Here is a 72,089-nt window from a genome sequence, read left to right on the forward strand (position 1 = left end):
AGAGCTGAGTATGATGCTACAGAAGAGCAGGAAACGGAAGTTTAGGATGCGGCCCCTGTCTGCAGGGAGTTCTGCCTCTACAACACCCAAGAGGGGCTTCGTAAAGACTCAAAGGAGAATGTGCCAGATGCCCAGCAGAAGGTGAGGGCCTTCAGTGCCCTGGAGTCTCTTCAAATGAGAGGCCATCACTATAGGCAAAAGAAGTCAGAAAAGATTCTGAGAAAGCTGGGCAGGTGGGAGGCTTGCAAGGCTTAAAATGTCGTGAGCACTACACTTAAGACTTGTGCCATGTGCCGTACCCCTTCCCTCTCCTTGCCTCGTTTTCTCCACAGCACTTCGCACCATCTGACATCCTATCCTTTTTATTTATCCATCTTGTTTTTCTCCCCAGCTAGAAATGTAAGCTCCACAGGGCTGAGATTTGGGGCTGTTTTGCTCACTGCTGAATCCTCAGAGCCTGGTACATGGTAGATGCTCAATAAAAGGTTGTCGAATGACTGAGTGAATGGAATCTCCCCAGTATCGTCCTTTGCATTCCCACTATCCAGCCCTTCATCATTTTTTTGCCCAGACAACTGCAGCAACCTCCAAACAAGTTCCTCTTTCCACAAGTCCTGGGCCATTCACTTGCCCTTGACTTGTATTCTTATTTGTTAATATTTTTTGACATTCTGTTCCTCAGGTTCATACCAACTTCCTTGAGAGCAAGGTATAGTTTCATTCAACTAACATTCCTTATGCCCAAATGGTGATGCCATAGAGAAGAGAGGTGTACAAGGTGAGTGAGAGTTAGGGCAAGAAAGGGCAGGATAATCCAGGCTGAGACACCATCATGGGCAGAGACCATCACGAGCTGAACCCTCAGGGGACTGCAGGGTGCCCTGAAGGGCTGAGAAGGTGGCACATAGAGGTGAGAGCTGAGCCCGGTCTGGTGGACAGGTGTGCCAGATTGTGAAGCACCACTGGGCGTAGCAAGCCCAATGCTAGCCTTTGGCTATTTTTTCATTTTTTAATTTTTTCATTGAGAGCAGGATGCAGTTTGATCAGTTTGACCCAGGCTTTGGGAGGTGAAGGGGAGGCATGAAGGTGACTTGAGAGTAAACGGGATGACAGAATTCACTGAAGGTTGGAGGAGGGCCACAAGGCCAAGAAGGATTTTTATGGTTTCTTGCTTTGATGGGAAAGGATTGAACCTTTCATATTGCCAAAGGGGAGGAAATGATACTGACAACCGCTACTTACCCCACTACAAAACTTGCCCTTGACCCCTAAGGGAAATGAAATAAACACATTCCAGTCCCATATTCACTTCACATTGAAAGCCTGTGGCCTGTCTGCCTAGGTAAGGGGAGACCAGGCCCAAACCTTTCTTTTTCTGACTCGAATGTGCTTTTAGTCTCAAGAACTCGAGAATAAGCAGAGAAAAAAATCCAGACATTGCTCTTCTGCAGGTTTTATTTGAAGACTAACTCTATCAGTGAAGATGTTTGGGGTAACAGAGAACCAAATTACTTGTTTTTCAGAGAGGAAAACTTTTCCCAGAAGCACCCATCAGACCCCCACCTTGGCCAGACTGGAGGGCGCAGCCATCCTAGTCATATATATATATATACATGTTTATTGATATATAAAGTATATTTCAGCTAATTAACAAGGTTGTAAGTGGCAACCATTTGAATCATCGTCTCGCATGGGAATTCAGCGCTGGAATACTGGTAGCGGTAGTGCAGTGCCTTAAGTAACCTCCCAGAGCTGAGCCGCCCAGTTTCCCTTCAAGCTGCCCACTGACATGGGGTGGGCCTTGGGCAAGTTAGTTAATTTCTCTGCACCTCAATTTCCCCATCTGAGAAAAGGGATAAAATTGTGTCTTTTCCAAAGGGTTGCTGTGAAAATCAAATGAGTTAAATTGTATAAAGCATTGAGAACAAAACATGGATAGATTTGCTAAATGTTAGCTATTATTACCATTTATTGAATCCCTATAATAAACTAGGAACTTTAAATGCATTGTCTATAATTCTTAAGATAACCCTGCAAAGTAGATATTCTTATGTCCATTTTAGAGATGAGAAAACGACGGATCAGAGAAATTATGTAACTTATCAAAGGCCATGAAAGCAGTGGAGCAGGGGTTTGAACCTGTCTGAGTCCAAAACCCACCTTTTTCTGAGAAGCTATATTCTTTCTTGTAGCCAAAAATGACAAAGTTCAGCCACAGGCTTTACCCCCAGAATTTCCCTCTGCCTTTTCTGCAGCCCACAGCCTCAGATGGAGAATGTCAGTAGCCTGAGAAGCCACATCTGCCTTTGATGGACCATGGAAGCCAGGCCTCTGCAGCCATGTGACTCATTACCAGCCTCCTAACAGGAGACCCAGACACAGTCTTCTTCCCAGTCCTTGCCCTGTTCCTCATGGGGTGTGGTTTCTGGCCCTTCGCCATCCTTGCCAATCTTCCTGCATGCCATAGACAACGTTGCTTCTTCTGCCAGCATCCTCTTTTTTGAAAAGGTCTTTTGTGAACCATGGATTGTGAGTATCACATTGAGCTCTTAGATCTCAGAATCTGAAGTAGTCCCAGGCTATGTGTGTCTGGATCTATGTGTGTGCACAAGAGCCATGCCTACTTCCAAAAGGGATTTCCGGGGACTGGTCAGATTCTTAGGTACTTCCAGCATACTCGCGCACGCACGTGCACACACACACACACACAGAGCCCACACCCCCATCATCTCCTCTCCTTCTGCCCAAATTCCAAACAATCATTAAAGCTCAGCTCAAACCCACCTCTTCCAGCAGATGGCCTAGTCCCACTCCAGCTCAGGGCCCTGCCTGTGTCACCCTGTCCCTCCACAAGGGCAGGGACCATGCCTGACTCCTTGGTCCAGACTGGCAACGTCTGTCCTCTCCCACGCCCCCTCTAGAAGTGAATGTTTGTAAAACACTACATTTTTCTCAGGCTTTCTCTATATACAAGGTAAGTAGAAGGAGCTGAGATGTCAAAAACAAAACAAAACCTTTTACTAGAATGGATACCAATTAAAAAGCAAAATGAAAGCAAGATGTAATATACTTGAGCCCCAGGTCAGAACTTTTCACCAAGCAGGCCCAGCAAACACCTCCAAGCTAAGCCACGGGGCAGCACTTCTGGGGTGCAGGGAAGACCTTTTCTCCGGGTGAAGCCCAACTACAGTTCCCCTGAGAGCCGAGCCCAGTGCCTGACTACCCAGCATGGGGGGGGCGGGCTTCCAGTGTCAACCATTCCCACCGCGTGTTGACAGTTCATACTCTTCTGAAAACTCACACTCGACACCTTGAGCAATTAGTACAACAGCCCTGGGAGGTGAACACAGCAAATATATAATAATAAGTAGTATATATATATTTATTTATAAGAATAAGTTATATATATATATTTATAAGAATAAGTTATACATATATGTATCAGGTACCCTCCATGTGCCGAGCATGGTGCCAGGCATTTCATTAATCCTCACGACTACAGGAATATTATCCCCATGTCACAGATGAGGAAAATAGGAAACTGCAGTATAGAATGCTTAAGTAACTAGCTCAAGGTCAAACAGCTAGAAGTGTGGAGCAGGGAATAAACCCAAGCAACCTGACCTAGGGCCCTACTAAGCTATCATGGTGGGAACGGGAGATCTCACCCAGGATTCCCAGATCCCTGTGGAGTACAGTTTACATCATAGTCTTCTGCCACCAGACACATTTCAGTGTTCTTAAAAAGCTGGATGTCATTGTTCTGCAAAGATGGCCTTCTTACCTCTCTCCATCCCTACACATCCAGTTGCCTGCCTTCGCGGCCAGTTGCCATTATGCATTCTATACTCATCCTGCCCACAAACTCCCCTTGACATTGACAGGAACGAATGCAGCATCCCCAATAAACACTGCAGTGCAGCACCGTCCGCCAATGAAGGGAGGCCTGGGCCCACACAAGGGTGCCCAGGAAGCTAGAGCTGGGCCAGGAGTGTGCTGGCCATCCCCGCCTGCCGCTAAGTCTTTAAAACTTCACAAACAATGTAATTTCTGGTGGTTTTTCATTTTGCCAGAGATAAAGATATCTCCGTGAGTCCATGCATCCAACCGTTTATATACATGTTGGCCACGGCAACTAAGAAAGCCATTCAGATTGCATGGAAATGAACAGAGCTGAACAATAAGCTAAAACATGCCTAGAGCAAGTTTAGCAATAAACAGGTTTTTAACTTTTTCCCCTTCCATCTCTTGAGTGTCTTTCTCTGATGGATGATGTGACAGAGGAAGGCGGCGCCATAAATTCCAAATTCTGAATACTAAACCAGTGACTGGCAGCCGGCTGCTGGGAGACAGTCCCCGCTCTTCCTGGGGCAGCCCTTTTATGAGGACTCTGTGACCCAGCTCTGCTCTTCCTGAGGTCGGGCTGCTGATGGGACTCGCGAACTGGCAGTGGGACCACATGCCATCACACTGGCCCTCGAGGGCAGCATTTGAATCCCTGGTTCTGGGAAAATGGGGTTCAGAAATCAAGGGATCCTGATGAAGGTCACACAGGTGCAGAGATGAGTTTGAAGTACCAGTGAAATCCTTTGGGTCTCATCCATCCCAGAAGTAGCAGCTGTTTCCCCATTTTGCCTATGAGAAAATTGAGTTTCAGGACCATTAAGTAGCTTGGATAAAGTCACACCGCCAGCATGTGGCAGAGGTGGGATTGGAACTCTAGTTGGTTTGCAATCAGAATTCACATTTTTTTGCAGCAGAATGGAGCCTCCCAAACTTTTTTACACATACACAAAAATAGTAATATTTGTGCTGCATAACAGAATGAACTGGAGGGGATTTGGGAGTCTTTCTATGGAACTTGGTGGAAAATTTTTTATTACCTTTCGTTTATATTATATAATTACAGTAAGAAAAATAAGTATTGGGGAAGATATTAAAGATTGAATATGCATAAAAATTTCAAATACTATATTTTCATATTTGTAATGAGAAAGCTAGCTTCTGCGAACACAATGTTTTCATATCAAGTTTTACGTTTGAAATGGCTACACACAGTTCCTGATCAATACTTCTTAATGATGGTCTCTTCAAATTCTCAATAACGGTAACTCACCAGAAACTTTGTTCACACAATTAGGTAATAAAAATTTTAAATCATTTTTCTACAGATAAGACATTTACAACAGTTGAAATTATATTTTTAGAATGTAACAGCTTTTCCTTTCCTTTCATTGACAATTATATTGTCGGAATTTCTTGTGATACTACGTTTGGATTTCTAAGTGAACTGAACTTTTGCATATCAAATGTTTCAATAGAATGATAAAACCTGATTGGAGGGATGCAGATGCAGTCACCCAGCAGTTGGCTTGGGCTTTCCTGAAAGGGCTCATCACCTGCAAATGGAAGAGAGAATCCCGTGAATGTAAAGTAGAGGTTCGGGGCTCACTTGTCACTGTCCCCTCCAAGAACACCACCCAGCGTGCCCCGCACAACTTGCGCTATGCCCCATGCTCCTTGGGTGCCTGGAACGCAAATCCTCCAGTAGTTTCCATGCCCCTGCACACAGTGAATAACTGTTTGCAGGAGACATGTAGGAAGCAGAGCAACTCTTGGCCGCACTCAGCAGCCCTGGAGGCCAGTGCATGTACGGCGCATGGGTGTTGTGTCCGCCACAGTGAGGACCGCGGCAGGGCCCTTGGGAACCTGTTCCCTTCGGCTGTGCTGAGAGGAGTCTCCACCAGGCTGCTTGCAGCCAATGCTGATAGTTCCAGGGGCTCTGAGGATCCCAGTAGCCTCCAGGGCTGAAAGTATCGCTATCTCTCCACCTATGTATAAACCATTTGTGGCTGGCTACTTGGGAAGTTTTGCTCTAAATTACACTCCCTACCATAATTGTTGAATATGGTGAGTAATAATTTGAAGTAATAACTGACGTTTCTTCTCCCAGTGTTTTTTTCATCTCACCTTTCTTTGCCTCTTGGGCAGCTTTCCAGATATTCTGCCTTCCAGGGAGGATGCGGACAGTCAGCAACATGGTGCCATTGCCCAGCTTAGAATTTCAGGGCATGCTTTTGAAAGTCCTTAGCAGAAATGGAGGTGTGAAAGCAAAGGGTTTTGTGAGAGAGCATTTGTGGTAGTTAAAAAGGGGCTTGGAAGTCTCAAACCATAGGTTTTAAAAACAAGATAGAGAAGAATACAAAGTGAGTACGGTATTCTCTTCCCCAACTGCCCCCCAGTCTAGGTTCAGAGGTGGGGAAGATCAGCCAGTGAGACAGAGAAGAATCAAAGGACATGGGACTGGGGTTTAAATGGGTCCCTGATGTGGAGCCCAGCAGCACTGACCCTTGGAGATACAGGGTAAAAAGGGACTGCATCATGATCGAAACCCTGACTACACATCTCAGATGGACACAGGAAAATCTGAGAGCTAGAGAGAATGTTGTCTGCCTTCCAGAATGCAGCTCAGGAGACCAGGTGTCCTCATACGGCATGGTGCCTGAGCAGAAGACCAGCAGTGGCTGAGAGTGAGTGCCTAGGTGATCAGATCAGTCTTAGGAGCCTGTTCATCCCAGTGTACTGTGGGGAAAGCCACCAGCATTCCCAAGCTTCCCCCAAAGAGATGTAGACGTGGCCAGAGAGCAGCTGGAAAAGAGGCAAAGAAGCTTCGCAGTTGGGACAAGGAGAAAACAACAGCATTGACCTAGAAGCCACAGTGGGGACCAATGTCATGTGCTACAGGTGCATCAGGGGCAGAGGCCGATACCCCAAAACCCACAACAGAGTCCACAAGGTATCCCTCCTCATGGCCCCCGGAAATGTAGATTACCACAGGAAGAAGAGAGCAAAACAGAGGTTAAATCCCAAACTGACCATGTTTAAATGAGAAGTGACTGATTGTCTTGAATTGGTAAGTTTGTTTTCCACCTTTGGAAGAAATGAGAGGTAGAGAACTAAGGTTGAGTTCAGTTATAAAGAAACATAGAGAGTTACACTTTCATACATCTAAGATTATGCCTGTATAAATAATTCATACCTATTGCAGAATTTATAAGTGAATTCATAACCATTCACTTTTGAGTATAACCAAGATGTATAACAGGCAAATCCTCCATTTATGAAACAAACCCTGATGGAATCTCAATGGGCAAAAGAGGTGGATATTCACTTTATAAAATGATTCTCCGCTTTACAAGACCTGTTACCTCTAATGTCCTTTAATTGGCCAGACATCTTAATGCAGTTAAAATAGAATCTGACTTTGTAAAACCCATTTTTCTGGGTGATCGTCAGCCTTGTGTTGAAGAAATCTGCATTGATTTGCTTTAATCCAAACCTCAGCCTGGCGCACTCACACTTGGACTCTGAAGAAGGAAGGAAGTGTTGGCCTCAGCGAGCAGATACAACTGAAGGCCATGTTCATGCTGGACTCAAGGTCAAATGACTTGAGCTCTAGTCTCTGCTGTGTCACCAACCAGCTGTGGAACCCTCCACAGGGCCTTCTCCTCTCTGGGCTTCTTTTAGAAGGCAAGAGGATCAGATTCCAATGGCCCTATGGTTTCTCCTAGCACTGACTGTGTGGCTTTGTATTTATGAATGCCTTGGGCTACAGACTGACACATGAGTGCTCTTGTAGGTAAGAATATAGAGCTTAAAAGCACGATACGTATTATGACCATGTCTGAGACTACGTTTACATGCTAAGTAGTATCTAATCGGGTATGGATTGAGTGCCCACTGTATACCAGACCCAACTAAGAACTGTTACAGAAACAAAGGAATGCCCCCTTCCCAGCCCTGGGAAGAAGATACTCCTTAGAGGAAGAAAGAAGAACAAAAAGACACAGCAAAATTGACTGCCCGTGGGTCCAAGGGAGGCAGGTCTCCCTGTGAGCCGCAGTGGTCAGGAGGAGAAAGATGAGCAGGGTTTTGCAGCATAGGCAGAATTGCTAGAGAGAAAAGAGGTCTTTCTAAGTGATGCAGAATTGGGGACAGTGCTTCTCAATCTTTGATTCAGCCTAAGGAAGCCACAGCCATGTGACAAGCACAGTGAGCAAAACTAGTGATGAATGATGGGCGGTGACAGACTGGGAAAAGGGAGTGGAGTGGGTGGTGGAAATTTTTCAATTCTCAGACATATGTAAGGCTTTTGCTCTCTGTTCCTCTGTTTTCTCCTTTCTCATCCAGCCATGGTGTGGTGATTATCTCCACAGCCGCTGTGGGTGGTAAATTCCACGAATTCTCTTTCACAAAGGAAGAAACTCAAGCCTAGGTCTTACCATTAAGCAAAACTCTTCCACTCCCTTAGACAAGACAGACTCCCCATGTTTTGGTTTTATCTTTAATTTGTACCTTGTTGTTTTGGTCTTATCTTTAATTTGTACCTTGTTGTTTCCAAAAAAAAGGTATTTGAGGAGCTGAAAATAAAAGTCATAGTTAAAATAAGAACGTTAAAACAGAAAATATCAAATCAGGAACCATAGATATTAGGGGAAATAAGAAAAGCCAAACCAAAGTTAACTTTGGCCACTGAACTACATTTAGCTGTGAACTTCCTAGAAGCCAAAGAGAAGAGAGAAAGTGATTCTATAGCATAGCTAATAAAAGTAAATATATTAACTATTTAGAATAGATGCACTCTTCCTGAACGCTCAGAAACTGTGACGGGATTTTGAGGGTATGATGGAGGAATTTCAAGAAACTCCCCTTGGTTGCCTCAGTAAGTGGAATATATAGTAAAGTAATTCGTATAATATTTATCAGGCACTCACTGCTATATGGATACTTCACTAAGCTCTGGATGGAATTAAGAGAGCTAAGACACAATCCTTGTCTGCCTCAAGCTTTTAACCTAATAAAGGAGATGCAACATGTAGTCAAATAAGCATTTGTGCAACAACAACAAATATTTATTTAAGGTCTGTTGTGCTTTTTTCACATAGTAGACAGATAGTTTCCACAAAAGAGGCAGATTTTTAAAAATTTCTCCAAGGTCGAGAGAAGGGTTTTAACAGAGATACATCTGGATACATCTTTTTAAAAATATGTCCACACACAAGAAAATCAAGCTATATGAGATTATATATTAATTAGCTTGATTGTAGAAGTCATTTCACTCTATATGTATATCGAATCATCATTTTGGAAAGAATATTTTAATAAAAGGTCAACACTGAAAAAAAGGAAAAATGTTTAAAAACAAGTGAAAAAATAAAAAATAAATCGATACCACACACACAACAAGAGCTCAGCTTCTATCTCTTTCTCATGAAAATATAGAATACGGGTTTAGGTTAGAAATATGTTAGCTGTAAGCAACAGAAACCTTGACTAGAGAGTGCTTCTCAAACTGTAATGTGAGTGTAACTCACCGGGGGATTGCAGTTAAAATGCAGGTTCTTATCGGGTGAACCTGAAAGTCCTCATTTCTAACAAGCTCCCTGGTACACAAGCAGCATCTTGAGTGGTGAGGGACTAGGCAGATGGTGACTGAGGCTTTATTTGCCTAATCATCACACTCTTCTGAGACGAGCATTCCAGGCAAAGGCAGTCAGGGCTACGTGGAAGCCGAGTGATGCCACCATCGGGGAGCCATTCTTTTCCCTTCTCTCACTCTACCATCTTTTTTTTTTTTAATTTTCATCCTCATGCTTGTTGCCTCATGTTGCAATATGGCTGTTCTTCAGTGTATTGTGTCTCTGTTTCAGATCTGAAGAAAGACAGAGTCGCCTCTATAATCAGGAAGACATAAGATTCCCAGAAAGTACCTCACCCCACCCCCACCAAAGCTTAAATCTAACTGGCCTGAAGATGTCACATGGCCACCTCTAGCTGGAAGGGAGTATGGGAGGCAGTATGGTTTTAGCTGATCATCACCCTGAACAAAATTGGGCATTGTTAGTAAGGAAGAAGAGGTGAATAGCTATCAGGTAGGCAATGATAGTGTCATAGCATTGTTCACCTAAAAGAACAAAAGAGCCAGTTATTTTACGAGCAAAACAGGTTTATTCAGGAGCAGCAAAGATTGCAATTCAGGACATGCAACTACGGTGAACCATGTGCAAGTCTGGTAAAGCAAAGGAGAGGAAACTCTTTTACAGAGGAGAAGGGGAAGTTGGGAGGGGCTGTTATAAACAAAAAGTCCATTGAAGGAAACTGGGAGTTCAAAGTATAGTGGCTTTTCTTTGACTGAGTTGTGCCAGTCTCTCATTGGCTGATCTGTTGCTGGGGAGAAATCTTTCTTTCTCCTGCTGGGGATAGTGAAATAGTCACTTCCTACTGGAGATGCAAGGTAGTCTCTTCCTGTTGGGATCTGTATTGATGTCAAGTGGTATGTGCATAAGAACTCCCCCTTCTGGCCTCCTGACTCCATGTTAGTGAGGTTTCCCTTTATTAATTTTCACAGCATAGAGATACTTATTTTCCCCATAAGCATTCTTTGAGTACCTACTATGCACTGAGTTCTCCAGGAAGCCCCTTCACAGTGAGACATATTGGCATGTCTTATTCTACCCACTTCACAGATAGGGAAATGAGGCTCCGAGGACTGAGATTTCCACCTTGGCATCACATGTCCGGTCAATGGAAGAGTGAGGTCTGGGATTCCTGGATCCTGGCCATTTTATGAGCATGTATGTGTATGTTTAAAAATAATGGTGTATCTAGTTGAATAAATTGAGGCTTACGCATCATCCTTTTGGGAAACTTAAAATGAAAGTCACCTCTGAAGTAAGCCAAGGGCACAGCACTAAGAGGAACTCTTTGTAAGTGTTGGAGAAGGATAGATTCACAAGCAGTAAATAGCAGGGGTTGATGTAGTACAAATCATGCCAGACAAATTTAACTGCTCTTTTTGTAATCTATAGGAATGCCAGATGAAGAGATAAAAGGAAAGCAGTGAATATAATAGCTCTCAATTTTAGGAAAGTGCTTAGGAATGGTGACTTGGGTGAGGTTCTGGGGAAAAAATTAATAATAACAATTCAAATGGGCCTGGCAGGGGGTCCTGGCCTGAGGCTGGGAAGCAAGGAATCTCACTGCCCTCAGGGTGGGTGGGAAAGGGAGCTGGGTGGGGACCAGGTGCTGGGAGGAGGCTGCAGGGCAGGGGCCCCCATGCGCTGCCCCGGAGCCTGTACGTCAACTGAGGCCTGAGTCAAAGTCTGACAAATCCTCACGACCCAGAGTGTGGCCCTGGGAGGAGCAGCAGGGGCAAGGCTGGAGCTGGCCAGAAATACAGAATCTCAGGCCCCACCCCAGCCAGGCTGCTGGAGCATCTGCAGGCGACAAGCGTCCCAGGGAAGTCAGATACACACTGACATTCCAGAAACACTGCTCTAAACACTGCGAGGTTGGAGGGCACCACAACCCTCTAATCAGGTGCCGTCTCCCTCATCTTCACTCCGCTCCTCAGCAATGCCCCCCAAACATGCTGCTCCAGAATTCACCCTCCTGCTCCCCGACATCAGACTATTGCCTCACTCCCCTAGTGCCAGCTTGTTCCCCTGGAAAGTCTCAGCCAGACTAAGTTATAAACACCGTGGGGATGTTTGTCTTTTTAAAATGAGTCAGTTAATCATACTCTACTGGTGGGATTTCAGGCCCCTTAATACTAGGTGGGGGGAGGGGGTGGACAGATGTATGGGCAGAGGATCCCTCCCTGAAATCAAGGCTAGAAACTTGAATTGAGTGCCCGCCCCTCCCCACCCCAATACCAGGTACTAAGACATACTTTGTCTCATTTATTTCTCACAATCCTGGAGGTTTTGTTATCCTCCTTTTAGGGCGAGAATGACACTCAGAAAGGTTAACTTGTCTGAGGTTACACAACGAGGAGGGACAGAATCAAGCGTGCTTACCTGCTGTCTTCCAAAGTCAAGACCTTCCCCCAGCATCCTTCCACCTCACTCCCTCTGCCTACCTGTGTGGATCGCCTTGCCGAACCCTCATCAGGCCCACATCTGAATGACTGCAGTTGAGGGTGACTGTGAAGGTCTCTGTTCATTGAGCCTCCGAAACTCATCTACACCAACTTCTATGATGGCTCAGGGGTTTGAGGAATAAGAGCTAGGGATAGAAAGACAGAAAAGAAAAGAAAGTATATGAACCCACCAGGCACTAAATATGTTATTTAGATCCGACTTCTTTCCAAAAACAATTTAAGTAAACTTAGCAGAAAACTCATATATATTAGTTCCTTTACAATACTAATTAATAAGAGTGCCACATCATAGGGGGAAAAGATAATTTCACAGAGACCCAGGGAAAAGACAGCTGCTCCCACCAAACACAAACTTAGCTTTAGTTTCTCTGATAGTTGAAGCAAACAAGTAGGATGACATTTTCTAATAAAAGTGAGTGTGATCAGGAAAGGCCCACCTTTTTCTCAGCACTTATAGGAAGGTATCTTATGAAACTGACAGATGCCCCTAACTGGGAAGGAGTGGAAAAAAATTATCTGTGACCTGGAGAAGCAAAATGTTTGGGTAAGGTGCCCCTAAATGAGATTCGACTTCGAAAGGCTTAAGCATTAACACAGGAAGGAAAAAATAATCATAAAGACAGAGATGGATTCAATAAGTGGGGGGGACCTCAAAAGTGGGGATCTGCTGAGAGAGAAGCAGCCCCAGAGCAGAGCACAAATTAGATGAGCTTGCAATGGGAAGTGGCAGAGAAAAAAATTAAAAAGGCAAGATGATTTGGGCATGTGTGAATGTGCAGGGCCCACAACACAAAGCCAGGAGGAAATGGTCTCTGGTGGTGAGATGGAGCCTGGGAGATTGCAGCCAGCTGTGGGCATCTCATTACCCGACAGAGGTAGGCAAAGTGGAGAGAGTTCAGGGAAGGGCACCAGGCGTGATTAGGTAGCAGGAGAGATTAATTTACGAGGAAAGATTAAAAACTAAAATAGGCTTGCTGGGCTCTGGGAAGGCTGGCTCCCAGCATAGAGGGGTGAGGGAGGCACTAGGGAAGGTAGCAAAGGGGGAGGAGGAGGCCTCCTAGTCTAGCCTGGACCAGGCCCATGAAGGGACGAATGGACCAGGGGTAGGGAGAGATGGTGGAAACACCCACCTAAGGAGACCTCAGTCAAAATTAAAAACTAAGATGAAGCTGCCATTTTTAGCTGCCATATACAGAAGCTGCAGAGCCACGAGTTCTGCACAAAGAGCCGTCAACACATCCTCTCCATCCCACTCTTACTGTGATCAATGGGGCTTATTTTTGAGATGGAGTGGACGGGGTGGGGGCTTAGTTCATTCATTCAACGTTGTTGGGCATCTACTATGTGCTAGGAATTGTGCTAAGCATTGAGGAGACACATATAAGACACAGTCCCTCGAAGTGACAGAGTGGCATGGACATATATACACTACCAAATATAAAATAGATAGCTAGTGGGAAGCAGCCACATAGCACAGGGAGATCAGCTGGGTGCTTTGTGACCACCTAAAGGGGTGGGATAGGGAGGGGGGAAGGGAGACGTAAGAGGGAGGAGATATGGGGATATATGTATATGTATAGCTGATTCACTTTGTTATAAAGCAGAAACTAACACACCATCGTAAAGCAATTATACTCCAATAAAGATGTTAAAAAAAAAAAAAAAAAAGACACAGTCCCTGATCTCAAGGCACTTGAGAGTGCAGCTCATTCAATTCTTACAAGTCAGTGTAATAAGTACTTCTATTTGAAAAAACATAAACAGAGAGCACTGGAAACCAGGCTGAGAAGCCAGAGGAATACTTCTCAGAAGAGGCTGTGCATGAACCAAGTTTGGAGGGATGATAGGCATTAGCTAGCTAAGGCAGTGGATGGATGGATGGATGGATGGATGGATGAGTTATCAGGCAGAAGGGACAGTAAGTGCAAAGATTTGGTCTGAAATAGCATAACATGTTCAAGGAAATTTAAAAATTCAAATTTGCCTGGAGAAAGGGGGTAGGAAGGTAAAGAGAAGAAGGTTAATGTATTAGGCAAGGGCCCGATCATGAAAGAACTTGTATGCATGAAGCTCAGAAATTTGAACCTCAAACTGGAAGCTCTGTGGAGTCAGCAACCAGAGGCTTTTAAGAAGCGGCATGGCAAAATCAAGTGTAATTTTGTAATGATTACTCTGATGTCAGTGGAAACATGCACCCACAGGGAAGGGTAGTCAGGGGACAAGGAAATCAATTTGAGGACTATTTCCGTGATCCAGGTAGGAATCTACAAGAGGCTGAACTAAGGCAGTGGTGGCAGAGACACAGAGGCTGCAGACCTTTCTAAACGCTTGGCAAGGGGAGCTGGGCAGGAAGATAGAGACTAGTAAATAAGGTCTTGGCATGGGTTCCTGGCTGGGTGGTGGTGTTCATCCCTGAGGTAGGCAATGGTCACACAGGTTTCAGAGAGAAGTAAGAGTTCTATTCAGACAAGTTGGGCTTGATAGGCTTGTTAGGAGTATATATATCCTGTAGGCAGGTGGGCAACATGTTGGTACTCAGTCCGGACTCAGAGATTCAGGGGTTATCAACATATTTGTGATAACTGAGGTCACAGTGTGAAGGAGAAACCCCCCAAAAGGGTTACACAGAAACTGGAGAGCAGAGCACCAAGAACAAGTCTTGGGGAATACCAACCGCTAAGTGGTCCGTGAAGGAAGGAAGGCTGCTGAGAAGGGTGAGAAGGAACAGCCCGAGAGGTTGTTGGAAAACAGAGAGACCACGGGAACACACAAATCAAGTGAGGAAGAGTTTCAGGAAGAAATGATGAACAGTATGAGATGTCAAGAAAATTCAAGCAAGTAAGGACCAAAGTATCCACCGAATTCAACACTATGGAAGTCAATGGAGAGCAGCAGAAAGAGTGATGGATGGATCAGATGAGGCATAAGCCAGGTTGCAATAAGTTGAGAGGGACGCAGGAGGTGACGAAGGACAAGAAGAGTGTAGCAAACACTTGGAAATGATTGGCTGTGAAGGGCAAGAGTAAGACAGGACAACGCCTAGACTGGGATGTGTGGTTGACAGGGGTATATGGTTGGTTTAATTTAATTGGTTCTTAAATGAGAATGACCTGAACATGTTTTCAGAGTATGGAGGCAAATAGGTGGAAGATTTCAAGGGAATAAGACAGAGGGCTGGACTGAGCTCTGAGAACGGGCTGTTGGCACCTAAGATTTCAGCGTGGGATCAGTGCTGGGTCATTCCAAGTCCAGAGTAAGCAGTCCTTGCTATATTCCCACTGGGCTCTGACCAACTGATTTGAAGTCAGAGGTGGAGCCAATGAAGCCATCAGCTATTTTGGCAAGTAACATGGGAGATAAGAGAAAATACAGCCCCATACACTCGTCCAAGAAATTATCCTCTAGTTAGGCATAAAGGTACATTCCCTGTAAAAGGTTACTAAGCATTATGATGTAAGGACCCTTGCTTTAGCCAGGGTAACCTCAAACACCGAACTTGAGGCAAAAGCTTACTTTCTGTGGTTTTACTGGAGCGTGCAATCCCAGGGAAGCGAGAGGGAGGGTGTGGGATAAGAAATATATTTAGTCTTTGTCTATGGTTCCTGGGGCAGAGCTCCTAAGACCCTCGTAATTTCCTAAGTGAGAGGAATCTCTTTGTTTTTCGAAACAAGGGCTTTAAATCAGGATGGGACCATTATATAGCATCAGGATGGGGCTAGTCACCAGAAAGCCCAAGGGCTAGAGGCCTGGCATTTACAGCCCCACCACCAACCTCCAGGAACTGTGTGTGGTAGCAGGGAGGTGTGGGATGCTAGAGGTGAAAGCTCTATGAAAACCCTTGAACAACAAGATTTGATGAGCTTCCAGGTCGGTGAACACATGCCAGGAGTGCGGTACATCTCAGTTCTATGGAGACAGACGTTCCTGTGCTGGGGACCCTTTCAGACCTCATCCTGTCTACCTCTTCATGTGGCCGTTGATCTGTATCCTTTCTAATACGCTTTACAATACACTGGTAAATGTAAGTAAATGTTTCTCTGAGTTCTGTGAGCCACTCTAGCAAATTAATCAAACCCAAGAAGGGAGTCGTGGAAACCTCTGATTTATAGCCAGTGGTCAGAAGCACAGAAGACAATCTGGACTTGTGACTGGCATCTAAAGAGAAGGGTGGTCTTGTGGGGATGAGCCCTCAGCCTGTGGGATCTGATGGTATCTTCAGGTAGATAGTGACAGAATTGAGTTAACTGCTTGGTAGTGTTGAAAAAACACACAGTGGAGCGGGGACAGGGAGTGAAACCGGGGCAGGGGGAGTGAAGATGAGCGGGTGCCTCACGGAGCTGGCCACCATCTGGCAACAAACATGCCATTTGCTTGGTCTTACAAGATGTTTCCAGAGCTGTTTCCGTGAAACAACTGCTTCTTAGGACGTCCCTGGAAAGTGAGGAGAAGGGCAAGCACTTGATCACTGGCTCTTCTTGTTTCTCTTCTCTTGGGGACCAAGGTCCACCCAGGAGGCGTCATCTGGGTCCTGTTACCCAGCCAGAGCCACCACAGTCCAGCTGGGCAGAGCACAGATGCCGAGGTCTCTCCTGGTCACTTGGCACCACATGTAGGGGCTCTGTGGCCTGTGGTGGAGGAAGCAGCTGGGCCTTTATACCCACAGGAATAGTGTGAAACTTCCCTAGGGCCACTGTGGGCAGGGAATACACAGAGGGCCAAGGCCTGAGGTGTAGGTGAGCCAGGCAGATCTAGCCTGGTGCTGAGACCAGGTCGGGCACAGACTCGGTGTCTCCTCATGAGAACAGCATCAAGCAGTGCTCTGAGCACCTCAGGTAAATTAACTTTTCCAGTCTTCATTACAGCCTAATGAGGTACTAATACACACATTTAGACATGGGAAAACTGAAGCAAAGAGGGGTTAAGGAACTTCCCTAACACCACACAGCTAGGAAGTGGCTGAGGGAGGATTCAATCCCAGGCGCTCTGTTGTGCCATACTGCCAACCCCAAGAACCCGCGAGGGAGAGGCCCCCAAAGGAAACATCGTGTAGCAGAAAGCGGAACTGGGTTTCAGAAGCTGTGTAGGATCTAACGGGCAGAGAATAGGAGGTGGGTGGTCTCAGTGGGAAGAGCAGAGTGGACCAAGAAAGTATAAATGACCTGAGTGAAGCTTGGCCAAGTAAGGACTATGCAGCGATGCGCTCGGGCAGGACACTGGAATGTGCTCTGTAAGCAGATGGGGTGGGGAGTAGGCGTAAGGGAACATGGCCAGCTTCAAGCAGAGCTGCCGGCTGCACATGCGCACTTGTGAGCCCTGACTCACCTCCCACCTACTGGTGGGACTGAAAGGAGAAGACAGCCTCAGGCCCCGAGGGTGAGGGCGGCCTTGAACATACAGCAGCTTCCGGGTCTTTGTCCTCCAGACCCCCCCTTGTCTGACCCCTTGAGGCCTAGTAGACCCCTTTCTGACCCTTTCCCACTTTCTGCTAACCCAGAATGCTATCCAAATCCTTCCAGGGGAGAAGCATTGAATATTTGTCGAGTGCCTGCTGGGAGAGACACACATTTTTCTCGCTGAATTCCGGAGGAACCTGGCAAAGTGGGCAGTGATAGCCTCCAGCTTACCAGTGAGGACTAGCCTTGCCTTGGATCGGGCCAGTGTCAGAGGTGGGCGCTGGGTGAAGCTCCAAGAACCGACTCAGCTCCCAGGCCCACTGCCTGGCTGTGTCCGCAGGGCACCTCCAACCTCCGGATTCCCAAGTGAAAGATGCAGATTCCCCCATCCATCCTCCCATCCTGACGGTGCTCCTTGGATAACACAGACTGGAAAACGCCTTGAAAGTGAAAATGCCATAGAAACACAAAGCATCACTTCTCAGGCCCAAGAAGAACGTTGCAGCTGAGCTTGGATGCCGGTCACCAAACCGGTACAGGGTGAGTCAGGGACAGTCAGGGTCAACAGGGGGCGGGGGGTGGGGGGGACAACATTCCCACCTTTGCCCAAGATGCATTCAGTTAAACTCTTTTTAGGACATGCTTGAAATATTGGAATTGGCCCTTTCTTCATTATCATATATGCCCCACATGGTTGAGCATTGGTAGTTGCTTTCTAGTCATTTTTATGACTTACTTACGTGAAAGCCTCTGTGAGGAATAAGGGGACAGGTCATTCCATTCTTGGGAGGAGAACACCATGGACTATCATCTACGGTCCAGGTGGCAGTCAGTGTGAGAGGTGGGACTGAAACCAGAACCGCAGGCCTGAGCTCAATAACCCTCCCACTTGCCCCACCCACACCTAGTCCCATTCCAGTCACCCCTTTCTCAGGCAGGATGCCACCATCAGCCTGATGGTTATGAGCCAGCTATTCAGAATCACTCATCCATTGGGAAAGTACTTTTTGAGAGGCTACTATGTGCCAGGCAATGTTCCAGGCATGAAAGACACAGATTCCCTGACCTCATGGAGCTGGCATTCTCCTGGCAAAAACAACCAATAGATAAATAAACTCACATTTTTTTAATTTTGTTATGAATCATCATGGGAATGAAATAAAACAGGATATTTTCTAAACTGAACTGAAAAGGCTTTTCTTTGGCAGAACAGAAACTGCTTAAGAGTTCAAATTAAGATAATAATACTGTCTTCGTGAAATAGACAAAGACAAGCACTGATGATGAAATTTCATGCCCATGAAAATAAGTCACCTTCTTCTTCTATCCCATTGTCCTGCAGAACCAAGGGCCAGAGGGTCTTAAAAGGTCAGTTAATTAAATCTTCTGTGTTAAGACAAAGTTGCATAAAATCCTTCCTTAAAGGCTGACACCCCATTAAGAGCCAAATTTGACTTCTTTGTCCAAAGTGCAGTGGCCTTCCCTTAAATGTGTCTGTATCCCCCATTGCCTCTTGCACACAGTAGGTCTCAATGAAAGCTTGAGATGTTATTTTAGTAAGTAAATCAATCACAAGTTAACCACTTAGAAACATCTATTGATATTATACAAGCATATAAATCACCCAAAACAATGCTTGGTTCATAAAAGCTGTTTATAAATACGAGGTCTCTTTTTCCTAATAGGCAGTTCAAGATAGCATTCACCTTCCGTGGTCCATCTAAAAACCACTCTATTGATAACAGAGAACATTTATTGAGTGGTTACCATGAGCCAGGCACTGTGCCAAGCCCTTTACATATATTATCACACTGATTACTCACAACAGTCATAGAAGTGGGAGCTACTCTTAGCCCCATTCTGCCGATGAGGAAAATGAGGCACTGAAAGGGAAGTAACTTGTCCAAAGTTACAAAGTTTCTGATGGTAGAGCCAGACTTCAAGTTTGAGACCAGGGCTTGTGCTCTAACCACTTGGCTTCACTGCCTCTCACACACATGAAAGTTCCATAAACCTTGTCTTTCCCTCAGAGCTCTGTCCAAGGCTCTCCCAGACACTCAGGTGAGGAGAGTGGTTGGTTTTGCTTCAGACTCCACCAGCTCATGTCCTCTGCATCCTCAAAAGTTATGGAGAGAAAGCCCCAGATACCCTAGAAATCCCCTTCCTGCTCCTCTAAACAGCACTTTCTCAGGCCACATGGCCCAGGAGTACAAATATGGTCACAATTAGACTAAGTATCTGGTATCACCCAGCACTTCCTTGACCAGGAATAATTGGCCCAAACGTTCCCAAGTCTGAAGTCCAAAGCTGGTCCCTAAGTTCTGCCATGTCCTCCAGGTCCCCTCTGCCTCCAGCGTCTGAGTCCATCCATGCCAGCTGTGCTGGGTTGAATAGTGAATAGTGTCTCCATCTCTCAAATTCATGTCCACCAGGACCTCAGAATGTACCCTTATTTGGAAATAGTATCTTTGCAGATGTAATCAATTTAAGATAAGGTCATACTGGATTAGGGTGGGCTCTAAACCCAGCGACTGGTGTCCTTACAGGAGAGAGAGATTTGGAGACACACAGGAAAGAAGGCCGTGTGAAGACTGAGGCAGAGATTGGAGGGATGCAGCTACAAGCCAAGGAACACCAAGGATTGCTAGGAGCCTCCAGAAGCTGGAGCGGACGTGGAAGGATCCTTCCCTAGAGGCTTCAGAGGGAGCATTGTCCTGTGGACACCTTGCCTTTGGACTTCTGGCCTCCAGACCTGTGAGAGAATAAACTTCTGTTGTTTCAAGCCACCTGTGGTGTGGTATTTTATTATGGCAGCCCTAGGAAGCTAATCCACAGTTTCCCCACTTGCTCAATCCAGAGGCAGACATCACTTCACCTGCCGCCCCAAGCACCAAGCATCTCCATGAGGTCAGCGCACAGGTGAGGCTTAGTGTGGCCCCTGGACCCAAGCCAGGCCCCAAGATTTGATCCCAGTCGGCAAAGAGGTAAGTCCAGAATTTTGAGTAAACATTTAGAAGTGTACAGCAATTTGACAGAGTAATTTTATGTCTGTTGACTTTAGTAATAAAAAAAAAATTGGGACTTGCGTGTTGTACATCTATTTTTTATTTCATTTTACTAGTAATTCATTTTTACTACATCTTACAAAATATCCTTCTAAGGTATACTGAAAAGTAAAGGGGAAAAAATCTGATCATTCAGCACCAAGAGTCTGAGAAAACTTGTAGGGGACCAAAGGCCTTTCCGGAAACAGGGTCCACTCTCCTTGAAAGGCAGGCCCCATCAAAAAGAGCATTTTAAGTTTCTTCTTTTTATAATAACAAGCTCACCATTTTCCTGGTGTTGATCCTGCCCCCTCTCTGGGAACTGCTGCCACCTCGAATTTTTGCCAAAGGGTCCCAGGGGCGTCTCCAGCTACCACTCAAGGCTTGTCTTCCATTTGTCCGGGACCCAGGCCTCAGTGCATTTCCTGAGATGCTTCCCTGCCCTCTGGCCTCACACGCACTTTCTCCAGCCCCAAAGTTGCAGGTGATGCCTGGTGCTGTGTCTTACAGAAATGTTGGTTGCCAGCTCTTGGTTTTGCTCATTCTTTACTTCCCTGCAGCCCTTAGCCCCTCTAGGAATCAGGCTGGGGGCCTAGGGGCCTGATGGGGCACAGCCTGGAAACTAGGCATTGAGCAGAATCACTTCTTCTGCAGGACTGGACCCACAGACACACTGTCCCTCGGAAGGGCTTCATCCCCAGCAGCTTCCTTGGTGCCCCATGCAGGTAACCTAGGGCAGGCCCCTCCCGTCACTGCAGGCACACACTGAAACGCCTAAGCTCTCCTTGCACTCCCAGCTTAGGCCTGCCTGGGCCCCACTGCAGACATGAACACTAAGCTATGGTAACAATAAAATCATAATGGCTGATGTACATCTAGCACATTCCATGTGCTAGGCAATGTTCAAGGGCTGTACCACTTCAACTCATTCAATCCTCACAACATCCCTGTGTGGTAGATGTTACTGTTACCCCATTTTACAGATGAGAAAACTGAGGCACGAAATGCTTGAGTAACTTGCCCAAAACTACCAGCAAGCAAGTAGCAAAATTGTGATTCAGAGGTGGGCCCTCTGCCTCCAAAGCCCACCCCATGGCCACGAGAGTGTCCCTCCTCTCAGCTCCCATCCTACAGTTGTAATCAGACACCAGTGCAGAGCAGCATATGCTCACATCTAATAGAGCATACCCTCCATGGCTCTGCAGAGTTCACACCACGCCAGAGTCACCGAAGGCCCCAGTCCCCTCTGTCTTGTAGGAAAGCTTTCTTTTTTTTTTTTTTTTTTAAATCTATTGTCTTTTTTTAAAAATTTATTTATTGGCCACACCATGCAGCACGTGGGATCTTAGTTCCCCGACCAGGGATCGAACCTGCGCTCCCTGGAGTGGAAGCATGGAGTCTTAACCACTGGACTGCCAGGGAAGTCCCGGAAAGCTTTCAATGTCTTGCAAAAATCCAGAATCTACAAGGGCTTCAGGAGGCATGAGTTTGCATCTGTGTTTCTAGACTCGCACCCGTTCACCTTCCCCAGCTCACATCGCCTCTCTGGTCCCGTTGACCAACCCCCTCTCCCAACCCCCTCTCCTCGCAGGCCTGCCCAGGAGCACCTCCCACCGCAGGCAAGTGATGGCAGGAGCATCAGGACCGTCAGGGAGAAGAATGCCCAGCCTCCTTTGGCCAATGCCTTAAATGTCCTCTTTAGGCTGTTTGTTCATGTGCTTGAGATAGAAGATGGTGATAATAAAAATCATGCATCTTTACTGGGAAAAATGTCAAAGTATATAAAAGCATAGAAAGGAAATAACTAAAGCCTCTTCCTATTCCTCCCTCCATCTTCCCCAATTCCAGGCACGGAAGCAACCAGGATTATGTGCTTCAGCCTTAGACTTGTGTTTGGCTATGGAAGTTGCTTTCTATAGAGATACAAATACCACCAAGAAGAGAAACCCTTTACATTGCCTTGGGTCATTTACCCCCATCCACTCCCCACACACACCCCCACCTGCACTTCCTGAGACAGGAATTGAAAACAATGGGGAAGAGCACCTGGGGGCCATGTGCCTGGCTGGGGACAAGGCAGACATAGATCAAGGGGGTGGGGGTGGTAGAACAGAGAGGCAAGGGGCGCACAGGTGAAATGTTCAAACTTCACACTTTTGCTAAGGTTCAGACCTAGGAAAAAAAATCAGAGAGAGGGATGGCCTGCTGGAAGTCCAGATATGGTCAGTGCTGGGAGGAAGCAGATGGTGCAGAAGGGGCAGGAATCTGGCTGAGAAACAGACACGGAGCAGATTGCAGCCAACACACAGCCTTCTCCATGCGTCTCCTCTTTCCTTGAGGACCCACGACACGTACGGATACACTCAAAACCTCCCTCTCTCTCCTCTCTCTCCCTTTCCTCTTCTCTTCCCTTCCCTTCCCTTCCCTTCCCTTCCCTTCCCTTCCCTTCCCTTCCCTCCTCTCCTCTCCGCTCCCCTCCCCCTCTTCCCTTCCTCTCTCTCTTTTTCTCTCTAATAGTGGTGACTTCCCAGTCTTAGAATCAGATTGTGATTAGATCTATAAACCATTCTGTCTTTGGAGCTGTCTGCCTTTGCACTTTCATGGGTTAACAGGCCTGGCTAAGGTAGCACAAGATCAGTGCAAAGAATGCTTGGCTAATTCTCTCCCTATGAGCCCACTGAGAGAATAACTACATATAATAACCGCCCTCTGCAGTGGTTAAGAATCTGCCTGCCAATGCAGGGGACACAGGTTCGAGCCCTGGTCCGGGAAGATCCCACGTGCCACGGAGTAACTAAGCCTGTGCGCCACAACTACTGAGCCTGTGCTCTAGAGCCCATGAGTCACAACTACTGAGCCCACGTGCCACAACTACTGAAGCCCGCGTGCCACAACTACTGAAGCCTGCGTGCCTAGAGCCTGTGCTCTGCAACAAGAGAAGCCATCGCAATGAGAAGCCCGCGCACTGCAACGAAGAGTAGCCCCTGCTCAACACAACTAGAGAAAAGCCTGCATGCAGCAACAAAGACCCAGTGCAGCCAAAAATAAATTACAAAAAAATAAAAACAAAAAAATAACCGCCTTCCCCTTCTATTACCCCCAAAACCAACAAAAAAAACCAACCTTGTCATTTTCTCTCCCCCCTGGGTTCCACTGCGCTTCCCTTCAGAATCAGGAATAAATTATCTCCAAAGGGTTCATTAAGAATAAATAATAATCTGCACTTCTAGCACACCTTTTGTCTAAGAAGTATCTCAAAGTGCTTTACTTAATTAATTAATTAAGAGAATTAATTAATTCGGAAAACACTCCTGGAGGGAGAGAAGGCATACTTAATGACACCTGTTTTCCAGATGAGTAAACTGAGGCCCAAAGCAGTGGATTCAAGGTCACAACAGGAAAAGTGACAAAGTGGGGTTGGCGGGGGTGGGGACAAGACTTAGCTTTACTTCAACGTGTTAAGACTTAGGTAACAAAAGGGATGGGGCAGGGCAGGCCTGGAGGAAGAAAGCAGGAGGTTGGTGAGAGAAGCCGAAATGGCCGCTCTAGAAGTCAGGTGACACGAGGCTGAGATGAAGAACTCAACAGAGGCTGGAGGGACAAGTCAAGTGGACACTAGGTGCAGAGACTGAGGGCTCAGGTGCCCTGGGTCAGACCCCAGGCTGGTGGGCTCTTGACAGAGGGTCTGAGGCCAGACACGCGCACCTGACTCAGCCGGGTCTGAGTGATAGGCACAGGCTTCCCTGGTAGGTTGGCGGTTGGCATACGATTAAATGATCTGAGCCCCCAGCACCTCCCTAGATGCTCCTGATTGGGACTAATGCGCATCGGAGTGTGGGCTCCTTGTCTGCAGGCGGGGCAAGCAGGCTCCCCTGTGAGGCCAGGTGAGTGCGAGGTGGAAAGGCAGCCCTCTCTGAACACCCTCTCCCCCAGCCTAGCTCCTGGGGTGGCCCCTCAGCCCCTCATTAACATCCTGGTCACCCTAGACACTGCCCTGGGACTCAAGTCCCAACATCGCCTCGCTGCCTTTCGTCCGAAACAGGGGACAGGGCAGCAGAAACTTCCCAGAAGTCCCCAACACTCTCCATGTCCCCCTTGTGCCAGTCCAATCCGTCACCTCAGCCCATCTAGCCCTCGGTCCCCAGCAAAGCTAATTAGGCCACGTGTGCACGCATGCACATAGGCCCCCGTGAACACGCGCAGCGCTACAAATTAACAACCCAAGCTTGTCTGTTTCATTGTGTTTTTATTATGATGCTCCTAAATGATGTTTTTAAATGAATTTTGAATAGTCCCCGTAATTTGGCTTGTTCTACGTTGCATCGCAAGTGCGAGGGCCCTACAGGGATTGCTGCACCGAATACAATATCATGTGAGCGTGGCTTCTGCTTGCCTTTCTGCTTCCTCATAATTAAGCTTTATTGAGTTGTAAAATGAATAACAATTCAAGAAACCTGTTTGTTGATCCAGGTGCGACCTGCAGCTATATGAGAAAAGTTTCTCCACTTCCTGACCTCACCAAGTGGCCCCGGACTGTGTCTGCTCTCTCGCCCTTCCATTCTGGTTATGAGCAATGACAGTCTGGGGCCACTTGGTGAGCAGCTGCAGATTTTTTTGACACCATGAAGCAAACTGCCAGTGTCTGCATTGGGAAGGGAATCCTAACTAAGTCTTGTCAAGGGTTGAAGTCAGCTGAGATTCTAGGGACTCCTGACTTCCCTCTCTTGAAGCCTAAAATGCTGTTACTTGGGAAGTCCACCGCTTTGGTGAGGGCATTGTGTCCTATCGACATGCAATTAACCTCAGGAAGGGATCGCACATTAGAGCCTCATAAACCTTACAGCCTAACAGGACTTAGGTGATCAGATTCTCTCAGGGAGATGTCCAGCTGGGAGGTCTCTGCAGAAGTGAAACTTCGCTAATGTGCATCAGCAATGCTGAAGGGATGGCTTAGAGCACAGGGCAGCTTCTGGGGAAGATCTGTCTGGAGGCGGCCAGGTGGAGGCACTGACTCCAGGTGGTCTGGGCACCAGAGGGGCAGGAGAGGTACAGACATACTGAGAGGCTGCAAAGGGAGGGGGAAAGGTCCAAGATACACCTCACCCTTGTGCTCTATCTTTCTTGTCAGAGGTTCCGAGAAAGGTAACCGGCGTGAATTGTTGGGGAATTCAGATGGAGTTTTCAGTTACCCCAGGGCTAGAAACTAGTTAACCTAACTGTCAGATCGAAACTAGGTCTCCAGACTGGACCCAACTCAACAAACACCTTGTTTAACAAGCAATTGTAGACTTTAGGAGATTCCACAAGTGAAATGATGAGGAAGCAAGAGTTCTCCTTAATGGGGGTGGGAGGCATAGGACCACACAGACCCCTCACACATGTACCGTTAGAGCAGGATAGGATCTGCAGAGAATCAAGGACTCAGCCTATTATACCATCATGTCACAGTGTATTCTGGACAAAAAGTCCTTGCTTGGAAGTGAAGGCTTCTTCTAGTCCTACAGCTGTGGGCGGGTTCCATCCCCTGGCCACCCTCCAAACGAAAGACTGTTGAGACCTGGCCTCTGTTTACATGTGCCCTGAGAGCTTTGGGAGGCTCTCTACAGATGACAGTGCTTTCAAGCGAATACTCTGGGGACCCCTAGTTTCCGAAAAGAAAAGGCTCCTGGCAGAGGAGCTGGAGAAGGAAGTTGCAGCTCGTGCTAAGTGCAATTCATATGTGTACACCCCTGTATCAGTTGAGGCTGCTGTAACAGAATATCATAGACTGGGGTGCTTAGACAACAGAATTTATTTCTCGCAGTTCTGGAGGTTGAAAGTTCAAGATCAGGGTTCCAGCATGGTTAAGTCCCTTTGAGAACCCACTTCCTGATTTGCAGACAGCCATCTTCTTGCTGTGTCCTTACCTGTTGGAGAGAAAAAGCTCTGGCCCCTTCATCTCCTTATAAGGGTACTAATCCCATCATGGGGCTCCACCCTCATGACCTAATCTAACCCTAATTACTGCCCAATGACCCCACCTCCAAATACCATCACACTGAGGATTAGGGTTCCAACATATGAATTTGGGGGGACACAAACGTTTAGTGCATAGCAACACCATTGTCAGCCCATGAGCACATGCCCCAATTCTCTGCCATTTCTCATCACCAAGACAAGTCACAGGCAGGAGAGGGGGATTGCTCCTTTCCCTTCCCCTCCAATTTTGTCAGTGTGGCTCTTTGTGCCTTGTGTGCCCTCCAAGACTGCCACCAATGTTCATTTTGTTCTAAGGGGCAAGTCAGGGAGTGCAAAGAAGCTCACTTGATGTGATGGGCTTAGAGACCCAAACAGCCAGGACAGCCCTGGATCCTACCTTCTGTGACCCACCTAGAGTTTACCTTGTTATTTGTGTGGTCTGCCTGTGTCACTGTTTCCATTTTGTTCTTTGGTTGATTGGTTAGCTGGTCTGCCTGTTTCATAACAAGTATGGCTTTTCTCTAGTCATGGTCTTAGACATTTCCTCTGGACTTTACCAATGCCCTATTGCTCATCTAAAGCTAGTATTCTTGGCAATTTATACCATAGTCTCACAGGGAGACAGAAACTGAGGCAAATTACAGTTCCCAAGGCAGCAAATGCAGCCTTCACAAGACCAGCAACTCCACTGTTGATCTGTATGGGGAAGACCTTTGGGGAAAGTTCTGGAAGTCAAAATGGTCTCCATCGATGACATCCTTCTCCACTGAGGCCTCGCAGCCCAAGGAAACACCCCTAGGACTTATGAGGCAATTCCACAGCAAGGACCTTGTAACTAAGCCAAAGGGATGGCCCCTTCAAAAACCAGTGGCCCATGCATAGTACAGGCAAGGGAAGCAAACAGAGAGGGGCAGAGACTAAGTTTAAGCAACTCTAGAATCTGCTGACTCCTCCCAGCCCTGTAAGGAGTTAGCTTGCTCCCTTCCATCCAAATAAAAGCATACTTTTGTACATATATTCCATTTGGTAATAGTAGCTCCCAGTTATTGGGCACTTATCAATACTAATAGATGGGCCCTCTGCTAACACTTAATTTCTCCTCTTTCAGGCCTCACAACCACCCCACGAGGAAGGCCCATCATTGGTGCTGTTTCACAGAGGAGGAACTGAGGCTTAGAAAGGTTGGTAAGAATCTGCCAAAGGTCACCCTGCTAATAATTGGGATTTGAGTCTGTCTCCAGAGCAGACTGCACACCATTCTGGTGCCATTCATGTGGATGTAGTTGTTTCTCCAGGGACAGAAACTGCCTATTCACGTGCATCCTCCTCTGTGGGCCAAGCCCCGTGCTCAGCTAAGTAGTCACGCCAAGGATCAGGGCAATTACCATGAGCACACAGTCCTGCAATGTTGATGACCTTGACAGCAAGTCTCTGGACTCGGATTGCTATTTTATTTTGACACAAAAGCCCGTGTAGAATTCAAGGGGCCTCATCCCTGAACATATAGGACAAAACTAAAGTGCTAGTCTTCTAGTTTCTGGTTCCTCATATAAGGAGCTTGGAAGTTGCCACTCTGCCCTAACAAGTAAAAAGCTAAACAGATTGGAAAATCGACAACTCTTCTTAGATTTATAAAAGAGGGGAGGACACAGGCAAACTACTGCCGCCAAGATTGGAGATACAGACAGGCAAATGCAGAGAGTCTTTGCTTCCTGGAACATAGATTGGAAACCACCATAGAAACCAGTGCCAGGGTAGGAAAACCTGAACCAGAACTGATGAATTGCTGGAGTTTCAGTGTGGACAAGTCTGAGAGTTAAAAACTTCAGATGGACCCACTCATAGTGGGGAGCTCCCCACAATTTGGGGAATTTTTCCTCCAGGAGCTTGACGAGACTCTCAAAGTAAAGATCAGAGAAAAATCCCCTGACTCTTCCAGCAGGTGGAGGGGAAAAGGAATCATTTTAAAATAGGTGAGAACAGTCTGTTCTTCTTATCAAGACTTGCCCTCAGGGGAAACTAGTTAACCAGAGCCTAACCTGCTGAGGTATGATCAAAGCTTAACTGATCTGGGGGAAGGGAAATACTTAAAGCCAGCTCTAGCCATCTTCTTCCCCCAGGGTGGGGGGAATAGGTGGAGGGGAGCAGGATGGTGGGGGAGGTCAGAATCTGAGAAACAGTTGTGAAGTTCACAGTCAGGAGGCACAGGCTCACTAAAAAATTCAGACCTAATCATAGGGCTATAGAATGCTTCCCATCCCCACACACCTCACCACAATGCTACTAAAGGCTTATTTATAACAGTTCCTTTCACCTGGCACATTACATCTGCCTATCAAGAAAAAATTATAAGGCATATCAAAAGGCAAAAAACAAAATTTAAAGAGACAGAACAATCATCAGATCCAGACATGGCAAGGATATTGAAATTATCAGACCAAGAATGTAAAACAACTACCATGCATATGCTAAGGATGTAATGGATAAAGTAGACAGCATGCAAGAACAGATGGGCAATGTAAGCAGAGAGATGGAAATGAAAAGAAAGAACCAAAAAGAAATGCTAGAGATGCATTCCTATACACCAATGATGAAAAATCTGAAAGAGAAATTATGGAAGCACTCCCATTTACCATTGCAACAAAAAGAATAAAATACCTAGGAATAAACCTACCTAGGGAGACAAAAGACCTGTATGCAGAAAACTATAAGACACTGATGAAAGAAATTAAAGATGATACCAACAGATGGAGAGATATACCATGTTCTAGGATTGGAAGAATCAGCATTGTGAAAATGAGTATACTACCCAAAGCAATCTACAGATTCAATGCAATCCCTATCAAATTACCAATGGCATTTTTTACGGAGCTAGAACAAATCATCTTAAAATTTGTATGGAGACACAAAAGACCCCAAATAGCCAAAGCAGTCTTGAGGCAAAACAATGGAGCTGGAGGAATCAGACTCCCTGACTTCAGACTATACTACAAAGCTACAGTAATCAAGACAATATGGTACTGGCACAAAAACAGAAACATAGATCAATGGAACAAGATAGAAAGCCCAGAGATTAACCCACGCACCTATGGTCAACTAATCTATGACAAAGGAGGCAAAGATATACAATGGAGAAAAGACAGTCTCTTCAATAAGTGGTGCTGGGAAAACTGGACAGCTACATGTAAAAGAATGAAATTAGAATACTCCCTAACACCATACACAAAAATAAACTCAAAATGGATTAGAGACCTAAATATAAGACTGGACACTATAAAACTCTTAGAGGAAAACATAGGAAGAACACTCTTTGACATAAATCAGAGCAAGATCTTTTTTGATCCACCTCCTAGAGTAATGGAAATAAAAACAAAAATAAACAAGTGGGACCTAATGAAACTTCAAAGCTTTTGCACAGCAAAGGAAACCATAAACAAGACCAAAAGACAACCCTCAGAATGGGAGAAAATATTTGCAAATGAATCAACGGACAAAGGATTAATCTCCAAAATATATAAACAGCTCATTCAGCTCAATATCAAAGAAACAAACACCCCAATCCAAAAATGGGCAGAAGACCTAAATAGACATTTCTCCAAAGAAGACATACAGACGGCCACAAAGCACATGAAAAGATGCTCAACATCACTAATTATTAGAGAAATGCAAATCAAAACTACAATGAGGTATCACCTCACTCCTGTTAGAATGGGGATCATCAGAAAATCTACAAACAACAAATGCTGGAGAGGGTGTGGAGAAAAGGGAACCTTCTTGCACTGTTGGTGGGAATGTAAATTGATACAGCCACTATGGAGAACAGTATGGAGGTTCCTTAAAAAACTAAAAATAGAATTACCATATGACCCAGCAATCCCACTACTGGGCATATACCCAGAGAAAACCGTAATTCAAAAAGACACATGCACCCGAATGTTCATTGCGGCACTATTTACAATAGCCAGGTCATGGAAGCAACCTAAATGCCCATCAACAGACGAACGGATAAAGAAGAAGTGGTACATATATACAATGGAATATTACTCAGCCATAAAAAGGAACGAAATTGAGTCATTTGTTGAGACGTGGATGGATCTAGAGACTGTCATACAGAGTGAAGTAAGTCAGAAAGAGAAAAACAAATATCATATATTAATGCATGTATGTGGAACCTAGAAAAATGGTACAGATGAGCCAGTTTGCAGGGCAGAAGTTGAGACACAGATGTAGAGAATGGACATATGGACACCAAGGGGGGAAAACTGTGGTGAGGTGGGGATGGTGGTGTGCTGAATTGGGCGATTGGGATTGACATGTATACACTGATGTGTACAAAATTGATGCCTAATAAGAACCTGCAGTATAAAAAAGCAAACAAAACAACTAATACTAAACTTTCATTGGGTTATTTGTATGGAAATATGTTAATATAAATGTTTCAGACATTACATGAAATTTCTAAAAATCTTATATTTGTATTTGTATGGAAATATGTATGGAAATATGTTAATATAAATGTTTCAGACATTACATGAAATTTCTGAAAATCTTATATTTGTATTTGTATGGAAATATGTATGGAAATATGTTAATATAAATGTTTCAGACATTACATGAAATTTCTGAAAATCTTATATTTGTATTTGTATGGAAATATGTATGGAAATATGTTAATATAAATGTTTCAGACATTACATGAAATTTCTAAAAATCTTATATGTTCTAGTATAATGCTATAAGTAATAATCCTAGTTACTACTTTAAAATGTATATCTCAGAAATAACTAATTTTCTTGTCAACTGCATTATTATGAACTTTCATCAAATCTTTTACCGTGGTCATTTTTAAGTCTTTTGTCATTTACAGACAGTTCTGGGTGTACTCTGATGATTTTGCAAATATGTTCCTATAAAAGGGTTTCATCTTCAAGAAATTCATGGAAAAGACTCTGACAAGTACAGGTTTCTGGTAACTGACTGTACTGCTGAACTGAATGAATAAGCATTTTCAGAACTCTGATGAAAAACTGATGAACTCATAAAAGTGCTAACAAAAGATCAAGAGGAAAAAAAAAACAATTAATTACATGGGACTGAGTGAACTGATGAGGATGAGTATAATTTTTGTGACTTTCTGTCTGAATTAAAAAAAAAAAAATCCCACAAGGACTCAGAGGCAAAGAATATACAAATCAAATTTCACTGCAAAGTAAAGGAGATGTTACAGTGGAGGATTACTGGACTGAATGTCAATATTATGACATAGTATGAGTGTGTTTCATGTTTGGTAATGGCAATCATTGTTGCTTTTGTTGTGGTCATCCATGTACAATGCTTGGTGTCAGTATATTTATCTCTTGTAAAAATAAAATACAGTGTGTGTGTGTGAAAAAAAAAAAAAAAGAAATGCTAGAGAGAAAAAAAAATAAAACAGTATAAGAGAAATAAAGAATTCTTTTGATGGGCTTATTAGTAGACTGGGTGTGCCTAAGGAAAGAATCTCTGAGCTTAAGGATATAGCAATAGAAGCCTCCAAAACTGAAAAGCAAAGAGATCACAGGGTGAAAAAACAGAACAGAATATCCAAGAACTATGGGACATCTATAGAACAGAGAACCCTGAAATAGACCCACGTAAATATAGTCAATACAATGGCACAAATACAAAATACAAAAGGCAAATACAAAGGCAATAAAATGGAGCAAAGATTGTCTTTTCAACAAATGGTTCTGGAACAGCTGGACATCTACATGCAAAGAAAATGAATCTAGACACAGACCTTACACCTTTCATAAAAATTAACTCAAAATGGATCATAGACCTAAATGTAAAACACAAAACTATAAAACTCTTAGAAGATAACATAGGAGAAAACCTAAATGAACTTAGATGTGGCAATGGCTTTTTAGATACAACATCAAAGGCATGATCCATGGAAAAAAAACAATTGATAAGCTGTACTTCATTAAAATTAAAAATTGCATTAAAATTGAAAAGACAATTTTAAGAGAATGAGAGGACCAACAACAGATAGGAAAAAAATATTTGCAAAAGGCACATCTATAAAGGACTATTATCCAAAATATACAAATAACTCTTAAAACTCAACAATAAGAAAACAAGAAACCTGAATAAAAAATGGGCCAAATACCTTAACAGACACCTCAACAAAGAAGATATACAGATGGCAAAAAAAAAAAAAATATGAAAAGTTGCTCCATATCACATGTCATCAGGGAAATGCAAATTAAACCAACAATAAGATATTACTACACACCAATTAGAATGGCCAAAAATCTGGAACATTGACAACACCAAATGCTGACAAGGATGTGGAGTAACAGGAACTTTTATTCATTGCTGGTGGTAATGGAAAATGGTATATCCACTTTGGAAGACAATTTGGTGGTTACTTACAAAACTAAACATACTCTTACCATACGATCCAGCAATCATCCACAGAAAAACCTGCACACAGTTGTTTATTGCTTATTTATATAATTGCCAAAACTTGGAAGCAACCACGGTGTCCTTCAACAGGTAAATGAATAAATGAACTGTGGTACATCCAGACAATGGAATATTATTCAACACTAAAAAGAAATGACCTATCAATCCATGAAAAGACATGGAAGAACCTTAAATGCATATTACTAAGTGAAAGAAGCCAATCTGAAAAGGTTATATACTGTATGATTCCAACTATATGACATTCTGGAAAAGGCAAAATTATGCCCACAGTCAACAGATCAGTGGTTGCCAGGGACTGGGGGCGGGGGGAATAAATAGATGGAGCACAGAGAATTTTTAGGGCAGTGAAAATACTCTGTATGACACCCTAATGATGGATACATGACATTATACATTAGTCCAAACCCTAGAACGTACAGCACCAAGAACAAACCTTAAGATAAACTATGGACTTTGGGTGATTAAGATATGTTGATGTAAGTTCATCAACTGTAACAAATATAACTCTCTGATGGGGGATACTGATATTGAGGTGGGCTATGCATGTGTAGAGACAGCGGGTATACGGGAAATCTCTGTACCTTTCACTAAGTTTTGCTGCAAACCTAAAACTACTTTTACAAATAGTCTTTAAAAAAACCACTAAACTAAATTACTGCAAGCAGCCACCTACAATGCCAGTAGTAACATGAGGGAAAAGATACTTAAGAGAGAGAGGAATGGTAGCGTGTATTCACAAGATCAGGGTGTGCATAGCTACACACAAGCTCACATTTTCACTCCTATTCCACGTGGCATGTAGCAAAGTCCTTCACACGTGGGAGTCCTACAGACGTTTGAAGACTGATGTCTAGTTCATATTTTCTATGATTTTAGGGTGTATGTGTTGTATATGTATGTGCATGTATGTGTGCAAGATGAAGTTTACAGGTGTGCAAACGTGTTGATTTTGTGAACTATTTTTGCAAGCTGTATGTATGTATTGGTACATGTATGTGTGTAGACATATACACATGCACGTTTTATATATATCTGTGTGTGTGTGAATAATAATATTGCAACTAGCCGTGAAGAGAGGACCAGCTTACGGGTGAGCCTCTGAATGACTAGCTGGGCATGAAGACCTGCGCGTCTAGGCAGGTTCACTGCTGGGAAGTGGGGCCTGCAAGCATCGAGCACTGAAGCAAATGCCCCAAGGGCACGGCCACAGGGAGGGGGCTGATGTCAAGGCCATAGGGAGCCATGGCCCCAGAGGGCTGGGGCAGCTGAGCTCTGACCGAGGCAGCCCCAGAGGAGCAAAGCTGAGCAGCCTCAGGCACAGGCTGACCCCAGGGAAGTGGGGGAGGAGGGAAAGTCAATACATAAATAGGCTTGAGGGTGTGAAACCCCTGGAGGCCCCTTCCCTCCTCACTCTCCAGATTTGCCTTCTGGGAGCTAGGGGGAGGCAGACACATGGATTTATGTCAGATCTGTCTACAAGGAATGCCTGGGTAGTGTTTCTGAAACCAGCAATGCAACATTCAGCTAATTCTTGTCATGAGGAAACTGAGGGCTTGTCTGAAGTCCCGCCGGGAATCAATTGAGCCCAGTACATAGTATTCAGTAAATGACTATGGATGAATCAGTGAGTGAAGAAATGAATGAAAAGGCAAGAGGGAAGAGAAAGGGTTAATTGAGTGGGTAATAGGAACCATCCTGAACTTTTGACTGTCTACTGCTTATTCCAAAGACTCCTCTTTGGAACAAGAGAAGGTTAGTAGAGATGAATTCATTAAAAATGGGGACCTTGATCTTTCTATTTTCTGAGGGGGAGAGGAGGTACTGAAAGAGAGTATGCATGACGTATTGTGTCTTCACTCATGATTATTTTGAACTGTGTGTTCATAAAAGGAAGTTTTATGTGGATGTGTATTTGGGTCCATGAATGATACCCTGGATAAAGAGGGATAAAAAAAACATTTGCTGAAGTCAAAGACCTTGTGAGATAATAAGAGAGATTTAACATAATCACAAACAATCACAATTGATTCATTCATTCTACCAGTGTAGTCAACACTGAGCTGGGAGCAACGGTGGAAGCCCCGATACATCAGACCCACATGGTACCCTGAAGGAGCCCAGAGAGACAAGGCGTGTTTCCCAACATTAGCATCAAGAGAGAGATTGCAGCGAGCCGAGAGGGGTACACAGGTGCCGTGCAAGGGGAGTTAGGAGAAGCCAAGAGGCAATGTTCTTTGTGTGTGTGTGTGTGTGTGTGTGTGTGTGTGTGTGCGCATGCGTGCACGTGTGTGTCTGGGTGGAGGGCTTCTGTAGTTGAGTGTCGGGTTTTTGGCTCATTTTGATGGCTGTGTTTAGGGTACACCATGTGAGGGAGATTGCTGCTATGATTTCCCGCCTCCCTCCATCATTCTGAAGCATGTTATTAGAAGATCAGAGGTGGGGTGATCATATAACTTATTGTCCAAAGTGGGACTCTTGAAAGTGGAAAAGGGCACTGTTAATACCCATGCCAGACACCTAGCATAACCTGGGACTGTCCTGTGCAAACTGGGGCTGGTGGTTGCCCCAGTGATGGAGGTGGGCAGCGGGCTGTCCTAGAGTCCCCTGCAGCCACAGGGTGGACGTCCCAGGTCACCTCATGGGGGCGAGTTCCTGCCATTCCCCTTCCAGAAGATGGGCCCCGCCCCATCCCACTCAACAGTGAGGCTGACCCGTGCGGGCAGAGGCAAAGGCTCAGCGGGGGCAAAGTGGGAGCAAAGGCTCCCAGGGCCTCCAATGTCTTGTCTCCCCATGGCCAGGCTCGGCATGCAGGACCCCCAGCGGTCAGCAAGCCTGCTGCCCAGCCTGGGATCTTAGCACTTATTCCATCCACTCGAGCGCCACCGGTTCCCCCGTGCCAGCCCAGGTGGCGGCTCTAATGGATTACTCGCATTATCTCCCTCAACGCTGCTTAAATATTTATCAGACCATTATGTATTTAGTGGCCAGGAGCAGGGAGTGGAGGGGCAGTAGGCAGAACTGCTTTGGCCAGATGCAAGGGTTAATTACAGATTGGATAAATCCCCCTCCGATTTAAAAATTAAATAAATAAACATGGTGGGGAGATTAAAAGGCAACTGTTACTTACATGTACGGAAGTCCAGGACAGCCTAATCCAGGTTTTGGTGTCTTCCAGGGCCTTGTTTTATCATCTCGCTGTTCCCTTCCCCTACCTGCAAGCCTGTGGGCTGCCTGAGCCTTAAACCAGCTTCTAATTAAAAACCGTACTTCCACTTTTGCTCCTCAAGCAACCAGTGCGTGGGAAAATTCAAGCTCTCCTAGAACCGGAGTCAACATCCGCCTCATAAAAGAAGTTCTGAAGGTAACTCCAGGGCTGGCACTGTGAAATATTGTTCATTATAAAGAAGCAGCTGAGATGATGCTGTTTTCTAATTTCCCTTTCTCAGTCAGAAATTAAATAAAAAGTCATGTCTAAATTACAATATTGGATTGAGATCAGACGAGGGCCCCATGCAGAGAGCTCATGATCTATCCTTCCCACATTTTACAGTCATTAAAAAAGATTATTGTCGTTTTTATCCCCTCCCTTTTCTTTGAGGCCATTTACATTTGTTCTGAACTCTCACTGTGCTTTATTCGAATCTCTTAAAAGTGCCAGTGCACATAATAAGTCAATCACAAACTTAAATTAAGAAAAAAGCAAAACAGGCAGCCAGGCGAACTAGGGCTCTGAACTCCAAGCTCAGCCACCTAGAGGGCCCCTAACTAGGCTGTTCACCAGCCCCTTCCTGGACCTGCAGCTTTGCCCACTACCCAGTTGGCAAAGTCTTCTCCAGGGAGAGTCAGGGTGGTGAGGGCTCAGCTCACTCCGTGCAAAAATAGCCTACATTTCTACAGCCCTCCCTAGAGCAGAAATCTCCTTGGTCAAAATGAAAACTCTGGACTGGCTGCTAAAGTGTATTTAGAAAACGCTAATGAGCCTGTCATATCACAGTGAATCGAGCATTTATCTGACTAGTCAACAAGGGGAGAAGAGGAACACTGGCACATTTTGGCAGTTATGATTTAAGCATTCTCTGTTCTGAGAAGTTGTTGGTATTCCCTGAATGTTGCACAAAAGTTGGTGCTGAAAATCATTATTTTTGATGGAATTTATTAAACAGCATCATTATGAATCGTTTTTACTGTGTGCAAGTTGCTTCCTATCAATCACTTTGATAATATGTCTTGACCTGTGCAAGGCACCGTGCAGGAATGAACAAGATATGGTCTCTTCTTGAGTCCCTGGGATCGGGGCCCCTCCCCTGAGACACTGGTGCACTTGGGTGTTCACTTTCTAGTTGAGACAAGAGCACATTTAGATTTTAAAATGCCATGTAAATTACTGTGAGTTCAGGGCTGCCTATGGACAGACTCCAGAAGTTCAAGGGAGGTGGGTCTCTGTGGGACACATTAGTCAGATAGGACTTGGCAGAGGAGAAAGGCTTGAGGGGGGCTTTGCAGACCAGGTAGGACTTAACAGTGAAGATAGAAGACAAGAAAACACTCCGGGAAGGATCAAAGTATGAGCGAAGGCCTGGGGATGGGATGCACGGGGCATTTAAGAGCATGGGGCAGACAGAGTGCCTGGGGATGGTCCCCTGTGGCCACAAGCAACCTGTCTGTGGCTCCTCAGAAGTGGGACATCTGACCCATGCAGTTCTTCAGAGCTGCAATGAAAATGACCAATGAGATACCCTACAACTGGATATTTACTCTAGCAACTGGCTGTACATCCCTGTCTGATACAAAGTCTAATGAGCTGCTGGAGCAGTTCCCATGCCAAGGGGCACCATGTGCAGCCCAAAAGGCAGTAATTAGAGAAAAGGGGCAGAGAGCCTGGGTGGGGCTTAATGGTGGATATAGTGGCAATGACCCTGGATTGAACTCACATGTGACCTATACTTTTGTCTGTTCGCAGTGGTTGTATCCTTCAAGTGTCAGCCAAGCCAGCTGCAGAGTGAAAGTTCCCACACCCTATCCACATTCTGCAAATGAGAATGCCATCATTATTCTGAATCCTTGACATGAATGAGTTCAGTTGGACTTGAAACCCACCTGCATCATCACAAAAACTTTCAACACTACATTTGTCAATGAAATATAAGGAAGGCTGTTGAATCCTTTAAATATAATTTCAATTGTTATGAATCTTTAATGATTATAAAAATGGCTTTAAATTTTTTATCACCCACTTGTGCGAACAAAGTTTCTGATCAAGGTTGACTACCAAGAATTTGTAGAGATCATCATTAAAAGATCAGGCATGGTGTGTATCCATTTCAAACATAAACCCTGATATGAAACAGTTACATCCATGGAAGGAAGCAAGCTCAAGTTTCTCATTAAAATGAGGAAAATATTTTATTCTGATTCCATATATATTGTCTTTCCCAATATACTGTATGTTCTCTTTCATTTTGTATAATATAGAGAAAATGGAATGACTTTTTTCCCCAAGGCCCGTATAGAACCCCAAGTCCCCTTCAGTTTACTACAGTGTACCATACAAAGATTCTCATTTTCATGTGTGTCATGACTTTCAAAGTTTGGAAAGCCCAACTCTAAAATATCTTGCTTGATCTTCATGGACATCTGGCAGTCAGTGGTCCCTTTGCAGATCAATGTGGCCATAAGGCTTCCCCAGACCCAACAGAAAAGCCTACAGGGGCCAAAGATGGCACCTTATGACCCTGAGGAGGTTCTCCTTGGAGCTCTTCCACTGATACCTTCCTCTTATGGGAGCTGCCCAGGATTGAGTCCCCACCAGTAGAAAGACATGGTAGAGTGAAAGAGGGAGGAATAGGTGGGGGGACAGGGGGATGCAGCTCCCAAATAGCAAAGACACACTCACTGGCTTCCCAATCCAGTGCCTCCTCTTTAGTTCTTTCATGCTCTCTTCTCCACCTCTTGATTTTAAATAACTTCCTGAACTATAAATGCAAACAGTTCCAAATGAAAACTGATTGATAGCCTCATATAATTATATAATAAAAATTCACCGATATGCATGTACATTATGTGTGGGCTCGAATGTCTATATGCATCTGTATCTATTCCAGAGGGAGGAATATGCAATAATGTCTTCTGAAACAAATTGTCAAGGTGTCAATAAGGAATCTCATAATGAATGTGTGGGTGTGATCTGGGGTAATTTCATTGCAATTATGTTGCTCCGGCTGATTTCCCAAGACAGGTCTCAAAGGCACAAGTCCCATTCCCAAGCGGAAAGCCAAGTGTTTTGCTTCCCATGGCGTCTTCAAAGCATCACATTTCCAGGCCAAATGGCTTCCCTCGAGCAGGCCAGACCAATCAGAGGAAATCAGGTTACCAGGCAGAGTGTTAAGAGCTTCAGTCCACAGCAACGAGCTTTAAAAACTTTTTGTGTTGACCCCCAACAATCTTAGCAACTGACTGTTCGTGGTTAAGAAATAAACAATTGCACTACCCCACCAAAGAAGTTAGTTAGAAGTCCCAGTGACAGGTACTAACTGTATCAAACACTGTTCAAAATGCTAGGGGATGATGAAGAGCAAAGATGGGGACTGGACGGGCATATGATGGAGGGGAAAGGGGAATATATGTGGTCCTTGACCCCAAGGAACTCCAGTCTATCCAAAGGGATAGCTGCTTGAACAAATACTGATAATTCAATACAAAATGGAATGTAATAGAGGTTTACCCATGGGAACCCAGGGTGGGGGTGAGGACATAGGAAGGATTTTGTAGGACAACTGTCACTTAAACTGGGCCTTGAAAGTAGAATAGAAAGTGCAATCAATATCTAATGATTGTTTTGCGTAGTGCCCTACTCTACGTTAAGTACAAAGGAGGCTCTCCCTCAACAAAATTTTGTGAAATGAAATACAGACTCCATTCAGGAACCTTCTTGGCAGGGACAAGTGTCCTCAGTTGTCCATCCCTGAGACCAGGCTATGGAACTTGATGGGAAAGCCATTTGTCGTCCAGGAAATTGTGTGAATGCTGGCCCCGGGCACAGGACTATGTTTGGGCCATCCAGGGTAGCCACGTCCAAAGAGCTCCAGCAGACAGACTAGAAGGGGAAGAGAAAGAGGGGAGGGCTGGACGCTGAGTGGGCTTCCACAGGAAATGCAACAAGGGCAGAAGCATCTTCTCTGCCTCCCCGACAACGTCTAAATCTAGATGAGCCAGCTCATACCAGAAACCTGCGAGCTTTTGATGATGCCTCCTTGCCCCTCCTCCCTGCCATGCCGCTCACCTTACACACTCCTCTCTCTGAGTCCTGTCAACTTGGCCTTTGTAACATCTCTTGACTCTCTGGATCCCTGCAACCGTGTCCTTACTGGCCTCACGCCCCCCCAACCCACCCTTTCCCTGCTACCAGCCTGACTTCTCAAAAATATTTAAAACTCCTCTCCCATAAACTTTCCAATGCCCCCCACCCTTTGCCTCCCAGATAAAGCTTAAACTCCCAGGCATTTCCAAGGAGACATTGATGCCCTCATGCCTCCTTGCCTTTCCAGCTCTATTCCTTCCTTTAACTGCCAAAGCCCGCAGTCATGCTTCCTCTGAACTTCAGACCTTGAAACCTGCTATTGGGTCTCCCTGAAATGTCCCTATCTCCTCTTTCTATTACGAAGTTAACTCATAGACAACTTTGAAAGCCCTGTTCAGGCTCTCCCTCTGGGATTCACCATTGACTCACCACCTGAATTAGATCCCCCACTTCTGTGCTCCAGAGTGTTTTGTGTGTACTGATCTGTAGAAGAAACAATGAACTGTCTTTTTAAAATTCATCATGCTCCTGAACTATGAGTAAGTTGGTGGTAGGGACCATGCCCATTACCTGTGTAAACCTAGCACCCAACACCCAGCACAGTTTCTGGCATATAGCATGTGCTCCATCAGTGTTGGGGGGGATAGATAGATGGACAGGTGGATGGGCGGATAGATATTTGGGTGGGTTGACAGTGCTTCAGTAACCTAAACAATAATAAAATGAGGTTCCTGCTTCCTGTCTGTACCCCACTAACTAGGTCAGCCTCTAACACAGTGTATCAGATCCCCTCAAAACCCCCAGGACCTGATAGGTGAGCAGGAAAATGATGAAAGTTTCAGTATTACATGGGAAACAGGAATGTTCACAGCAGTAGCTAGATGCTGGGTGTAGGTCCTCCAGGGAGAGTAGACTATCTCAAACCAATGGAAAGGAAGCTGGTCACCATATTCCAGCAGGCATCAACCAGTTGTCAGGGATTTTGTTTTTAAGAGAAGTCAAGTCAGATTTTTTTCAGGAGTTTTTTCAGGAGATTTTTGGGGATTGTCAAGTCAGGCAAATGGGAAAAAAACTGCATAAATGCCACTTCTCTTTCTGAGGCTGACTTCCAGACACTGAATAAGAGAGAATCAGCAAGATCATTCACCAGCATACTAAGATATGCATCCTTATACCTAATCTATGTATGCGGCTCTGGTTACATTCTTAGGCTAAAACTCTAGAAGTAGAAGTACAGGTTTTTAAAGTATGGACATTTTTAAGACTTTCAATAAAAATTGCCACCTTCATCTCCAGGAAGGCCGTACCCATACGCAGTCCCTGCTGTAGCAAATGACTAGCTATTTCACCGCATTCTTACTAACACTGAAAGAATCCATTTTAAAATCTTCCTGGTTTGATAAGCAAAAATTAGAATCACATTGTCCTAATTTGTATCTCCTCCATAACTAGTAAAATTGACCTTTTTCATAAGTATGGGCTGTTCTGTGAATTTCCTGTTAATTTTCTTTGCTGACTTCCCTATTGGGTCTCTTGCCCTGTGTTATTGATTTGTAAAGGCTGATTTTAATATATTAACATCATTAATCTTTTACTGTATGCTGCAGATGTTCTATCTCTTAAGGAATGTGATTCCCCCCACCCCAAGACTGGAAGCAAACTAATGATCCTTCATTAAAAATTTAGTTTGCAGTTCTGTGCTGGGTCCTCCTGGGTATGCAGGGATGTGAAAGGCGAGTCACCTGTCCTCAAGAAGCTTGCCATCTGGTTAATCTAGTGAAGATGACTAGTTACAAACACATCCATGAAGCATTAACAACACAAGTCTTTAGGAGGAGAGAGGACTTGTGCTGGACCTTGAGGACTAGGTCAGTTCTTAAGCGACAGAAAGCGGGGAAGGAACAGGGTCTCCCAGGCAGAAGGAAGGGAGTGAGCAAAGGCACAGAAGTGGGAAAACCTAAGGCGGGTCTGAAGAAGTCTGGAGAGTCAGGTGTGTGTGGAGCAGAGATCTGTGTGGGTGACTGGTGGGAGGTAAGGTCAGCGGGGAGCATCTGAAATGCCCAGGCTTTCCCATGATACTGCCTCACAGAGGCTATTTCCCTGTCCTGGCCAGGCCAAGCAGGAGCCTTTGTCTCTGCACTGTTCAGAAGTGTGTGCATGCTGTGTACGTTCCCCTCTTTTATGATGGCTGTTGTTTGTCAAAATTGATTAGCCTTTCTGTGTGGGAGCCATCTGCTCTCTGTCAGGCTCCTTGTCTCACCAGCATGTTGATTTCAATAAATTATTATGGCACTTGGAATCGGCTGAGTGGTTTGATGCTGTGAATCCCACACATCTAAATCAGAACTGGCTTGAGAGCCATTTAATGCTGCTGCCCCATTGCCTTCTCTCTTGGTCAGCAGCATCTGAAGGGAACCAAGGTAACTGCTATCTCGGGCTGCTGGATTCATTCTGCACCATCTCCTTTCTTCTGTCCACAGAATTGAGCAGATGACCCTGGACTGACTACCACAATAGCCTATTTCCCTGGACACAGGGACTGGTGATCTCATGATTCAAGCAGCCCTGTGGGTGAGAGAAGTTGTCTCCACTGGGGTGGGTGAATGGGGGATGCATATTTGGAGCTCTTAGTGGTCATCTTTGCTGGCATGTGGAAACAGCTGGACAGAGACAGGAAGAGATGAGACACAGACAATGGTGTAGAGGTATCGAGCCCTTGGTTCATTCCTACATCTCTTCCCTCAACTCTAGGAGCTATGTCATTTTTTCCCCAGCTATAGGTGTTTTACATTTCTTTTTGCTTAAGCTAATCTGAGTTGAGTTTCTGTCACCCACAATACAGGGATTCCTGAATATACAGCATTACTATCAGTCTAGTTGCCCAAATCAGGTATATGGGAGTCATCCTTTAATCTTCTTTTCCTTTTACCCCCAAATCAATCAATCACCAAATCCTCTTGATTCTACCTCTAAAATGTCTTTTCAGTTATTCTACTGTCCTCCCTTATTTTCTCTCATCTGGATCACAAACAGCTTCCTAGCTGGTCTCCCTGGGATCATGTCCCCTCCAAATCCATCTTCCACAGTGCTACCAAGTTGGTCTTTCTAGAACCCAACTTTGCTTCCAAAACTTCAGAAGATATCCATTGCCCATGAGACAAATTCAAACTTCTAAGCACAGGATACAAGCCTGTCTCCATCTGGTCCACCCTACTTCTCCAGTCCCAACTCTTAACATACCCCACCTCCCTGCTCTCCCATGTTTCCAAGTCTTTGTACATGTTCTTCCTGCTGACTACAAGGCCTTCCCAACCTTGTTCATCTGGCTTCTGCTCTGGCCTTCCATGATTCAGCCCACATTGTACTTCCTTTGCAGAATACTCACAACCCTACCCAGGACAGCATGAGCATAGCCTTCCTCTGGGAATTCATGGTGTTTGCTGTTTGGTGTTTGGGGGATGACATAGCAGAGTGGCTAAGAACATGGGCTCTAATTCAGCAGACCTCAGTTTGAGATCTGGCTCTCACCTTTACCAGCAGGAAGACTTGAACAAGGCACCTAATCCTAAGGCTCACTTTTCTCAAAGCCAAATGGGGAAAATAAATGAAGGTAGCTATAAAGATTAAATGAGAAGACTAGGTAAAGTTCTTAGGTAGAACATAGCAAATGCTCAATAAATGACAGCTGTCATCATTGTATCTATAACCTCATACTATCAGTGTATGAATCTATCTACTCCCTTCACCTATCTCCTCACCCCAACTATCATCATGAACTCTTTGGGGACAGGACTGGGTGCTTCATTTACTCTGCTCTGTATCCATGACCCCTAGCACTGCGTCTGCACAGAGTGGGCATACAATAAATATTTATTTAATGACTCTATTAATCTCTTTTCACCCACTGTTTTACTTGGGGGTGGGGAAGGTGCAGGGAAGGAGGACATTGCTATAACTGTCCCATTACCACTTGAACTCTACATGGCTCAAAACTGATTAAGGATAGAGTCTCCACAGGAAATAATTCAGAAGTGGCAATCAGTGAATCAACCAGCCTTAAGGGGGAACCAATATGTTCCCTAATATGCAAATACAATTGGTTGTCTAGCCAAAACGCCTTTCCCCATTCTTCTTTGTTAAATAATCTCTGATTTTTATCAGTTCCAACTCTCAAGGAAGGTGATCCTATTCTTAATTCATAAGCAAGTCCTAAAAAACTCTAAGTCCTTCAAGACCATGCCCCTACCATTGCTCGAGTTTGGTTGGGGATGGGTATAAGACCCCATGTGTGCCAAGGAGGGGGAAGTCCTCTGTGGAGATTTTGGGCAAATTTTCCTTGTTTTTATAAAGAGACACAAGGAAGAGACAGTCCCTTTTCTTCTACCCCACATTGTTCTATCTGCAAAGATGTTTGAATAGTGACACTGCCATCTGGTAACCATGAAGGAAGCCCACTAGGATGGCAAAGCAGAAAATGGAAAGAACCTGAGTACTTAATAGCATTTTCCAGCCATAGAATTAGCCCGTTCTGGAGCAGCTCTACCTCAGAACTTCTTGCTTAATGAGATAACAGATTTGTCTCACTGTCTACATCAGTTAAATCAGTTATCTATTATTTGGAGCCAAAAACATCCTATCAGAATTCACCCAACTTTTCAGTATTCTCCAAATGTGTCCCTGTTGCTTCACTTCTTGGAGGTAACATAATACGCTCACTTCTCGGTGCCTTTTTGTACATGTACTGCTCTCTCTTTTTGAAGTGCTCTCTCTTTCATTCCTTTTATACCTAACTTAGTTCCCTTCTAAAGCTTGGTTCACCCTCCTTGAGGGTTGGATATCTGAACATAAGCATGGTCCTTTTAAAAGTATTCCATGGTTCCCCTAAGGACAACTTAGGGAAACCCCTCTTGTGCTCCTCTTCTGAACCTCATCAATACTATGTGCACTTTTAATTCACATTGAATTATAACCACTGATCTTATTCTTCTCTCCAACAACAGAAGAGCCCCTTGAGGATAAACACTACATTTTATTCTCCATTATCCCTGGAACCTAGCACAGTGCCTAGACTGGAACATAATAAGCACTTAAGAAATGATGAACAGATGGATAAATATATGGGTGATGCACAGCTTTCACCACTGACAGGCTTACAAACTTGCCAAGGAGACCAGAATAATATGAACAAATGACAGAATGACAAAGAATAATGTTGCATTGTGTGATGCACAGGCTTCCTAACAATTAAAAAAATGCATTTTAACATGATTTTAAGGTATTATTACATGATATTAAACTTAAGCAAAATATATAAAACATATAAAATCCAATTGCGTGGACTGTGGGGAAATAACATGACTATGTACCCTCAGTAGCATTTTCAGCTGGTTCAGTCTGTCTAGAGAGCAATAGGGCAATATGTAGCAAAAACTCACACCCTTTGACATAGTAATTCCACTTTAGGGAATATACTCTAAGGAAATATCCCAAATATATATATGTATATACACACACACACACACACACACACATATGTATATATGAAGACATTTATATAAATAGTACTTAGCATCAAGAGAAATAAAATGGAACAACCTAAGCTCTAATGGGACAGCAAAGCTAAGCAGATTATGGCATTTTAAGTAGGAGTGAAAACTGGAAATGTTCACATATATATAAATGCATATATAAAATTGTGATAAATGAAAAATGTAAAACAGCAACAACATACTGATTTAAATTGTATAAAATTTTACTTAAAATATGTCTATATTGCAAAAAGATATTACAGAGAAATTCAAATTGTTTATTGATCATTAAGTGCCTATATTTGCATGGGATTCAATACCTATCCTCTGGCATTCATGTATCTTACCGAGGTATCTTATAGTACGTACATCTCCTGCTCTCAAAGTCATATCAGCATGATATTGTCAATATATTGAATCAACTTGATGACTTGGAGGATGAAGAGATTATTAAATATCTCTGTAGACTAAATTGTTAACGTAGAGATGGAGTGCTGGAGCAATAAAGTGTACTATAATCCTTGCCAAGTGAAAGCAAATTGTCTTCTTTTCTTTTTTTTTTTTTTAAACTGTGTCTTCTTATTGGGACTGGATTTTTAAAAAGCACCAGCCTGTAAATAGCTGCAGAGTAAGTGTCAGGGGCTGGGTTATTTTATCCAGTAAGGCATCCATATCTGGAAGAGCTGTAATTGGAGGCCACTTCATCACATTTATAATAATCTACTTCCATTCACCAAGCTATATCCACTTTCTGCATTGAACAAATAAGTGATTTAAATGAGGTTGTCATAGGAATCACCACATCTGCCCTTTTGAGTCTCTGAGAGACTTAATGATTTCCTGCAGGGTTAGAGTATTGCTTTTTGTTTACTACTTTAAGTCTTCTATTTGGAACTTTCTAACAAGGAAACCATTAAAGGAATCAATGTATTAATTCTGCCTGGTACTAAATATATCTATTCCAACTATACAGTCAGAAACTGAGAAAATAACATGAAATGGACTTGAGGGTCCACTTGATGCCAACTATGATGCCTAAAGTTCCATTAATCACCTAAGTCCTATAAGATTCCCCATTGACCATTGGATCACAGTGGTATACTGTATCCCCAGGAATTAGCTCAGAGCCAATGAAAGGTCTAAAAAGGTATAGATGAGAGCCAATGAAAGGTCTAAAAAGGTATAGATGTCTCCTTTACCACCAAGTCACCATTACCTTGGTAAAAGGCTCCAGATCTCTTTGAAAACAGCCAGGAGTAGGATTTGCAGTATATACTTGTGGTGTAATTGCCAGATCCTTCCTCAAAGGTATCTGGGCTCTGAGTCTCTGGCCCAAGTTTAGGAATTAGGTGAGGAACAATAGTCTCCATACTTGGTGACTCAAAAGAGAATTCTGTTCTCTGAATCTGGCGTTTGTTGCTTGTTTGTTTATTTTGATTATATGGACCAAGGAGCTTTTAAAAAACTTTCCATGTATTTCAGTGCAAATGACTTTATAATCAGTTAGCCAAAGGTAGTTATGGGTCGAGGATATTCTTATTACCATACTAGCCTGCTGCCTGTATGAACTCATGCAGTATTAGACACTGTAAGCTGCTTCCCCAATGGTCACTCTCCACTTCTTCCTTGTTAGCAGAAACAAAATTTGTCGCAGTGCAGTAATGTGCCCAACTAAAAATTCTCATGCTCCCAAATTCTCTTGCAGTTAGGTTGCAGGTATGTGACTTAGATTCTGACAAATCAGACAGAGCCGTGTGAAAACTGGATTCAGAAGTGAGCAAAATGAAGAGGAGGCTGAATGCAGTGGAACTGACATCTGGCAGACACATTGTGGAGAGAGCCAGCTCTGCAATGGTGAGAGTGCGGAGCATCTGGTGTCCAGTCCTGAGAATTCCCAGTGCCAAGGAGCAGTGGTGTCTCATTAAAGCCGCCCCACAGCCCCAGGCTCTGTATCCTGCGTGGTACATAATATCCTTTTATAAAATCCCTTTTCTGCTTAAGCCAGCCAGCATGGATTATGTTGCAATTAAGAACATTAAATAATACATGTACCACCTTGCCTCTGGAGGTTTGTAAAGTGTCACTCCTTGGTCTCTTCCCCTGGGAATACTAGAATCCCCAGTGAAATCAAGGATCCCATTTCAGCTATAGCACTCTCGGCATAAAGATAAGAGCCACTGCAGCTCTCTTCAAGGGTATTGGCTCTCCCCATCGTGGTATTTCCCAGTGCCTTGGTAAAGGAAGCATCTTCTAATCCATGTTGGGTGATACAATTAATGGATGGGTGAGCAGGTTGCATATGATAAATCTATGTCAACCTTCTTGTCTACCTAATTTTTTGATTCTTTACATTGTATCAAATTTTTCTTGCATCTTATTTTCATTCCTTATAGTCTATTATTGAGTGTGGTTTCAGTAAGCCCTCTAAGAAAAAAATTAGAAATCCCAGATACTCGAGCTAGTGTGTTGAATCAAACATCTTTGATAAATGCACCCGTATCTGTATTATGTTGCCCCAGAATGGAAAGCCAGTTTAGATGCTGGGTCACCAAAATGAATGATGCTTATTCACTAAAGTCACCAATATTGATTCTCAAAGTGTTCATCCAAGAAGCTCGGGGGTTCTCCAAGCCCCTCTAGGAGTCAGGAACACAAGGCTCTGGGAACCGTGTTCCACTTCAATCAGAAAAACTAAAATTCAACTTACAGGCTTCCAGGTAAGCTTTCATTTGAGGAAGGGGTCAAAAGCTTTAAAAAATTGTAAAATCCCTGAAATAGATCATCTTTGAAGTCCACCTGGAAGACTTCATGTTTTTTCTAATTACCATGGGCTGGTTTGCTGTCCCTCATTGGAATCCTAAGGGGAACCTCCAGTAATGATTGGCTGTTTTAAGGTTCTTTTACCCCAAATCCACTGGGCCTATCAGGAAGCCACATCTTTGTCTTCCTAGAGTGCACCATGACATACACATCTCTTGACAAGAGGCACAAGCTAGCAAACCTCAGTGGCAGGTAAGCAGGGTGGGACAGTTCCTCCCAGGCCATGCAGCACACTCCATGGCCCCTGGATACTGGGCATGAGGTTGCCAAAAAAGAAGAAGAAGAAGAGGAAGGAGGAGGAGGAGGAGGAGAAGGGGAGGAGGAGGAGGAATTATTAATCTGTGGAGGGTAATTTGTAGCAAAGAATATCCACCATGTGCTCCGTCCTGTGCTAGATTCAATGGGAAATTCGGGAGAGGAGAAGATAGCATCTCTCTATTCCTTCACTTCTTTAACTAGTCCATATTTCCTGAGTACCTCTTGTGCACAGGCACTATGCTCATGAAAACAAATCCGCCTCTCAAAGCACTTACCATCCCAGATACAAGAGCCTAGTAGAAACAAAACCCTTCCACATGAAACAACTAGAGAATACCAAAAGAATACAATAATGTGTTTACAGATTATAAATGGCCCTCACATTTGAAGGAAAAGGAGATGAGCAAGGGCTGAAACAGTCAAAAGTTTTATAAAAAAAGAATGGAGTTTAGATTGCAAAGGTAAAAGATGAGAGTTTTCCAAGCAAGAGTGATATAAACCATACACTGTCCATATATAGGGGTCCCTCCGCTGCATGTGTTTGTTTATCTTGTCTTCCTCAGCTTGGCCGGTGCAACCGTACTGGTTAAAGTGCTGATGAGATCAAGGACTCTTCCAGCCCCATGAGTCTGTGATCCAATAACCCTCAGGGAACTGCCATTGCAGCCTGGTAGCCAGTTAGTTTCATATGAAAAGAGGAACCCTCTGATCCCTGGCTCCAGACTGTGTCTCCAAGACAGTGACTTTGAATGTGTGCAGCCCTCAGACCAGAGGAGTTGAGAGAGTACAGATGTCCTAACACAAACCCAACCCAACCCTTCGAGCCCTAGTAGTGGTGGGGCAGTAGCATCTTTTCCAACCACAGGCCACATTAGCACCCGACACACAGTAGGCATTAAGTATTTCTGAATGATAAGTTTGTAGAGGACAGGAACCACTTGGATGCTGCAACTACAAAGTGAATTTGGGGCCAGGCTGAAAGCCTCACATTCTGTTAAACATACGTGAAGGAGGCAGTGGTGTTTGCAGAGCTCTAGATTCAGTCTGGAGTCAAACTCAACGTTACCAGTTACCTGTACGAACCTTAAGCTTGGTCTCACCAACTGTAAGATAAGGATGACGATAGTACCTGTGAATGAGAATTCAATGACAAATTATCTAGCACAGTGCCCAACAAATACTAATGACAATTCATATCGAGAGATTGATCGATGGTACTTGCAAATCACATGTTATTCAGGGGAAAAGTCATCTTTGCTTAGTTTTTCCTCAAACAGCTAATGAAAATGATTCAAAGTGACCACCATGCAAAGAATCAGACTGGCCCAGAAACCTCAAGAAACACACTCCCCCTAAAGATCATCCTCTTTGCAACAGGCTTTCTTTCATCTCTTGACTTCTCCCTCCTGTGTCTCTAGGCACCTCTTCTGTGACCACTTCCTCTAAGGTTCCAATCACCCTAAAATGTTCAATAGAAATTATCAAAGTTGAAAGACACCGTAGTGGTTGTCCAAGCCATACCTCATGATGTTAGTTATAACACTGTTGGCAGATAAACCCTTAACATGTGATATTTTTTCCTCCAGGTGTCTGAGTTTTAAACTTGCAGTGGAATGAATCTGTACTGGAGGAATCTCAGGCCCGTGATGGAGATGATGATCACTACCACCCAGTGTGCGTGCAATCTGTGCCTCGTCCTGGGCACATCACAGGCATTATCTCATTCAATCCTCCCATTAACTCAAAGAAGCAGGTACTCTGATCATCCCCCTCCCCCATTTTCGCAAGGAAACTGAGGCTCAGAGAGGAGAAGTATATCGTGCAGGTCACACAGCTAGTAAGTAAAGAGATATGATCTGAACCCAGGTTGGCTGACTGTTGTTAGGGCTTGATGCGTTTAGATTTAATAAATCTCTAACGAATGGTTTATAGATTCTTGTGTGGTTTAGCCAGGCAGGAAGTGTCTATGAGGGCTGTCAGTGGGTGTCAAAAGGTCTGGGCCAGGTAGAAAATCCTTTTTAAGAAAATGACACCTTTGTGTATGTACCTGAATGAGAAAGAGAGAGAGAAAGAGAGACAGAGCAGGGTGGTAGGGAGAGAGTGGACCTCCCTGAGTTCTATATGTTAAGTGGAGAGAATAATATCTACCTCTTAGGTGGTTGTGTGGTTTCTCAATAGATAGTAGTTATCATGACCAAAATTCCAAAAAAATGAGATAAAATACCTGTTCTGTTGTGAGCTTCTGAGAAAAGGAATACATTGCTAATTCACGGCCTCCCATGTGCTGTTGAGACCGTTTGGGTAAAAACCCCAAAACTTACCTGGACAAGTGCTGTTCTAAAAGTCCAGAACATTGTGTAGCCAGTCTTACCTTGACCTGCACTAGCACAGGCCATCTGTCCATCTGCCCCTCGTGCTGTGTTCTTGTCCCTCTGTCTGGGGCCTGTAGCTCCTTTCCCTTCCCTCCCCAATATCACTATGTAACAAAGGTGTCCTCAGACCCCTCCACTCAGACAAGCACTTGCTCTGCTTTCTCACAGGCCACCCCAGCCAGTAATTGCAAAAGAGGTCACAGGTTTCTTAATCCTAAGAAGAGGCGGCCAGGGGTCTGGAGGGGGGTGGTAGGCAGTGGGCAGGGCTAGGATCATTTCCTTTTTTCCCTTTATCTGGAGGCAGAATGAAGTGGGATAAAGCAGAACCACTGGCAAATACATGAAAAAATAGATGAAGTAATAATACTGTTCCTATATCTACAGAATATGACCTATTCTATAGGACTCTTCTTCCTAAGTGTACCCACATCTATTATTCCACTGATGGACAGACTTGCCAAGAATATTATTCCCATTTGACAGGTGGGGAAAGCAGGACAGAAAGTAAGACCATGCACTGAGGTGAAGCCAGAACCAAGACTTCAGTGTCCTTACCCAACATCTTCCCCTGAGTCCCACTGATTCTGTGTCTCCAACCACCTACAGGAGAGGAGCCCACACTTCCATTCCCAACACAAGGGCACACCAGGTCTGATCCTGGGAAAGATGCCAGCCAACCTGGTTTCGGAAAACTGACACTTCTTCCAGCAGAGCAGCCCTTCGCTTTTATCCAGGGGACTCCATCCATTCCTAAGAAGAACCTGGAGCCAATGTTCTCCCAAGAGGAATCAGCTTAAAAGGGACACAAATACAGCTCTGAGAAATCCCTGTCTGGAGAGCCAAGAGGTCCCAGGACTCCACTTCCAAGAAGGTTCTGTGCAACCTGGACTTGAATGGAATGCGTAAATGAAGACTTCATTGGTTCTGTGTTGAAACTCAATCAGGGATCATGTCAATTTTCTAAAATCATTGGGGAGTGGGAAATGGGTTAATAACCCCTAGGGAGTCCCACCCATAAAAGTTGTGAGTCTTTAACTAAATCCTCTTCTATGAGGGTATAATGCAGCATCATTAAACTGGCCTGTGCCAAGCATTTCCCCTGCAAATGCACCAGCCCTGCTTCATCTGTCTTCAATCTGCCATGGACTCAGGCTCTGCCTTCTTAAGTGGGCTCAACTGTATTACAGGCTTCTGTGGTGATGTGGGGCTGCAGCGAAGCTCCATTTTATGTCCTTAAATATTCATAAGGAGCTTTGCAACATTAATATCTTAGATGGCTTACAAGAACACTTAAATACTGGCTCTTCACTCCCCTCCCTTCTCCCCAAAAGTCCCAGCCTGTTCTAATTTGTGTAATGCATTGGGCCATTTTAATGATTGTCCAGGGATTTATTTGGTGGTTCTGCTGCCCTGTCGCATAGGGTGTAATTATGACCCCAGCTTCTCTTATGCACTAATCCTGCTTGTTTCACTAGCAAAGAAGCCAAGATTGGAAAGGGCAAATGCAGGACAGGCTAATGCACAGGAATTAAGTTATGGGCCGCAGCCATTTCCCTCAACCTTCCCACTTTTCGTCCTCCAGCATTGCTGCTGCTGAATGTGGAATGAGCCGCCGTGGTGGTGTCTGCAGGACGTTTTTAATTAAAGAATGTGTTTTATCAAAAGGAACAGATTCAAGAATGGGAGACCAAGGCCATCAACGAGTACCCAAATAAGAAATTTTTGGCACACACCACTCAGATACGAGAGGCTCAGAGACGTGTCCTGTCCTAAGGTGGCATGAAACTCACTTGTCATGGTTTTGCATAAAAGCTAAACCAAACAGAAGTTGCCAGTTTTAACTCAGGAAATGGGGGGACTCTGGGTATCTTAGAACTCACTGAAATTTTCTGATATGATTCAAACATCAGGGACTCAGGAGACAGTGAAATTAGGAGACAGTGCTATAAAGCTGAACATTTCTAAAGAGAAGTAGATACAGTGGGCTACAGGAGATCCTGGCATGCTTTTGCATAGGGTCAGGTGATCTCACATCACTGATATTACCTAATCACCTCTTGCCTCCAGCCCTAAGCTCAGGGCAAGAAAGAAGAGAAGAGATGGGGTTGGAATAGCAGGACATGCAGAATCCAGAAAAACCTGAGCACCAGCATGCTGGCCAAACCCATGAAGCTTACAGAGCTCCAACTCTGAATAATTTCAACAGTGAGATAAGGCAAACACACCTAAAAGAGTATTAAACCCCTTGGAGGTGAACATATAAACACATGCAAATTAATACAAAGCTGATTAAGAATGTCTACGCTCTAGGAATAAGCCCGTTGTCACCAACTACCATCCTTTCTAGGCAACAATTCAAGTTCAAAAGTCTGAAGCTGGCAAAGTTGTGTGCTGGCCTGGAGCCATGGACCAAGCCTAAGCCTCATTTCTCATCCCTCTCTGCTCCTACCCCTTCCCTCCAACATGTTCCCCACGTGGTCTTTCCCTGGTAGGCAGTCCAGCCACAGAGGCTATCAGGTCAACCCCATTTGATGTCCTAGGAATGTGAAGGCCTCCAGGTTCCTGGAGTGCTTTCTGTGAAAGCACTAGTTAGAAGAGGTTTCCTGACAGAGGTGAGATTTGAACTGTACCAGGCTGGGTTAGTGAGGAGCATTCCAAAAACAAGAGTAGATCTGGACAATGGTAACCAAAAAAAAAAAAAAAAAAAAAAACACAAGGCAGGCCATGTTCTAGACAATTAATTGGTTTGCCTGTTGGGGAAGATATTTACCAGGAAGATGTAGGAGATGAGGCTGAAAAGAAAGACTGAGGCCAGAACCTTGTACTTAGATGATGGGGTAGCCAACTTTAGAAATCCAAACTCTGAAGACACCTGGTACCGTTTTTCCCAAAGAGATGAAATAGTCAAGAAAACTGATTAGTCTCTCTGCTTTTGTTTCCACCAGCTGTCCTCTATCTTCTTTCTAGGAGACATAATTGAAACAGCATGGAATAGTCACTCCACTCCATCTTAAGCTGTTCATCTCCCCACATCCATGAATAAGAAGCTCTCCCTACCTGAGAGATTGTCATGCATTACTTTTACTCACTCACATTCTCCCCTTTAGGCTCCTAAGAGCACACAGGACATCTCTATTTAGAGGAGAAAGCAGGTATCTCTTCTCCCACCACACCCCACCTCCAGAGGACGACCCCCCACAGGTGTATTAGCCCCTCACTGGGCTTGCTGATATAATGAAATCTCCCAGAACACTGACTTTTCACCACCAGAACTCAGAACAGGATGAGGTCGGATCCTACTCAAGGAGTCTAGCGAAAGCCACGCGGTGTTGAGAAGCCAGAAATCCTAACTCTACCATTACTTGGATGACTGTAGACAAACGGCTTCCCACCTAGGCCTCAGTTTCCCCATCTACAAAGTGAAAGGGTGGATCCTGACAATCTCCAAGGTACCTTTGTGATAAGACCTCATGTATCTCCTTCTGCAGCAAAAGCACTTTGCTGGAACATGGTGTCACCTGGTAGACAAATTCCCCACACAGATTACAAAGATGGTTTTATAACCAAGGCCCCATTAACATGTAATTAATAACCGCATTCATCTCCATCTATTTCACAGAAGATTCTAAAACAGAAGAGAAGACTAACTGCTCCCACAACTGGCCCCTGCAGGCTCCTTGCTATCCAAGCACCAGGATCACGGACTTTCCCTGTCAGAACATGATTTACAGCAGTTGGAACAGTTACACAAATTTCCATAAATATCCACAAATGCCCCAAACATTGAATTCCACGAGCAGGAGAGAGGGGAAGGGAGGGAGGGGATGCCGAGGACTGTGGGCGATGAGGCAGCTCTGGACCTGGGCGGCACGGTGGCGCCCCCAACTTAGGGCATTAAAGCTAAATTTGACTAATCGTGAATGGTTTGACCTCTGTTGAGTACCTGAGCGCTAATTACATGCCTGGTTAATTCAGTAATGTACACACGCTGCTGTGCGCCTGGCTCTCTCCCTCCCTCCACTTCAAGAGATTAATGAGGGGAAGAAGGAGTTTGTTACAAACCTGTTTGTGGGGCTCTTTACACCTCCTGTGACAACGACCAAAACTGATCCAAACCACTTAGCGTGTGCTGTTCCCACCACTGCATGGGGTGCACGATCGACAGTTAGCACACAGCCCCTCTCCCCAGCAGCCAAGCCCCTGGGGCAGTCAATGGAGGGGTGGTGAGTGTGGGAGGGGGATGGGGCAAAGGTGCCATCTCAGTGGAACTTTTACATAAATTCCTCCACAGTGTCCTGACATCACATCTTCCTTAGCAACTGTTCCCAAATGGCCATCCCGGACCGTTGGTTACCCGTGTTTTCAGGCTCACTGAAAGCTCTCTTGTCTCCCCACACCTCCCTCCAAATGCTGTGTGTGTCTGTCTTGTAGGGATTGAACTAGGTGTGCATTCCAGGGTCACAGCTGCCCCTGAGGGCAGGAGCCTGAAATTCTAAGGCCTCCTGAGCCCAAAACAAGACAGAGACTCAAGAAGACAGGGATGGAGGGTACAGAAAGGAGGTTTGCCACGTGGAACAAAGGGGAATCTGGGAGTCTCCTAGACATCCAGACAGCTTAACCCTGCCACCCTTGATCCCATCATCGATAGAACAGGAGAGATGGCCCTCCTGCTGCCTCATACACCATGGGCTGCCCCTCTGTGCTCTTTTCCCCGACAAAACTTGCCTTGGTGTTGGCTATACCCTGTGCCATCCTTTTGAAAAGCTTGTAGAGGGGTTAGGATCCTATCATGTCATTTAGCCCAGCCTGGCCCTCTAGAAACTTCCCTGGCTCCTGTCCTCACTCCCTCTCAGGAACAACCCTCACTTCTGGCCTCCTTAGGGGTGATCTGCTCACCCCAGGCCTGGCTGGGCATCCATGGAATGGGATGAACCCCAGCAGCAGACTGTTTTGCCTGTGTTCAGTTCAACAAGCACTTACTGAGAGCCTACCATGTGCTTTCAAGAGGCTTCAGTCAAGCAAGGATGAAACTATCACAAGATCCACTGATCATGTACATCCACATACATGGCCCAGTGGTGATGCAAAGAATCCAGCATTAACTGCAGAAGAGAAGGATGCTCAGGAACACTTCTCCAGCAGAGGAGAGATCTCAAGGAAGACCAGGAGTTTGCTGGACAGACAGGGCAGAAATGGGGCAGCAGGAAGAACAGGGAACAGAATGTTCAAATGCATGGAGATCTGAAAGTGTCCAAGACAACTTGAGGGTGACTCTCTTTTCCTACCCCTCCCTTCCTTCCCTCTCCTTCTTTCTGTCCCCTACCCTCCTTCTTCTCTCCCCCTACTTCCTTCACTAGCTCCCAGGGAGGATTGCCAGAGGCTCATGGCCAACGCAAGCCCTCAGGGGACCCTCAAGGATGAACAACAGCCCCTGTTCACACCATGACATAGAAGACAGCCAGGCTGTGGCTTCTCCACATCTTTATCTGGTATTTCTCCCTCTGGGACCACTTATGACCAAATTAACCACTGGTAAACCAGTGACCTGCAGGGCAGATTTACATCTTAAAAGAAAGAGAATGTGATGATTTATAAAATGAATGTGTCTCTAATGGTGGAATTTCAGGCATCATGAACAGGCCCTTCTGAGAGCTGTTTTAGAGGATGGGAGCACCTCCTTGATTGCCCTTCAAACAATGACAGGGAGGCTGGACCAATTCAGATGTAGTGAATTGGGCAGACCTTTTTAGAGCATCTCATTACCTCAGAAGATCTCAAGGCCTTTGAAGAGCAAATTCCTCTCAAGATGAAAGATGGATGCTCTGGGATCTGATGTCTCTGGGCAATGATCGGAAGGCAGGTCTGGGTTTCCAATCTGGCTCAAAGCCAGGAGCCAGGTGGTCCTGCATTAACTCCCAGGTCAGAAGGGGATTGGAGTCTGTATTGGGCCCACCTTAGCCACTCACCTTGCCTTTGCTTCACATTGTCTCTGGGCCAGTTGTCCCATTCCACCGCCTCTCCCCTCCCTCTCCCCCAAACCTTGGTCCCTCTCAGTTTTATTAGGGACCTAGGGGTACCCCTGGGAAAAGTCCTCTACCTCCAGCTGTGGAACCACCCAATGATTTGGGGGATTCCCCTGTCGACATGCTGTGGCCTGAGCCCCTGAAGCAGACCAGCCTCTAGGTCACATCTCCTCAGTCTGCACCCTCCCCCAAGCTGCCCAGCCCCTGCCAGGCCAGGTGATGAACAGTGCTGGCCTGGCCTATCTCCATTTCCCAGAAAGGCAGAAGCTCTCCACCAAACCGCATGCACAGGGTTCCACCACAGTCACCCTCTGGCAACCGAGAACCTCGGCAACCCCGCAGTCTTTAAAAAAAAATAAAAAGTCATCCCAGAGACCGCCTTGATTACATTACGGCTTGTTGCCCGGCCAAGCTTTTACACAGGCCCACGACAGAACTCTGCCTGCAGCCGTCCCTGCCTGCCGCTGGGCGGCCCCATGGCCACCCGGCCATAGATCACGTCTGCAAGCCCCTGGAGTTCATTATCTCCCTAATGCTGCTTCTTTTGTAGATCATTAGAAAGAAACTTGACCTGACCTGTGAACTCTGGAATTGATTGTTGCCTCGAAACGGTCAACAGCCCATTTTCTAATCGATGCACAGAATAATTTTATACATATTTAAATTATATATTAACTTTAATGTTTGTTGAATTTATCTACCACTTTCCTCCTGTGCTTCTTTTACATGCGTTCGAACTCAGGAGGGTATATTTACTACTGGGTGGAAGGAAACGAGGGAGGTGGGGGGGATCTAAGCCAAGACCAAGTGAAGGAGGAAACAGAAGCCCCAGGGCTGAGCCAGAGGGCTTGGAGGACTAGTTCTAATGGAAAGTATATCTGGGAATATATGTGTGGGTGTGTGTATGTAAAAGTGTGTGTATATGTGTGTAGGTATGAGAGAGTGATGTGTATGTGTATGAAAGTACGTGTGCATCTGAGAATATACGTGTGTATGCATGTGTACGTAGGTGTGTCTGAGAATATGTGTGTATAGATATGAGAGAGTGATGTATGTGGCTGAGTGTGTGTACTTGTATATATATAAGAGTACGTGTGCACCTGGGAAAATATATGTGTGGATGTGTGTGTGTTTTCTCTCCCGTGCACTTTCCCCTAACTTGTCAAGTGGTCCAGACACCTTGCCTGACCCCCGTGCTGAGAGTTAGAAGGAATTTCTTCCACTGATACACATCAAGGAGCTATGAATGTGGGAGCTTTGTCTGAAAAGGGCGGACTCAGGCCATTACGGTTATCCTGAACGTGACTTGAAATTTCTAGTACAGAAAGGGGTGCCCAAAGTGCTAAACTATCTGGAAAGAAAGCCAAAACTGCTAATGGTCTCCAAAGCAGAGGTTCTTAACCTGGTGTTCATCAACCCGAGACCTCTGTGGATCAATGAATCCCTTGAAATGGAAGAAAGTGCACATGTGCATTTGTGTGCCCAGGGAGAGGCTTTGTCACATTCATTAGATTTCAAAAGGTTTATGACTGCAGATCAGATGATACTGATAACGTTTGCAGGGGCAAGGATTGCTTCTGGGTTCCCCCTGCATCTAGAACTTTCAGAAACAGCCCCAGCACCCCTGCCCTTGCTTCCATCTGGGGCAAGACTCACCATGGGTCTCTAACCTTGAGCCAAGAACACGCGATGGACAGCCGCTCATACCCAGAGCAGAGCAACAAGCAAATAGCCTCTCAACTGACCCCCAGTTCAGAGTCCAGATCAGCATGCCTGCGCCGTCCTTCCCAACCAGACCTCCCAGAGTTTGGACACACCCAAGATTTACACTCTCTGCGTGCCCCTGTGGATAGGGTGTAAACAGATACAAGCAAACCTTCTAGAAACAATCCTTAAAATAGGTATGGCCATCATATCAGTTATTTTACTTCTAAGAGTCTGAATTGGGAGATTGGGATTGACATATATACACTATTATGTATAAAATAGATTGCTAATAAGAACCTTCTGTATAAAAAATAAATAAATAAAATTCAAACAAAATAAAATAAAAACTTAAAAAAAAAAAAGAAGAAATAGTCAAACTGCAAACAAAGGTTTGTGCATGGAGACGTTCTTCAGAGTATTCACACCCAAGCAAACAACTGGAAACAACCTGCTGTCCAGCATGAGGGGAAGAGCTAAAAAAAAATACAGTGAATCCATGTGAAGGACTACTCTCCAGCCTTTAAAAAGCATGTTTACATTTATGAGCCATGTAACAAAATTAAGTACCAATAATTTTAATTGCCCACCCTCTATGTTCTTAAAAGTATGTTTAATAGAAGTTTTAGTGACATGGAAAGTACCTACAGTACAATTATACAGTAAAAGTATGATATGGTGAGATTTCAATTTTTTAATGCATAGAGAAAACAATAGAGGAAAAAATACAAAATAGTAATAATGATTTTCTGAGGTGGAGTGATTTTTTTGGCCTTTTCATACATTTCTGTACTAAGTTTCTGTTATAACATGCATTAATTTAGTTTTTTTCAAAAAGAAAAAAAGCTAAATTAAAAAAGAAATTCTGCTTTCCAATCCATCCACCACAAGAGTCATCCCTAACTCCAGACCCCAAACTCAAGGACTCCCCATTTCTGTTTCCTTCCTTCTTGGGAGCAGTACAACTAAACTGTAATGCCACCAAGATTTGTATTCTCCCTTAGTGGTCTTTGAAATAAAATCAAAACAGTACTTACCTCCTCTATGCCTTCCTGTTTCCACACTCTTCCTTAACTCTCAGGATCCTCCCTCAGGCAATCTTTTATTTCCCCTTCGTCTGCTTATTAACAATAGCCTAATTCCTCATTTACAAATAAATGTCCAACTTAGATGAGAAAACATAACCTGGGTTGTTTCTTCTGTGTGGAAACAGAGGAGGGGGTTGGGCAGGGAAGGGAAAAAAAGGAAGTGGTGAGAAAGACCAGCTTTCCTCACGTCGGTTGCTGCCTACTTTCCCAGGAAGATCAAGGTCATCTAATATGTACTGTCTTGACTTTCTTTTCTCTGTCTCAGAGACTCTCTGCATCATTATCATCCATCCTTTCATCCTCCCTCCTGTCTCGAAGGAAGACGTATTCTTTTACTTTGCCAAGGTGCACTGCTCCACCTGGACTATTGATCCCATCCCTTCCAGACCATCGCTAGATCAATCATCCCCAAGCTCTCTAGGATCTGTGATCTCCCCTCCCTAGGGCCTCATTCCCCTTCTGCAGAGTCAGACTGCATGGAATTTCTCAGCTTCTGTCAGATCTCAATACCCATCTTTTGGGTGCCGCCTCTCTCACGCATAAAACCCCTCTCACTGGCATTGCCAGTGGCATCCCTGAACCCCGGGACTTCCCTCAGCCTTCACTCTCCTCCATCCCCATCACGACTCAAACCCCACCTCCCACCCCGACCCTTCTCCAGACTTTGGTCTCCTTGGCCTCCCTTGTACAACCTTTGGTTCTTCACCTACCTCTCAGGCCACCTATTTTCAGCTTCATCTACCAACTCCTTGTCTGTCTCCTCTCAATGGAAGTTCATCCCCAAGGTTCTGAAGCAGGTCCCTTCTCTTCTCCCTCAATCCACTTTCCCTGAGTGATCCTGTCCACCTCCACAGCTTCCGCTGTCATCTATATCGCTCCCATATAAGAAGCTTTTTCCAAGCAGAGAAGAGGTTGGAACTGAAGAGCTTCCACAAGGGTAACAGCCAGTATCTGCCAGAGGGAAAAAAGGAGATGGAACAGGAAAGAGAGGAGAGGGCCCAAGGTCAGCATTACTTACAGATTGAGATGGTGACCAAAATAGGACAACTTCTGGGGTTTAAAATAGTTCTCCAACCCTCAACTGCTCCTCTAGGCCAATCAGCATTACCATCTGAGAGTCCTCTCTTTAGCTGAAGGCTCTGAGTCTTTTCTTTTTACCGTAGTGTACACATGTGGCTCCCATGGTGCAGTGAAAGAAAAGTGGACAAAGGAGTCAGGAGACCTGTCTGATCCCCAGCTCTGCCACCAACTGTGGTATGGTCTTCCTCTTCATTCGTGAAAAGGGGTAATAATGTCAATCCGGGGGGGGGGGACGTTGGGAGTATTGTGACCAATTATTTGTTTACTCCTCTTTCCCCATCTTGGTCTCAGTTTCTTTATCTGTGAAATGGGGGTGATAGCACAGATCATCTATAAGCTCCTTTGAGCAACTCTCCTTTGATAGGATTTGGCCCCAGTCCTCTGCCTCACTTAGGAAGTGACTCCTGATGAGAGTTTACAGGTCAATAAATAATACTCTCCTTCCCAGACAGATGACTCAGAAGCAGCTGAGCCCACCAGAGGGAGAATCAGCTTCATTTGCCAGACTGGAAGCTGCAGCTTTAGATCTGTGACAATAGTGGCTTGTTACATTTCATTCCGGAAATCCAACCTCCTCTCCCATCTGGGAGACCACCACCCCAAGCCCAGCATGCAGCAGGCTCCTAAAAAAAGTTTTAACAAAAGTTTTATGGGCATGTGGGAGAGACTTGAAGTTCTCCAGTTTCCAGACAGGATAGGTAGCAGAGCTGGAATTTGCCCACTGAATCCCTTGCCTAAGTTTCTTGCCGCTGCACCATGAAAACCACATGTGTGACAGTGAGTAATGCCTATTGTTCAAGCAACGCCAAAAGGGTGGGGCAGCCCTGGACTGAAGGTGCCTCATCAGGTCAGCCAGATCCTCACAAGCCCTCAGTCCAGAAGCCTGGGATAATAGTAGTTCACATTTATTGAGCACTGTTCTAGATGCTTTATATGCCTGAGCCCTTTTAATATTTATAATAGTCTTAAAAGGTAATTACAATTATAAATCTCATTTTTGCGATGAGGATACTAAGAGACAGAGAAGTTACTTGTCCCAGATCACACATAAACCAAGTGGCAGAGGCTGGGTACAAAGCCAGGCCGTCCCAACTCCAGAGCCCACGCCTAACCACTCTGCTCTCCTGCCTCCGCCACCTCCAGAGGGTCAGCCAGTCCACAGAAGGGGCATAGAGCCCTTGAAGTCTCCATCCAACCTACTGCTTCCCACACATCAGGCACCCCCTGTGATGGCTAATTTTGTGTCAACTTGCCTGGATGACCAGATGCTCAGACATTTGGTCAAACATTATTCTGGGTGCATCTGGGAAGGGGTCTCTGGATGAGATTATCATTTGAATCTGTAGACTGAGGAAAGCAGATTGCCCTCCCCAGCATGAGTGGGCCTCATCTAATCAATAGAAGACCTGAATAGAAGAAAAACCCTGAGTAAGAGAGAATTCCTCTTGCCTGACTGCTTGGGCTAGAACATTGGTTTTTGTTGTTTTGGTTTGTTTTTTCTGACCTTTGTATTAAGATTGAAGCATCAGTTCAGAGTTCAAGCAACAACCTTGACCCGCCTGGTTCTCAGGCCTTCAGACTCGGACTGGAACTACACCATGAGCTCTCTCCTGGGTGTCCAGGTTGTCAACAGCAGATCTTGGGATCTGTCAGCCTCCCAAGTCACATGAGCCAGTTCCTGCTAATAAATCTTCCTGTATATATGTGCATCCTATTGGTTCTGTTTTTCTGGAGAACCCTGACTAATACACCCACATCAGCTCGAATTTCCTGGTTCACAGTTTTACCCATGTGATGATGCTGAGAGGCTCCAGCCAGAGCCGCCCTAGTCCTGAGCATTGGCGCATCGAGTCAGTATGGCAATGGCCACTGACCACAGAAGGGTGAGGAGAAGTAGGTAAGGCCACCAAGAAGAGGTACATGGGGGACAAGAGGGAAGAAGGTAGTAGGGCTGGCACTGGAGAACAAGAGAGGATGCACTTGGCCCTACAAGCTGGAGAATCCATAGGTGAGCAAACCCGGTGGTGAGAAGGGAAGAGGGTTGGAGGTGTCCCCTGTCCTGCACTGCCTTGCAAAGGATGTCACCCCCTGCCCGGGCCCAGTGTGCCCCCAGCACACTGGGCTGCAGCCTCTTTCCTCCCCGACTGGCATGTGAAATCCCCAGGGAAAAAGCCAGTCTTCATCTTGCATCCCTAGCACGTGGCACAGGATGTTGCCCAACAATAGTGGAATGGGAAGTCTATTGTCAGATGCCCAAGTGAGTAAGTCGTTCAGTTTGTTGTGTGATGCAATTCTGCTTGAAGAATGAAGGAAGAGCCACAGAGGGTGAATGAACACGCAAGGTGGAAAATGGTTCCCGACAGCAGCAGCCGGAGTCCTTGCCCGTCAGCGGAGCATCACGGGAGAACAGTGCTCTTGAGCCAGATTCAGATTCCAACTGCATCTCTGACTAGCGGTGTGGCCTCAGGCAAGTTTCTTAACCTCTCTGGTCCTCTGAAAAATAACAATGACAATAGCACTCACCTCATGGGTTGTGAGGAACATTAAATGCATTAATGCAAGTCAAGTGCTTAGGACCCTGCCTAGCACATAGTCAGCACTAAATGTGTTGAATCATCATTATCACCATCTTCAATCATCATTTTGCACAAGTGGTCCATCAAAGTGCCTCAAATTAGTTCTGTAATTACTAATCTGAGCTATGTGAGTTCTTTAAGGTTTGTCCTTGGGGGCTCAACCTCTTACAGAGGCCACAGATCTATCACCTGATTCTGACCCTGAAAGGAAAGACTAGACCCAAATGAGGGCTGTAACCACAGCATGTCTTCAGAAATCTCAGATGTTCCCAAATAAAGCTCCATGTATCAAGAACCTGAGAAGAAAGATACTAAAAGTCACCGAAAACATTCAGCTTCCTTCAAGGTGGGGGGAGGGGGAATTATTTGTTTGTTTTTGCAAATATTAAACTTTCCCATTTTCTTATAACAGTGGTGGCTTCATCAGAAAGCTGGAATTGGATGCCCAGATTGTTATGAGTCAGGCTGTGGCTTAATCTTCTCGATGTTTTTATATTTGAGAATAAAGAAGCATTGGCACTTATCTAAAATTACAACAGCCAACAGCAGAGAAGGAAAAAAGCCCTGGCAGGTACATGGCTGTGATCTGCATATGTACCTGCTTTTGAGTTCATTATGGAATCACAGAATCAAGTCATCTCAGAGCTAGAAGGAGATTCAGTATCCTTCTCTTTCAACCTCTTCCTCTTACAGATGGGGAAACTGAGGCCCAGTGAAGGGATGTTAATTACCCAGCTTCACTCAGCTAGTTAGGGACAGCTAACTATGCTTTCTCTGTAGAAAGTTGTGGAATAAAACTGTTGAGCAGGGAGATGGTCCACTTCTTATTTGAACAGCAAGATGCCCTCCACCCTCCCTGTTGGCACAGGAATGTTCCCCCCAGCCTTCACTTTGAGCCCCTCTATAATCTGCCTCTGCCCAATCTCGCTCTCCCATCTTGGCTTCCATGCAGCCAGGCTAATCTACCCCTGCTACCGGCATAGCTCCCACACTATCGAGAATGCCTTCTTCAGCCCACCGTGCTGATGCTAAGTCTTTCCTTCAAAGGCAAGTGGGAGGCAACTTCTTTGAAGTTTCTCCTGACACCACCACAGCCACGAGAGCGACCCCTGACCTCACAGAGCAAGTTCAGCTGGCAGACCCCCGGCTGAGAGGCATGATGAGAAGTTGCTCAGGGAAGTCCAAGAGACCCAGCCTCCACCCCAGCTCTGCTTCGTGACTGCAGGCAAATTATTTCCCTCTCTTAGCCTCAGGTTCGTCTGCTGGAAAAATATTTTGCTTGTATAGTTGTTTTGAAGATTAAATAAAATTACACATCACAGCATATTAAGGAGGACTCACATAAAGGAAACGTATACTTTGATACATTATTTAATTCACCAATATATAGTACAGGCTTTTGTCCTGGAGTTGGTTCCTATGCATGTTGGTTTTGTCATCACAACTAGTTTGTAAGAAAATACAATTAAACTCCACGAGAGCAGGAATTTTGTCCCTTTTATTCCCTAAATGACCCCCAGTGCCTCGCACAATGCCTGGCACATAGCGGGCACTCAGTAAATATTTGTTGAGTAAATGAACAAACTTTTCTTTCATCGTCTAAAGAGTGTAGATCCACAATAGTAATAGGAAGACTTCTATTTGCATAGTGATTTATCAATACATTATTCAAAGCATTTTCGCATGTAAAAATGTGTTTGATACTCAGACAACGCTGTGAAGGAGGAAGATGAGGTATTGTTATCTGTCCCCAAGACCTAGGTGAGGAAAGTGGAGTGCAGAAGACAGTTTTCAAGGTGACAGAACTAGGAAGTGGTGAAGCAGGGGTTAAAGCCGTCTCACAAATCCAGATTGAGTCCACTTCCCATCTGCCACATCCAGTAAGTGCTCCTGGAAGGACTGATTAATTTGGATTCTGATTTTGATCAACTTGGTGAAACATTTGATGACTGTGACGAGTTCCCTGGTTTCCTGAAGAAAGACATCTCTGACCGGGGTGGCCGGATAAAGGGTCACCTAGGCAGGGAAGCTGGGGCAGTGAGAGGGAAGCGAATTAGAGAAACTCTTCCTTCAGCAAGACAAATTTCTCCAGGGAAACCATGCTTGGCTGGGGAAGCCAATTGGAAAAGAATGATAGAGGGCCGACTCCTGAGGTTCATCAAAGTCATTTGTTGCAGGTAAGCTCATTTTTCACAGGCCAAGGGGATATTTACCTGGAGTACACCTTTAAGGAATAGTCGACAGATTGAACGGTACGATGCTTTATTATATTTCACACCCTGGTGATTCAATATGATGGAGGCAGAAGGGGGCGGGTGGGGGGGACTGTGCTCTGGAGGGAGAGTAAAGGAAAAAGGCAGAAGAAAGAGATATTAAAATGTCCAGCAAGGGGGTATCCTCCTTCTCAGGTGCCTGGGGCGGACCTCAACTGCAGTGGAAGGTACACAAACAGTCCGCCCTGTGGATGCTGACCAGGGAGTGGGTGCCCCATGTCAGTTGACCTCACCCCTTCCTCTTGACCACTCCCTTATGTCCCATGGCACCTGGTCAACCCTCCACCATTTTCCAAAATGTTTTCACACAATTCGTGGCCTGTGTTCTGTCCTGGCTCTACCACTACTTTAGTTGGGTGAGCTGAGGCAACATATTTGACCTCGGCAACACAGTTTCCTCATCTGTTTAAGAAAGAATTCCCTAACAGTCTCTAGGCTACCTTCCAGCCCTTACATCTTATGATTCCAAGTCAGCCCCGGAGATCTACCTTTCTCTAGAAACAGCTGGCTTCCTCAGCAGCCCTCCCTCACATCCCTGTCCCGCCAGTGGGCCATCTAGACGTCTGCCAAAACCACCATCAGAAAGAGCATCCTCAGCCTGAAGGCTGCCTCTGTCCCGAGGCAGAGGGCTCCAGAGGAAGGAATGGTTATCTCCTTGACAACCAGCATCCCTTAATAACTCTCAGTAGTTCTCTCATCCAGGAATTTGTCTCAACCTCTGGGAAACTCTATTTTTAGCCCTTTGCACCATCTACCAAGTGTCCTAACTTGAGTATATATATCGATCTTTGTGCAACAAAGGACTGGGTTTCTGCTGTCCCCACATCTTCAAGGTCTCTACGGAGTGCCTTCCACCAGTTTTCATCTTCTCACTCGAGACGTCACCCTTACCTGCATACTCCTATCTTTGCCCCTTATCTCTTCAGAAACCCCTCTAAATGCCATTTCTCTTCACTCAAATCAACCTGACCCACTGTGTCCGCTAGAAGGTGAACTCTTGCACTTTTCCCTTCCTTGTCCTTCTGCCTAGAATGTACGGCTGTTGGGTAGAGCTCTGGTGGCCATTTGTGATGAGGCCACCGTGAGGATATAAGTCATGAGCTGAAGATGGTGGGCCAGAAACCAGAAAGGTGTGGTGTCCCCGAAGACTGTGAGGAAGAGCCATCACAGCAGGCTGATACCACCACCTCTGGACGTCTTTCAAGTAAGAGAGAAAAAAACTCCCCCCCTTGTTTATGCCACAGTCTCTTGGGTTTTCTGTTGTGTGCAGCTGAGCCCAGTGAAAACTGAAATGTAGACGATGCAATAGCCTCGTCTAAGGGTCTCCCCACTACATTCACCATTCGAAACCCATGGGGCTTAGCACATGACAGGGAGCACGTGAATATTTGCGGAGGAAAGCAGGCAGGAGGGAGTGCAGGGTGGTTCATTTCCCTCCCCTGCTTCCATCTCCCTCCTCCCCCGTTCCCTGGCCCTGGGTGGAGGGGCCTGGGGAAGGCTGGATGATGGGCTGGGCACCCACCACGGCATTTTCACAGTGCCCCCCCCCCCGGGAGGGATGTATTTCCAGAGCTCTGACTAGGGGCACCTGAGGCTCTTTTGGTACAGAGGATTTACTTTGTCTTTAAAAGGCCAAGGGGTTTGAAGTTGAGTTTGGGGTATGGCCAAAGCCCCTTTGTGATATTCCTCAACCGCTTCTCTTCACCCTGTTTCTCCTCTGTCAGTGTGATTTGGGACTGGAAACTTCTACCTTTGTGTTAGAGCACTGAGGAGATGTGCTAAGTACTTATTGTGAACCTGAAACTGTGTTACCAGCAGTCTGGCCATCATTTAGCAAGCAAGGCCCAGAGACAGACTCTGGATGAAAAAGAGAAGCTCAGAAGCAAAGGGTCAGATGGAGAAAAACCACCCCGGGCTTCCTGGGGCCACACGGGACCAGGGGGTGAGGGGACGGAGGCCTGGGTGCATGGGGATGAGGGGCCTGGAGAGTGAGGGATACAGCAATTCAAATCAGTCCCATGAGCAGTCCCTGAGAGCTTTCCATTTACCAGGAAACACAAAGGGACCTCCCAGCCCCCGACGGAGCTCACAGTCTAGAAGAGATCAAGGGTGTTTGTGCAAATATCTAGAATATGATGATTTCAAGTGTCCAAAAAGATGAATAAATCAAGGGCTATGGGAACACTGAGGAGCAAGAAATGGATTCTGCTTGAGGACGAGAAGAAAGCTTCCCAGAGGAAGTGGCCTTGGGACAGGGCTGGCAGGTGGAGGAGACCTCTGGTCTCGTGTGCTGGAGGGAGGGGGACAATCTAGGCAAAGGGAGCAGCGAGACCATGGCAGGGACGTGCCAAAAGGGGAAGTTGTCTCTAACTTCACAGTTGTTTCGATGAAATGGTTGAGTATGTTTTGGACACCAGCCTCCTCAGAGGATGCCCACAGCTTTATCGACCAGGAAACAGCTGTTCTCCCTACACCCATAAAGATGGGCGTGGAGCCCAGTAACTCAAGGTACATGGCATTTCCTAGGAACAAGTCCAGTGGTGGAAATAGCTTTGCTGAAACTCAGGTGGTGGGTGAGGTCAGCAGGCCAAGTGCACAGGTGCACTCCTAACTGTCCCCTGGATGCCCCTGGGCAGACTGGAAACACAGACTATGACATTGGAGCCCAAGACAATCCCTGGTGAAGAAGTCAGGGATATCAGAGCTGCCATGCACTCTTCTTCAGGCATTGGGTGACTCTGGGTGACTCCTAGGTACCTGGATCCTAAAGGGACACAGTGACAGGAAAGAGATACGTTAGCTCCAGTCCAGCCTCTTCAAGCTCACAGCACAGTTACAAGGCATGGAGACCACATGGGAGATGGCAAGAGAGTACCCTCAAAGAGTAACAAAAAGGCAGTCAGTGAGAGCTAGAGGAGCACAGAGTAGATGCACAGAGATGCAGGCATGGTCAATCCAGGAGTAATTCCTGAAGGAAGCAACTCTGAATCCTAAAGTGCCAGAAAAATAGGCACTCCTGCATTGGTGGTTGTATCAGTCACCTATTACCACATTAATGCTACATAACAAACCATCCCAAACTCAGTGGCTTAAAACAACAGTCATTCACTCACGCATTTGACTGTAGGCCACTGACCCAGGCTGAGCCTGACTCCAAGCTGCAGGTCAGATCCAAGTGCACACATTCGTTTCTCACCCTCCTTGCACCACAGGTCAGTTGGGACATGTTTCTCATGACCATCGGAGAAGCACAAGAAGACGTGTTAACATCATACCTGCTGATATCCCATTGACCAAGGCAAGTCACACAGCCAAGCCCTTCATCAAGGAGGTGAGGTATACACTTGGTCTACCATAAAGTCAAAGCAAGTCACAGCCAAGCCCAGCTTCAGTGGGGCAGGAAGTATGTGTGTGTGGAGGGGGTGGGGGTGGGTGGGAAGGAAGTGAATTTTTTTAAGTCTATTATAATGATGGAGAAAAAGGGAACGCTATTGCACATAAAAGGACTATATAAGCAAAGGTTGAGAGGTGAGTATGAGTTTTCTCTGGGGGGACAGCCAGGAGGACACATGTGGCCCAGAGAGAAGTGGTGGGCTGGGCAGGTAGCAGGTGGAGCCCCAGCTGTCTCTGGCAACAAGGCTGGGGGCATAAGTGGGTGGCAAGCCAGCTAACGAGCTCTTTCTTGGGCCCTTGCCTCTTCTCCTTGATGAATTAAGAAATTATCAACTGGAAGCAAGAGATCTCACTCCTGTAGGAAAATGTTACAACTCACCGAGTTCCTGCTTCTTCCTTCCGGAGGCTTTCCAGGATTTGCCCAGCCCTGAGCTCTGGCCTGTGTCTGAGCAGAGGTAATGCACACCCTGGGGCAGTGCCACCCCAGGTGCTCAGAAGACCCTGCAGGACCCTCTAGATCACTGTAGTGTGACTACCTGTCTTGATGCCCCGTCTAGACTCTAAGCCGCCAGGGGCCTGGGACTGTATTTCACACTTTTATTTTTTTGCATTCTCTAAGCAGCAGGAGGTCCCTAACCACATGTGGAATAAATGGCTGAATGGTAGACGGTGCTGAAAAAATCAGGCAGCACCATTTCTGGAATAAACAACTGAGGAAACTAGGTCAGCTGGACCAGCCACAATCAAGACAGTCCTATAAACAGAAAATGCAAACATTATTTAGGGACGGGAGCGTGAAATGGGAAAGGGGAAGGACACTTGAAGGTGGATGGAAACTCAGCCTTGTGTGAAAACACAAACTTGAGCAGAAATGAAATTGCTGGAAGGTTGTCTGTCTTAAAGGAATGTAGTTGCGGGTAATGGCCCCGGGGAAAGCTTCCATGGCAAATCAACCCGCCAGCCACCTCCTACAGAGCCCAGAAAGGTGCTGCTAGCAAGAGGGCATGCTGGGGAAAGTCTGGCCAGCCACACAAGGAGGGCTGTCCAGTAGCCACCCCTGCACTGTGACAGGATTTGCCCTTCCTTACAATAGGGTTCCTCAACTGTAATGAATACCTTCTCCCTTGCCTCCTCCAGGAAGCCTTCCAGGATAGATAACATCATAACACTGACTTAATCCCAAATAGAGCACACAAATTCCCCTTCACTGATAATTGACTTCAATATATTTTATTTAACTCTTGATCACAGAGTCTTTAAATTGCCTCTTGTGTATCAGTCTTGTCCATTCGTTAAACTAGGAGCCACAGCTTTTCTTTCCTGTGAGTCCCTCCTCCAGGCTGGACACATTCCTTGTTATTATTAAATTCCCTTCAACAGAATGTGAGGTAAATATGTGATGACACTGATGAAGATCAAAGACACAAATCAGAAATCCAGGACCTCCTGGTTGAAGCAAGAGATTTCACATGAAAAGCACTATCTTAATAATGGGTTATGTTGGAAAAGGAAGAGAATGTCATCAGTGACAAAGCCCCAGCCTCTCCTCCCGCCATCCCTCCCCTCTACGCAGGGCTGGGGTTGGGGGTGGGGGTGGCTGTGAGGTGAGCCACTTCTCCAGAGTTCCTTTCATTCTTCATGAACTTGGCCTCAGCTCAGTCTTTTTCTGCCCCATCACAAGCCCTTGAACTTGACCTGATGAAAACAGCTTGTGTCTCTGATGCTCGTTCCTTTCCTTAGATTTTCAGTAAACGTCCTTGAAATCCGCCAGCCTTTCTCACACCTCCATCAGGCTAGAGCAGGTAAGGTTGCCCAGAGGGCCCACAGGGAGGACCGTGGAGCTGGGTCAAGGTGGGGGCACTCAAAGGCTGGCATCTGGTCTATGTGCCATCATAACATGGTCTTCCAAACACCAAGTCCTCCAGGAAGCGGTCCCTGGCTACCAGGCCCCGGACCAGTGCCTGCAGAGTACCACTCAGGGATGGGCTCTACCCCATGGAGGGTTTTGGGGTGGAGCTCAAGTTCTCCCCATCTCTGATGGTCAGTTCTTGGAAGGTCTCTTACTTGCCTCCTCCTGGGGGCTTAGCCTGGCCCTCGACACAGATGCCAGTCTCCATTTGACCTGACATCCCTGCCCAGAGAGGCCACACGGTGGCCCATCGCAGGGTCTGCATCTACATATAACCCTGGCGAGGGAGGCCCGGGACTGACCTGACCCTACCGTGTGAGCTGGAGAAAGGATGGGGATGTCAGCTATGTCTGCAGGCTTGGCCACATGTCCCTGTGGGAGGAGGGGACATAAACGCCCCTGGGTGAGAGCCTCATTCTACATTGTGCTCTACACCATAAGGCTCCTGTTGGTCAGCTGGCTGGTTGGTTGGTTTTCTTGACACGATGACCTCAGTTTGGGGTTGAGGACATCAGAGGCCAGTGGAGCAGATGTGCTGGGGGTCCTGGTGGAGGAGAAGCCGCCAGGTGGCTGATCTTTATTCCCAGCAGACTCGAGGCTCTGCCTCTTTGTGAAGATTGATGCTTAGGCCACAGATTGTCACACTGGGGATTAACTACAGGCAGCTGGAGCTGTCCCCACCCTCCCAGATGTCTGCCCCTACCTGGTGCACAGTGTTTCACTGGCTGTCAGTTTGGCAAAAGAGTTTCTTATTCCTCTGGGAGAGGTGGTTATACACACACACTCAGATACACACTGTCTCACACAACTCTGACACACACACTCACTCTCACACACACATTCCCATCCGCTTTCTCAGACACAAAGTGGAAACAAGAGTTGTCGTAAAACAATGCCTTACACTTCTATCATACTTTTGGCTTTGCAGATGACTCTCGTGGCTAGTATTCTTAAACCTTCT

At 45.4% G+C, this 72,089-nt stretch overlaps 2 long non-coding RNA genes across 2 annotated transcripts; one reads left to right on the top strand and one right to left on the bottom strand.

Annotated features, from left to right (window-relative positions):
- Positions 1-2,996: 2,996 nt before the first annotated feature.
- LOC309639442 lies at positions 2,997-43,117 on the bottom strand. The gene is made up of 3 exons (XR_014251645.1): positions 35,935-43,117; positions 11,921-12,066; positions 2,997-9,712 (listed from the first exon to the last, which is right to left on the bottom strand). It is a non-coding gene; the product is annotated as an uncharacterized lncRNA (long non-coding RNA).
- A 460-nt stretch (positions 43,118-43,577) lies between these two features.
- On the top strand, positions 43,578-57,467 carry LOC309639457. The gene is made up of 2 exons (XR_014251664.1): positions 43,578-46,769; positions 46,803-57,467. It is a non-coding gene; the product is annotated as an uncharacterized lncRNA (long non-coding RNA).
- Positions 57,468-72,089: the final 14,622 nt, after the last annotated feature.

Source organism: Balaenoptera physalus (assembly GCF_965194825.1).
Source record: "Balaenoptera physalus genome assembly, chromosome: 12".
Lineage (NCBI taxonomy): Eukaryota > Metazoa > Chordata > Mammalia > Artiodactyla > Balaenopteridae > Balaenoptera > Balaenoptera physalus.